Source organism: Camelina sativa, chromosome 16 (genome assembly GCF_030686135.1).
Source record: "Camelina sativa cultivar CO46 ecotype springtype chromosome 16, ASM3068613v1".
Lineage (NCBI taxonomy): Eukaryota > Viridiplantae > Streptophyta > Magnoliopsida > Brassicales > Brassicaceae > Camelina > Camelina sativa.
The window spans coordinates 6,420,793-6,481,740 of NC_141895.1; the positions used below are offsets into that span (position 1 = coordinate 6,420,793).

Consider the following 60,948-nt stretch of genomic DNA (forward strand, 5'->3'; position numbering starts at 1 on the left):
AACCATAGATTTAATCAACCATAAATAAAAAAATCAACCATGAAAAATGTTAATTAGATACAGTACTAAATATTATTCCATGTAATATCGCATGATTTATTTGCAAATGTCCTCTTCACTATCCCTACAATTGTGAGTTAGAGGTTTGTTTAGGTATACTAGTCTTTTCTTCACAAGAGAGAAGTTATGTACATCCGTACATGTTCTTAACATCCATGTTTTTTCTTTTCAAATGTTTCTTCCTTTTTTGTTTGTCAACATTAAGATACAAATTTAAGATCATATATAAACCGCTTGTGTTCCTAAAATATACTGGTTTCAGAAATCTAAAGATTTGAATGTTCCAAAGCTAGAATTCAAATATAAACACAAAGTTCATTTGTTTTGTCATTTTCTGTTAAATTAAATAAATGGATAAGCCTAATTATAATTATTCAAATCAAACTTTGGATCATCCCCACGAGTTGAAGTAAAAACCAAAACAGATCCCACGGCAATCGGATTGGTACTGAAAAAATAAGAGAGCAAAATAAGGAAACTTGTGTTGTTTGCTTCGAAAAGCTTCGCCATTTGTTGTCTTTTTTCGCTAATTTATTTATTTTTCATCTCTATTCTCCATATATGTTTTGACCATTGACTTCTTCAAATATCATTGCTCTTTTTTTGTCGTTAAAAAACATTCAAATTTTGGATCTCTTTGTCATTATAAAAGAGACAATAAAATATATGTAAGCAAATTTTTATACGTATAATCTTCTTTTCTATTGGGAATTTGTAATACAATAACAATTTTTACTCACTCAAAAGTATTCTTATCATAAAGATATTGTTATTTTTATTATTATAATTAGCATACTTAAAAATACAAAATTATTTGATAGAGACAACTTTAACAGTCGTTAGGCTATAACCCGACTTATTATTCTACTACTTTATTATAAATCTCTTGTTATTGTAAATGAAAATCATTGAGCGCAGTGATAATAACATAAACACTTCTTAGAAGGGCTGCAATAACTCGCTCCTTTCGGCCTCTTCTTCACACACATAGTCTCACACTCTGCGGCAACACAATTGGATTGCTTTAGAACTTCATGACATTGATTTTTCTTTCCTATCCCCTCATTTGCCACCACTTCTGTTACAATAATATGCATAAAATATAAAAATAGTATGAATTTGTGTATTTGAAATGAAATTTATCCGTTTTCATGGAGATATATTAATAAAAATGTCTAAAACATCAACTAATCAGTCTGAGCATATTCCGACTAGGCGGTATAAAGTTTGAAACATACAATAATTTAACTGGTGTTTCAAAGAGTGAATATGCATACTTGCAACTATTTTCTTCTACAAAAACATACGTAATATAGAAAAAAGATAATAAATATATATACAAACCTAGCACAAGAATGGTGAAGATAACCATAACGGTGAATGAGAGTTGGATTGGTTTCTTCATCATGGATGATATAATTATGAACTGATAGGTTTTAAACTCAAAAGTAAATGAATAAAGTGAGGGTTTTTCTTTGTTTGTGTTTAACCTCAACAAAAGGTAGTGTTCTATATATAATTAGTTAGATGTATCTCTTATTCAAATATATCTATTTTAAGTTATATGTCTGAATTTAAGGATCTCATTTGACCCACATATTTCGTATATGATATGTAAACGCTTTAAACTCGCTCGTGTTTTTTCTTCGTCACTAGAAATATTTTTTTTTCAATTTATTATAAACAATAAACACTCACGAACATATATACAATTTGACGAATATATGTATATGAATATGAAATATAAAATACCTACCGTGGAAAAAGAAAAAGAAAAAAGAAAAAAGAATAGCATTTGATATTCAGAAAATGGAAAAGGTACTTTTCATTCAAGGGAAACCAAAAATGATTATATAAGAATGTAAAACTTATATTTTTTTCAATCATATAGTCCATTTTTGATGCCAATATATGTTTTTCAACCGCGTAAGTGATTTTAGCTATGTTTTTTCACTGCTTGTCTGAACTCTTCTCAAGTTCTTTGAAAAATCGTGAGAACTCTCAACGATATAGACAGTAGATATACAGGACACTTTCTGTATTTTATGAATTATTCTCAAATGACTGTTTTGTAATTTATAAGGTGGCACAAGCACCAAAACGGCGGCAGAAATGGGACCGCACGTGAGATGGACCTAGGACAGTGTCATGTGAGGGACCCCTAGTGGCTAAAATTATGTTGTGTTCTTCAGTTTCGAACTGATGACTTTTCCTTTGACTTTTTCGACAACTTCACCGAGACAGTCAAGTTTTTGCTGTCATGTTTTCCGCATTTCAGATCCCCAAATCCTTTCTTTAATTTTTCCTAATTATGTTGTCCTCGTCAAATTGAGCTTTAACAAATACTAACAACGATCAAAACAAGAAGAGTACATACATTATGGATTATGGTTCGCCATCCATCAACATTTGGTAATAATAGTATGAACTTAAGAAAAGATAGATTGCGATGATATAATTTTGTAAATAGTTTCCAAGTAAACTTTGAGTAAAAATAACAAAAACAGTAGTCCATAAAACATTTTATACTGTAAATTTTAATCCTTTTTACTGTTTGCGTCGATGTTTAAAGATTCAGTTTCTTGTTATCAGCAGAGAGAGAGTTGTATAAACGTACGTGTGTGTGTGACACTGTTGAATAAAATATGTGTGGTTAATTTACAAAGCAACTAACTTTAAGTACAATTGAAGCTATCTTAAACCGAATATTTAATAGATCTTCCTCTGCTATTCATTGAACTAATTAAAGATGGAGGACTCAGGGAGGAGACCAAATTATGAAATTCATGTAGATCCCATGTACAATTAATAATTATGTTTAATCTGTTTATTTTTTCGCAAGAAATTTGCGCTTAAATATTAGTCTAATTTCTTGGTGAATGTTCTTTTGCACACAAAATTTGTAAAACAATATTTTCTCTTTTTCATATTAAATGTTATATTAAATTTTAATTTAAGTCAAAATAAATGTCGTTTGTATTTCTAATGTAGAGATATATATAGTAATTTTTCAGTTTTAACCATAATATTTAATGTATTGATCAATGAAAAAATATACATGTATTAATAAAGAATAATATTTAATATTTAATTACTTTTAAATTTGTGTGAAAATTTTTAAACGATACTTATATTGTTGATACGGAGAAAATAATAATATATAAATAACCAAGGGAAGCTTTTGGAACAATAATTTAGCTGACACTAGCTAGCACACAAAAAAAAGTTACCTAAGAAGACAAAATTATTTCCAATAATTATTTTTAAAAAAGTTAGCTACAAACCCAATTCAATAGAAAAATAATTTCCATTAAGCAAGCTCAAAATCTAGAAGTGAAACCATATTTGACACATTATACTCATAATGATTTATATAGTCTCTTCTTCATACAAAAGATATGGCAGGCTCTTTGATTATCATATACAATTTTACAACCCCAACAAATAAATTCGAATACCAATTAGAGGAATTTCTTAAAACTTGGAAATAGTTTGTTACACACAAAAGACCAACAAAACGGATTTAAAATAGAAAAAAAAAAGAGAATAAAAAGACAGAAAATAAATTTTAGTTTAGATTCAAAACAAAGGCCACTGTTTCTTCAATACTTTAAGCGAAGATGCTGAGCGGACCGGTCTTTGTTGAAGCGTCGATACCATTTTCACCATTCCTGATTCCGGTTATCCACGTCCTACGCAAAACCAAACCGAAATCAGTATTCCAATCGGTACATAATAAACAAAGCCGAAATATGCTTGAAAAAAGACTTACTTTCTCACGTTGTCGCCACCAATATCCATCTTGATCGTTAGCCGTTTCGTCGCTTTCATGAAATCACTACATTTTAAAACCGACAATTCAATCAACGAGGCAAAAATCGAAAACTAACCGTAAACTGAAAAGAGATTTTTGAGATTTTTTTTTACCTGAAAGGTTCTTCTCCAATGCGTTTTATAACACCATTTGCGTCCCGGTACACAACATGAGTCAACAAATCCGACCTCTCTTCGATAGGAAACATCTCGGCTAATTTCCGGTACAATTCTTGGTACGACCCAATAACCGAAAGATCGAGCGTGCGTCCAACATCCTCAGATTCCATGAAAACTTTACAATGACCCGTTAACCCACGAGCCACCGAAGATTTCTCCTCTCGCGCTTGCGCCTCTTCTTCCAAAGACCGTTTCCGGTTCATAACTTGCTGTTCGGTTAAAATAGGTTGACCGAACAACAAAAACTGATGAGTCTTAACCGAACCACCACCAGTCTTCTTCTTATCCTGATGAACCATAGCAGGATTCCCCATCGTTAAAGAACACGAAATGTTATTACTATTCTCTGTATCCCCCCTACCCTGACGAGACACTAAATTGTCGTAATGATGCCTCGGGTTAAAACCGGATAAAAACATCGCTGTAGACTGTAACTTGTTACCGGAGTAACTACTAAGATTGAGATCAGACAACAAAGACGGAGATGGTGATCCGAAGAGTTGTTGAGCTTGCCTGGCTCCCTGTATCCCTGCAGGAGCATTGTTGTTGTTGTTGTCGTTTAACAGATAACACATGGATTCGCCACCCGGGGAGAATATTGGGAATTTGGTACCGTCGAATGGGAACTCGAACGGCTGCGGAATCCTAATCTTCTTCCTTGGAGAGAAAGGAGATAAATGGATCGCAGGCATGTTCGATACTAATTCGACTAACCACGGGCTAACCCGTTTCACATTTTGTAACAAATCAGGTTCGTCCCACGCTACCTATAACCAAATATAACCACAACACTTGAAACGATGATTCTTGTTTAAAAAAAGGAAGAGGGGACTTTGAGGTTGACTTTAAAACTAACCTGAAGGAGACGCCAAGGTGAATTAGGCCAACGAATTGGATCAGCGACTTGAACAGCTGAGACAGTACCCATGAACCAACTGATTCTTGAAGAGTCCTCTGTTTCAAACGCCATTTTAAAACGCATACCACTACACCATCTTATCCTCATTGCTGATCTCACATCAGCTGCTTTAACGCAAAACTCCGGCGTGCTAGCGCGTGGGTAGTAAACAACCTCAAACGCTTGTCCACACGCCACACGCGCTACCGCTTCCGCCACTGCTTCCACTCTTACCCTCCCCGCCGTTGCCGTAGCCGCAGCCGCAGACGCCGCGTTTCCGTCGTTTCCTCCGTTGCGTTTCATCATCATCAGCTTCGTTGTTGTTGTTGTTGTCTCGTCGTCACGGAGGAAACCGGAGAATCCGGGGTAAGGACTGTCGGATCCTAAACCGTTAGATCCGAGTCCGCCGCGTTTGGCGCGACGGATTCCGACGCAGAGGTCGCCGGATTCAGAACGGAGGAAAACGATGGAATCGCCGGCGATTAGTTTCTTCTGGTTAACGAACGTGCTCCAGCCGGTGGTTAAGAGATGACGGCGAGGCGTACCTCTGTAGATATGCCGGAATTTCCAAGTCTCGCCGTGGATATCTTTAGCAATCACGGTTTGAACCGGCGGCTCCGCCGTGTAATCAAGCCGAGGGAAAATCGTCTCGGCGCAGTAACGAGGAACGGAGAAACCACCGCCGTTGTTAGCGTCGGACTGCGTTAACGTTTTAGCGAACGAAGCCGGTTTCTCGTTAACGTTACCGTTACCGTCAGAAGAAGAAGGAGTAAGACCCAAAACGGCGTCGTTGTTGTCTAGATCCAAGTCGTTGTTACCAGGTAATGGCAAAAGCGTGATTTTGGCGAAAACTTCGTCTGTCTCAGAGTCGGCGAGGAACTTGACGGAGACGACGCGGCAGAGGATGAGAGGAGGTACGCGCGGCGCGTGGAAATCAGGAGGAACGTGAGCGTGTTCTGTGTGGCCTTGAGCGAAGTAGAAAACAGTTGAGTTCACTGTAGGGATTTGAACCATTGATCCTGCACAAGCGTGCCATAGTTGTGGATCCAAGCTTTTCTCTTGCTCCATCTCTCTCTCTCTCTCTCTCTATCTCTTCTTTTAAAATTCAATCGAAGGAGCCGAAGTTATGTTATCCCCTCAGAAGAAAGATCAATCCTTTTATTTAGTTTTTGTTCTTCTCAAGATAAGAACATGAAAAGATTCAAAAAAAAAACACAGAGGAAGACGAAACAGAGAGAGAGACAAGAACCGTTTCAGGGGGAATAGAGAAAGCGAAGTGAAAGAGAGAGAGAAAGAGAGAGATTTGTGGTTTTAAATTAGCAGAGGGAAACAGTAAAGTTTCGTCTTTTTTTTGGTTTATCACTTCAAAAGAGGTATCATAGTGAAGGGTGAAAAAAAAAAAGAAGCTTTAATGGCCGATCAGATCGTAGAAGAAGAAGTAGAGAGAGAGAGAAGTTATAATCAGGTACGGACAAGACCACTATAATAATAATTATTATCTTCTCTTTAGTAAATGATGTGTACAGAAGAAACAAGAACCAAACAAACCAGAGAGATTATCTCAAACACAAACTTTAAATACTTCTTTTATTTTATTTTTAATATAGTAAAAAATCTATTTTAATTAAAATATATCAAATTTGTTTTTAGTTTGATTAAAACCTGCAACTAACTTGTTTGTTTCATTTGTAGTCAGGTCCAAGAACAAGTGAGGTTTTTTTTTATATACAAATAAAATTAGCAATTTATCGTATCACGAGCCGCGATAATTTGAGTCACACCAACAAGTTTTTTCAAAATTTTCATTACTGGTATACCATTTTACTAATCAGCTTATTTTACTTTCTGCTTTTCACTTTTTTACTTATTTTTCCTTTTGTTTTTGCCCGTTAGTGAAAGATGGGTTCCGTTACACGATAGTAGTAAAAAAAAAAACAAAAAAAAAAATACAGTAGGTCAAACCCATGGTAAAACAAATTTTGCTAGGTGTAAAATAAACAGTACTGCACTGGGGTAAAAAGTTAAAAAAAAAAGTATGATATGTTAAACTCATTCAAATAATTACTTTAAAAAATTGAAAAGGAAAATAAATAGTTGCATTGCATATCACTAAGTTACCCTTTCATAACAATAAAATGTTTTTTTTCTTTCCATATTTTAAAAATATAGTTGAGTCTTGGTGTTCTCATATATAAGGTAACTTTAGAGTTTAAGGGAGTATAAACAAATATTTTAAAACTTAAATCGAAATTTTAGTTAGATGGGGAGTAACGAAGATTTATTCCAAAAATCAATCAATGATAATGAAAGAAAAGAAAATGAAATTTTTAACATGGAAAGAGTTATGGTAATGACGTCATAAATAAGGAATATAGAGTGTATATATAATAATAATAATAATAACGTACGTACGTGGGGGGTAGGGTGGGGTTGACCCAAGAGATGAAAACGCGGCTGTTAAAAAGGGGATCGGAGTTAGGAGTGTGTGTGATGAGTTCGTTGAAGTTAATTGTACTCGTCGATTGTTTTGTCGGGTCAATATTGTCCAATTATAATCTGACACGAACATCACCCAACTCATCCGTATTTTGGTCCTTGTTTCTTTTTTTTCTTTTAACGTTTTATGGTAAATCTTTTTTTTTTTTTTTGCTTCTTTTTAAAGATACAGTTCAAAAAAATTTTGGTAGTCTTTTTCACTTGATTATCACTAGAAATTAGTTTCCCAAAATCTAGAATATCTGTTTTCTTTATTTCCCTCTTATTAGGTTGTCCATTTTACTTCAAATTAAAATGTTTAAACCTAACACCAAACTACAAATACAAGTCACATTTAACCAGAGAAAATATTCATTATGAGTTCTCTTCTTGCTGCTGATACCTAATTGTAATATTTAAAGGTACGAGAAGAAATAGTGGTGGTATGTAGGTCAGTAGGTGATGAATTTACTCTTTTAACTCTATAAACACTAAACAGACGACTTAAGGTAAAGATAGGACTATATTAACTTCTATTGACCTTATACGAAACCAAGTAACTAATTCTTTTTGTCGACTTGTGTTTGAAGAGAAAAATCACATGACTATTCTAACATAAAATTGTAAATAAATATTTGTGTGTAAGTTCATTGTCAAAGAATGAGCAAACAAGGTTGAAAAAAATAGGAGCAAACAAAAAATAGTTAATAGAGAATAAATGGACCAGGAGAGAGGAAGAAAACAAAGGGATTAATCAATGCATGACTTGTGAAAAAAAAAACATAAAATCATCGACATGACACACAGTTTCTTTGTCTTTCAAGTGTGTATTTCAGCCATATACATTTTTCATCTTATCTCGAATACACACACTGAGATATTCATGTAGATGTATGTAAATGTATATATATTTAATATGTGGAATTGACACGGATAGAGAGAAGCAACACAAAATTAGAATGGTAAATATTGTGTTGGTTGGTTGTCTTGCATTATGATGATTAATGAAATGGTCCATTGGTCCTATGACTCCTAGCTAACCCTATCTTCAACTTTTCTTATACAAAAAAATATGAAACTACTTTACCCAAACTCTATTAACATTAGCTTTCCTGATCTATTAATAGTCTTCTTATTTTGTAAGTTGTCTATGCAGAAAGAATTTAATTTTATCATCTATAAATTAACAATCACACGTACACACATAGTTTTCTCTTTCACATTCACGATTTATTCTAATGTAAATAATTTCTTTAGGGATAAATGGATAATCCAAAATCAGACGAAGATATTGTGTTTAAAAATTATATTACAGAAGGTTTGACTTGTACATGTCTTGGAGATAAAACACTAGACATTTGAGTTTTATATAGATATTTAATTATGTGACCCTCTGGTCACTATTAAACCAAGTTGAAGTCATACTATTCTATTGGAATAACATGCTATATAGACAAATATAAATCTATAATTTCATATTAGTATTTGGAGTTCTATTCATATTAGAATTTTGTTTTTGTTTTTTTTAACATCATTCATGTTGTGATTGTTTTGTCCTGTCTATTAGCTGCTATAACGCATACGTCAAAGCTAGTGAACCCGAAGTCATTTGTATAATTGTATGTTTCAAACAATTTAATTATGTCTGTAATGGATGATCAGTTTTCAATCCTTAAGTTCCTAACAATATTTTATTTAGAGAGAGAGATAGATGGTTGAAAGACATGAGATGTGACAAAAGGGAAGATGGGTGTAGTTAAGTTGTTGTGTCACTGTCCGCCAAACCTTCCAAATCAAACAGAAGCGTCACTGCTCAGACAACCAAACCAAACCACCCAAACGTCCCTTTCCATGTTTCACCGTCAACTGCTTAAATCCACCATTAACTCCTAATATTTTTTTTTTCTCTTTTTTCCAAATCCTCACAATTCCTTTATTGGTCAACAAAATCCCATAAGAAACAAAAATTTATGTTTGTGATGAAACTGGGATATATTGGAAACCCATCCCCTAAATGATTAACCTTCGTGGATTATGTTTTCTTGCTAATGAAAACAAGAGAGACATATCAAATCAAAGAATTTAAGCTATAACTTGGATATGAAAAGATAAGACGAACTGCATGTGCATAATCGTGACATCTGTTTTTTGTTATTTTGATTTACATAAAAATAAAAAATATAAAATTGTAGGTGCCAACCATTTCTTTTCCAAATATTATATATAGTTGATGTGGTTAGATAATATTTAATGATCTTGTCCCGAGTTAACCTATGCTAAAACATTGTAAATTTGCTTTTTGTAGGGGAATAGGATCGGAGATCAAAGATTTATGTCAAAAAGGAGATTAAGATTCAAAATGGTAACCACAAAGCTTTTTCTAGTTCCACATCTTAAGAATAGTGCTCGTGAGATATTTGTTCTCTCTCACCTGCAAAGAGAAAACATGATGCGTATACCAACAAAATAGCATATATATTGTGGAAAGTCTCCTCATAAAATTATCCAAAATAGCTCTCAAAATAGCATATATATTATTGTATGCTAACATTTGTTTAGTCTTCACTAAATTATCCAAAGTCATACAATTATAACATTATGGATAATTATTTAAAAATGCTCTCAAGTGTTTTTTTACGAACATAACCAAGTATATATTATATATATATATATCAATTTCAGGTCACACAAACATCAATACTCCAACAAAAAGAATGAATGTAATCTAATGACATCAATAATATATTAGTCATTAAAACTTTAGGAGTTCTTAGTTTAAAACTTTAAATGACATTTTCGGATCATATTTTGTGGCCAAATTTTAGAGAATATAAATTTGGACATATTCGTACTAATTTTTTTTAATAGAAATTTAGATATATTCTTAATAATATTGGACCAGTCTTTTTAATTATATATTATTATGAATCTGTTTAATAATTTTGATACTTGCAGTAATTTCATTCGTAACTATTTAACATAGAACAAACTTTAGTTTGGAAAAAAAAAACAAACTTTAGTTATTAAATTATTCAGTTAAATTTAGCTAATTTTTGTTAGAGGCTGCTACTCCCATTCTAAACGTCCAACTATTGCCCATCCCAAACTTTTACCACTATCTCACCAAATCATGCAATTTGATGATATTGTGGACGAAAATATCTTTGTAACATGGGAAAAATAGAAAAGAACAACAGTGGCTTACTAATAAAAGTGGGCCAAAACTAAAAAAGGGTTTGGGCCCAAACGACAAGGACAAAGCGAGAGACTATCCCCTGATTGGTAATAGACTTTTAAGATTTTAAAATTATTTAAAGCATTTACCTGGCAATCAAATTTTTATTGCTTTTATGTTTTAACAAGTTTTGTAAACCACTTTTTTATTTTTTTTCCTTGTTTTCTCATTTTTTTTAAGAGCGTCAAAACCATGTTTTAAAATTAAACAATTACAAAAATATTTTTTTTCTCTCCATTATATTTAAAAGCTCTCCAAAGTATTTGTATATATATTATACTTTTACAAATTAATAACTCTCATTTTTTCTCTTTCTTTTAAGATCCATTTCAATAATAATTTTTATTTTTTCATCATCATCATTAACAATGGTGTAAAAAAGTTTATGAAATTCTTCATTAATAAAAGAGTAACATTCAAAACAATGTATTGATTAGTATTTAATGGATTTTTGACTACTCAATTAAAAAAAACATACAAAACAATTAAAATCAATGAAAATCAGTCACCAAAAACAAAAGAAAAAACATAATTTTCAAACAAAAAAATCACATATTTGATTGACTTACATTTTTAAAATTTTTAATTTATTATCAATAAAATTTATTCTTGTTATTAAATTGGTATATAAATAAATTCTTGCATAATTTATATTTATTAAATTGTATTATTAATATATAATAATAATTTAAAAACAACTACAGCTTTAAAAGTTGCTAGTAAACAATCATATTTTAATAGTTAAAGTTTTTATAGTCAAAGTATTTACAACCAAATTCTCTACAACTAAAATTTTAAAGTCAAAATCTCTATAACCAAAAATAACCTTCCTTACCAATCAGGTCTATATTGCGCATGACGCGCATTTAAAACACAAACTGTAGACAACTCGTTAACTTACGCTCGTGACAGCTAAAGACAACTTTAGTAGTAAAAGTAAAACACTTTCTACGACAGTTGACCTGTTTAGTTGCTGAGCTGGCACATACGTGAATATACACGTGGCATCATCATGGCGGCTTGCTTTGTCTCCCACGTTAAATACTTATAAGCTGAAACATGATTGGCCAACTGATTCCATTTTTATATCTTTAAATTTTTTTTTTTTGTCAAACAGATTTATTGTTTTTTTTGTAATCTATTGGTTTATTATTTTTGTTTCAAATAAAGATTGATTAAAAAAAATATTAGTCCCTTTTAATAATAAAAATAGTAAATACTCTTTCTTTTACACTTGTTTTTTGTTCAGGAATATTAAATTTTGTTTTTTTGGTCGACTTCAAATGTTATGGAATGAGACTCCTAAATGTGACATCTGTAATTGAATGCATGTTAATATTAATAAATTTGGAAAAATTAAATTAGTCGAGTAGCTCTCAACAATAATCGATGATAAGAAAAAAATACAAAATAATTGATGATAAGTTGGGTCATAATAATTTAGTGTTTTCCTTTTTTTGTATCCACTGATGTTTTTTTTTTCACTCAACTCTTAAATGATTTTGTTTTTGTCCATTAATAAGTCTAGAATTATTAAAACAATAAAATAAAATAAAAATGGATGAGGACAAATGAGGGAAGAGACATAATTGGCATTGGGGGTTAAAAGGGACCCTACAAGAAGAGAAAGACAACGAAGTCTGAGGAATCTGTGTCGTTATGTCTTCAGATTCAGATGACACCTTCTGTTTTATTTGTCTTTTTACATTTTTTTTTCAGAACCATTAAAATACAGATGATTACAACAACATTTGCTATACGGAGAGATTGAAACTAGAGAACAAAAAAAACTATATAAAAAAAGAATGTTAACTATATATGTTGTCTTGGTGATATATGTTATTTTCCTCTTCTTGTTTTTTTTTTTTTGCAAAATCGACTTCACTCAAATGCAAATCCAATGTTTGGCTAACACTATCTTGAAGAGATTCAAAAATGCATATCGCATTATCCTACAAACTAGTATTGATGATGGCTCTGGATTCTCCAGACTTTGAAACAAAATATATTGTAACAGAAGTGGAATGTGAACAATACTCCTCTTTTTCTCTTTGAAATCAATCTCAAAATCACATAATTGAAGTATAATTGAATCGTCACCAATGTCAATATCCATAGATGGCAGGGCGACGGCCAAATTACTTAAGTATGAAAACAAAAAGGGGGAGAAAGGTTGAGTGTTTTCTAAACCGCGTGTTACAAAATTCTGAATTTCTTGCCTCTTATCCACACTTTGAACCAAAAAATTTGGATTTCAATGGTTCAGATCATATACCAATTTCATAATATTGATGTCTCCAACCCAAACGTCAGAAAACCTTTTCGGTTTGACAAAAGTCTCTTTCGTGAGAGATGGGAGAGTCAGCAAAGGTACTAAATCATGGATCAAATTCGAGGTTGCAAGGAAAAGCATGCCTTGGTGTAAACAAAAGTTCTAACTTAACTCAGCAAAATGTATAACTTCCCTTGAAGGTCAATTCAATAGACGAAAATGTCAAGTCTTATTATACAATCAGATCGTATGCTCATCCCTCGATTTTAACATGACTTGGCTTCAGCTTATAGAGATGAGGAAGTCTATTACAAGTTAAAAAAAGTCAGAATCAATGGCAACTAGAAGTTAAAAAGTCAGAATTAGCACCTAGTCTTTATATTCTTTAGGTACATTTTATAGAGTAAGATTTGGTTTGTAAAGATATTACAAAGAGTTACTTTATTGTATATAAACTCATAAGCCAGTGTTTAGAAAAAAATTAGGCTGGAATGCCACTTTCTATTTTGTATTTTAACATTTTTTGAAAAATCAGAATCTATAGAAAAGGTTTAATTTTTCAGATTGTGTGGAAGAAATATTTTTGAGATTAAATTCTAATAATTGTAAAAATACAAAAAATTCGATGTTGAAAAGAAAAATAAAATTTAAAATATTGTTAAACATCTTAACTAATGCTAGCCAAACAATAGCACGTGAAATTCTTTGAATTTTCTATTAAATTCTTTTAAAACAACATACCATCACAAGCAACCTTAGTAAGTTGAATAGATACTAAAATTTAATAGAATCTAGAAAGCACACAATTGAATAACACTAAAATTATATAGAAACTTTTGAATTCTTTCAAATTCGATTAAATTGATTCCTTAAGTAATAATACCGTAACTAGATTATGACCCGCGGTATCCCGCATGACAAGTTTTTTATTTTTATTTTTTATTAATATACTATTTTAATACTAATTTTGCAAATGTATGATTTTGTTAATTTTGGTGATTTAGTATATAATTCATAGTATACCGCACAACAATTTTTATTTAATACAATCTTAATTAAATCAGTTTTATTCGATATATTTTATATTGGTGTTGTTAAAATAGTAAAATAAAGATTTAACCCGTATTAAAGTATCATATTAATGATATTTTATTTTTAATATTATCAATTCAATCATGTAATGTCATAGAACCCGTCATGTAATATAACTCGTTTGTGTTATTTTGAAAATTCAATATGTTTAAATATTCATAATTTTAAACTTTTTATTAAGTTTAGACATACCAGTTATAAATTATAAACTTCTTAAAATTATATAATTTACTATATACAGTAAATTCACTATATATGTATGTTGAACACACAACTTTTATATTAATTGAGTAATATATGTTCATTTAAAAAAAATTCAAATCACAATATATACAGGAAAAAAAATACACATTTTATTAACTTGATGTATTATATGATGATTTACTACATTTAAAAATTAAAATAAAAAAAAAGATGATAGGAGAATCTATTTTTTTAATATGAAATAAATCTTCTAAATATATATATTAATTATAGAATATTATATATATGGATATTTAAAATATTTTAATTCTGTTTGGTTATAAGGATAGTAGAGAGAATTAACTAAACTTGTTTGGATATGAATATAAACATTAAATGTCATTGATTCCTAGTATAGATACCACTCCTCCAAAAATATCGAATCACCCGGTGTATGAGTCTTTAAAGAAACTTTAAATTCTTTCAAATTTGATTACATTGATTCCTTAATTAATAATACGGTAATACCACTCCTCAAATCACCTGGTGTATGAGTCTTGGAGCAGTAGCATCATCTTCTTCATCCTCTTCATCATCCCCATCTTTATCTTCAGCTTCAAAGTCGATCACAACTTCATCTGATTATTCTTCAGCAAAATGTTGGCCATTAGTTGGATCACCTGCATCCAACAAAAACTGATTGTATTCATCAAGATCAAACACTATCTCTTTCCGCCTGTCCAAAACAAAACGTAAATTACAAGTTATTCATTAACAAATTATTATATTATGCTAATCAAGATAATATACTTACATTTCAAAGCTTAAGATGATCCTCACTGCAGGTCTTGCTGCCTGCAGATCATGAACACCAATCCTTGTCTAAAAATTCTGGAGTTAAGTTACCTCTACCTTCCACTCCAGTAACAATCTAGAAAACAACAAAAATAAAGAGAAAACAGTCAAAACAGACAATTTAGATTGATAATCGTTATTTCATATAGAATTTATTACTCAAAAACATAAACAAAAAAACAATACCACTGTCTTAAACTTCTGGAAGAAGGCTGTTACACTACAGAGTTGCGCGAAAATTTTTCCAAGTTAAACCTTCATATAGATTGATAAGAGTTAGTATAAGGATTTTACAATTTATTAAACAAAATCAAAGATAGCATACGTGTACCTCCAATAGATCTTCACATCTGTGAAGTGTCAGAACTTCCAAACGTAAGCCACACTCCACAACGCCACTGCACAAAAAAAAAAGAATGAGAACAGAAAGTTTAAAATCTTAAGAAAAAAACAAAAAAATACTACAGAAAACTCACACAAATCAAGCTCCTGAAATACCCCGTGAATCAGATAAATCTAGGCCTCTAAGCTTCTTAAATCCCCATGAATCAGATAAATTTAAGAAGTCTTCTACAATCAAGATCGTATGCTCATTCCTCGAATTTAACATGACTTAGCTAGCTTCAGCCTATAGAGATGAGGAAGTCTATTGAAAGTTAAAATGTCAGAATCAATGGCTACTAGAAGTTAAAAATTCAGAATATTATTCCCGCAAAAAAAAAATACTATCAAACAAATTACATTACAAGATGAAGTGCATTAAGTTTAAAACCGATTTTAAAATCTTTTTACCAAATAAAATATAGAATTAATATATGGTATACCATTAAAATTCAAATAAAATATAGAATTAATATATTTAAAATGTTCCAAGTTGAACCTTCATAAAGATTGATAAGAGTTAGGATAAACATTTTACAATTTATTAAACAAAATCAAAGATAACATATGTGTACCTCCAGTCAGTGGCAGATCCAGAACAAAATTTTACCCGGGGCACTTATAATATATAATTAACAAATATATATTTTTGTTTATGTTAAAATATATATTTTGTATTTTTAAATATATTTTAAGGTTTGATTGTTTGAAGTCCATAAAATGAGCCAAAATTTTTGAAAATATTGTTGATATTGGTTCATGATGATGCTTAATTAGATACATACTTAATTTATTAATTAGAAAATACACAGTTACAAACTTATAATTCATTATAAAATATAAATATGTTTAAGATATTTAAAATTACATATCTTATTAAATCACACAAATTTAAAGTTTTAAAATAATAAAGTTTGGGTTACGGTGGTAAACAAAAGAAGAATAAGCTACGGTGGTAAACAAAAGCCTTCAACAAATATAATGTCAGAATCAATGGCTACTAGAAGTTAAAAATTCAGAGTACTATTCCCGCAAAAAAAATATACTATCAAACAAATTATATTACAAGATGAAGTGCATTAAGTTTAAAACCGATATTAAAATCTTTTTACCAAATAAAATATAGAATTAATATATGGTATACCATTAAAATTCAAATATTTTCAATAGAATTCTACACATAATTCTTATACCGGCGTAAATACGCAGACCTAATCTCAATATTTAAAATAGCTTTAATTATACCATGTACTATTTTTTTCCTAAATAAGCTTAATAATTCTATAAAAAAATAACGACATCGAAAATGATGGTACTAAACAAGCGGAAGCACACAAAAAAAAGCGTGAATTAATTAGAAAACTCATTTGGTCTACTCAAGTTACAAAAGCCCTGTTTTTAGTCTCTATGCTCGGATCTTTCTGTTTTAGTCTTCATCTCAATGATCTTTCTATGCGAATTTGAATGCACGGTTGGGATGAAGGTCGGGCTTGATGCTGGACGGTATTCTGGAACAAGGCGGCCTGACCTGAACCGTACTCCGCAAGCATTGCATAGGGTGTTACGCCCACATGGTCCTTCCCTCCACTGCGGTGTCCTAGTTGTCTCGCAATGAGTGCATTTCCGGACTGTCCCGTCTGAGTTAAATAGTTCTGGACTGGAGACCGACGGGGCCGGACGGCTCTTGTTCTTCTTGCGCTTCTTGGCAGAACTCTCGGAAGAGAGGTAAGTTTCAGATTCTGATTCATCCGAAACGAAATGCTGAGACATCTCTGCTCCAAGTGACTGGAAGAATCTAAGCGTTGTGGGGCGTTTGCGTTTGCTTCTGATGCCTTTCACAAGAAAGGCCAGTCTCTGAATTCTGTTTTGGTTTTGGGACAAGACGGAACCGTTGGTGTTGTTGTCGACAACTGAGACTGGGCTTGAAGACTGAAACAGCTTCGAGACTTTGACATCAGGAGGGGAGTTATCAACAGTAGAAGAGACATCCGAAGAACTCGACTGCTTCTGCAGGCATGAAGTCAATCAAAGTAAATAACTCTAAATCCAGAAACATGTTCATTGCATACAACAAGTAAAGAAAAAGAAGACATGATCTTCATCAATTTCTCTTCTGAATGAAACAAGCATGAGCATGGTTCGACATAGATCAACAGAGTTCAATATCAGATTGACAATGATACTAAGCCTAATCCTTCTTGTGCTACATATACACATACAATCTGATAGAATTAGAAAACAGTTTCTCCTTTGTTCCTCTCAAGAACAAACACAGACACTTAACTAACCAAACTAATTTAAAGTTTTGTTGAAGAGATCAAGAAAACCCAAAAAAACTTTCCCTGCCCCAAAGGCCCTAAACAACCACAGAAACACTCAACGCCCTTACCTATCTAACCACATCCTATACATATACCAGCTGCTGAGTTGACAACTAATCCTATCCATAGAAATTTGACACAAGAAAAGCTAAAGTCAAAGACCTAAGACACTGCACAGTCCTTTTCACATATACCTTCAACGACTTAACATACATACTCTCAGATTACTTTCTCAGGTGCTTTCCTAACTGGGTAAGAACATAGAAAATTGTGTTTCAAACCCACAGAAGCAATACACCAATACTGACACAAAACTATTTTCCTCTAGCAAATGTGCATTGTGATTGTGTGGAATGTGGATAATCTACCGAAGTAACATGTATGTGTGATGTATATAAACAATGACTTTCTTGCATGCACATCTCTTGCCTAAATGATACATAAGAATACATATAGACAAGCGTGATTCTTTGACTTTTACACACACCTAATTCAGTAAAAAGCTATGGAAGCTTATATTCAGTAGAATTGGTGGGTGATATGCATGCTAAACTATTTCCTAATGCAAATGGATATTGTAATCGTGAGAAGCTTATATAAATGAAGTTTCAATCCAAAATGATGCACTTTCCTAATGCAGATAAGAGTGATTCTTTTCAATGCAACAAAAAACCAACTGAAGCTTATATCCAAAAGAATTGACATGTTGCAGTGTACCAAAATTTATTCCTAATGCAAATGTGGGAAGTGATTGCATGAACAAATATATCAAGTTGCATAAATGATGCAAAGTAAACAATCTATCAAGTGAGACGCTTAATTAAATGTGTACAAGCCTAAGAACTCAGTCACTCACCACAATGGTTGCAGGCTTGTGGACTCGCACACGCTGTACCTTGCAATTGAACTCAGAGGACAAACTCGTTAGCACATCCAATGGTGGAGGGCCGAGGTTTTTAAACCCGGTAACCCAATCTTCTTCCTCATCATCATCAGCAGTTTCGATGTCTTCAAGGGGGAACTCATCCATATGCTCAACAAGATTATCAAAGAAATTATCGGCTAGACCCTTGAAGTCCTCTTCAGGTAACCAAGAACCGTTACTCATTTGTCACTCACTGGTCAATAAAAAAAAAAAACCATAGACAAGACAGAGCAAACAACATTAACATAAGTTTAAGCAAAGCCAAGCCAAAGTAACAATGAACCAGCGTATGTATGACTAAAATTCAATTTCCCATTAGCTCACTCAATATGTTGACTCAATAGAGAGAGAAAGCAAATTTTACAGAACAGAAATGGCAAAAAAAGACTAAATTGAGTCAATAAAGATTTCATTTTTAATTTCGTCGTTACATATAAATTGGCTTAGAATTTTAGGCCAACAAAAAAAGATTTCATTTTTAATATTCAATTCAACATTTGAATTCAAACCCATTTCGAGAAATCATGAGAACAGTCTCCGTTTTAACAGTTTTAGGGCACAGAATAACAAAACACGAGACAAGGAAGAATCATAACGAAGAACAAAACATCTTCTTTTTACATTTTGTACTGTCTCATAATCAGAAATAATTGAGAGAAAGAGAGTGAGACAGAGACACACGAACCTTCCGATACAGCAGTTGACTACACAGAACGCATTCCCCAAGCACGAGCAAAGGGTGTGTGGGAGAGGGAGACACTAATTTGTCCAAAATTGGGGATTTAGGGATTACAGAACATGAGATAGAGAGAGAGAGAGAGAGAGAGAGAGAGAGAGAGGGAGAGAGGTAATGTTGTTAATGTACACGGGATTTCAATTGTGTGTGTCATCTTTGACTTTACCATTCATTTTTTTTTTGTTGTCGTTTGGGAAAAATGAGTTTCCAAAATTTTATATTTTCAAAGATTTACTTCACTTTAAAGAAGATTTTAGATTATTTTGAACAATTTGCAGGAAACTGAGACAAGTTTTAATGGAAGGATTTCTATTCAAAATATTATATTAAGCAATTCATTTAAGAAAAAAAAATAGAATTTATAAGATTTAAGAGGAAAAAATTACAGCTATTATTATCAAAACTTATCTTAACAAATTGAGATTCTGCAACAATGATATAGGTTCAAGAATATTTAACTTACTCATATTTTATCACAATCTGTATAAAGTGATGATAGAACAAAATATCTAAGAAACATAGTAAAATACAATAGAAATACAGTGAACTTCTAACTAATTGATACTTAACTTTATTTTCATTCTTTTTATTGTTGATGGGTAAATGGTATTTTATTATTCAAAAATATATTAATTACATAATAAATTAGTACTCTTTAATTTTTTTAAAAATGACCTTGAAATATGAGATTTTTTTGGTAGGAGTTTTTTTTTTTTTTTTAAATGAGTTCAGATTATCTGACTAAAATGATATTAAATATTTTTAATGCTATTAATTTTACGGAATAGATGTTCAACAAGCGATGGTACTAATATTTGTTTCGAGTTTCGACACTAAAAATAATTTGTGCAGGTAATTTAGTAGTATATTTTTTTTTTAGTAAAATCATTTGTTAAGATGATTTTCATAAATTTTAGGTTATTTGATTAATGAACTTAGAATTCCTAGTAAAACAAATTTCATTAGCATACTAACTATGTAAGTGAAAATGATGTTAAAAATTAGTAGAAACTGTAGTTATTACTTTTACTCTTAATATGGTTTACATAAAATTAGGTTGAATTTAAGGTTCAAGGTTGGATTTATAATTCATGGTTTACAATTTTGTTGTTAGAGCTAAAAGCATCTCCAACCCTACTCTATTTTTCCCTCTAAATTCTATTATAGGATATACTCTTTTCCAAAATAAAAGAAATGATAGGACTATTCTATAGGAGTAACTCTATCTTTTATACTAATACTAAGACCTCTGTTTAAAGTGATACATTGAGTAGAAACATTATTAAACTTTAAAGTGAAAATAGAAAAATACATATCTAGGCTACGACATCTCCAGTCGGACCAACCCTACTCTATTATTTTTTCTAAACTCTATTGGGTCTGATTGATGACCACATTTAAACGAGGTGGTTAGAAAATTTTGAGCGATTGAAAAGAAGGCAGTTAAAAAGAAAACGATTAAAGATAGCGGATAGAAAAGATGGTGGCTTGATTGGTATCCCTAATTAAGGTCGTTTGCAAACGAACCGCCCATATGATCACCAATCAACATATCGTTTGGAGATAATGGTTGGACATCTTGGTTGGAAAAGGTGGCGAAACCTTTTTTTTGGTGGTTGCAAACACCGACTCAACGTTTGGTGAGGTTTAAAAGTTACAAAGCTTTTATTTTGGTACTTTGTTTTTTGTTTTTGGCGTTGGATTCTTTTTATCTGACAAAGTAAAGAAAAACAGTGAATATAATATGATTTTACTCGTACTTTTCAGGATTTTTTAAACCTTTTTATTTAATAAAAAATAGTATTGAGAAGAAACATCAACGGAAAATTTCTCTATTTATCTTATATATGTGTGCTTCTTACAAATTGTTGATATGTTATGGGCTGATCAGAGATAAATATGTAAATTTTCAACGCTATGATAAAAGTAGTATTTTGCATTATAAAAATTCTCATTCAATTATATTAATATTTCTTATTATGTATTAGATAATGATTTCTATTTTTTTAAATTTTTTAAGAATTTATAGTATAAATTACATTTTCATAATTTATTACAAAATTTTAAAATAATTTATGATATTTTAATATTATAATCTATTATCATGAAAAAACTAATTATGTAGCATTTTAACTTTTTTTTATCTAACTATTTTTATATTTTATATTATGAATTAAATAATACTATATTACTCTAATTTTTTATTTTCAACCAAACTAATTTAATATTTTACTAATTATTATAATTTATACTATTTAACCGCTACAATGTTACCAATCAAACTAAATACTCAACCGCTCTCTTAAACCACACCATCTTTTCCCTCTACTATCTTTAAACTCTGTCTTTTTAACCGCCTTCTCTAAAAGACTAAAACCGCTCATAATTTTCTAACCGCCTCGTTGAAACATGGTTACCAATCAGAGCCGGTATCGTAGAAGAGAGAAGTTGAGTATTTTGCTTGATTGGTAGCATTATATCGGTTGAATAGTAAATATTATATTAAATTATAAAAAAGTAAATTAATTTAATTAAATAATAAAATATGGAAGTGAATCTGTCATTAAATTGAATTTGTGTAATTATTTCTAAAGTCAAAATTATTAACAAAACATAAAAGCTTATCGTGCCAATTTGAAAATCCACTTAAATTTAACTTCTTCGCATGCGTTATTACATAAACATTAATATTTTCCTCTTTTTTTAAGTCATCATTATAAACAAATATTTAATGCAAAAAGAAATTTAATCTTTTTCCTTTGTAACCGAAATTGCCAAAAGCCCATGTTTTTTGGTGGTTGGTTTTCACCTTCACAGCCACTCAAAAATCAGTTCCAACCACTTACTCTTTCAATTGATTCTAACCGCTAATCTTAAACACCATCTCCAATCGGCATGGTGATTGGTAGCCATTTGAACATTTTGTTATAAAAAAAAAAAGCATTTGAATGCTTCCAATCAAAGCCATTATAAAATAAAATATTCTTCAACCCCGCTTTATATCTTACAGAACTTTAGTAGCATTTTTTTTTTTTTTGTGTGCACCCAAATACTTTATATTGCTCATCAAATGTTATGGCCATATACAAACTAAGACAATGGTTAGCGAGAAAGAAAAATACTTCATATATCCAAATTTAATCACAACAATTTCAGGTTTGTCTTATGGTTTTAAGTTTAAACTTCGAATAGTTCCGATGTATTCTGTGAAGCATTGTTGTGTCATGTGTGTGGTGGTGTAGTATAGATGACACTGCATAGTTAAATAATATGGTTGCTTCTCGAATATAGGTTACCAAAACAAAAATGGCATTAAACATCACTCTTATCCGAGAGGCTCTGGCAATAGACCCGTAATCCCCTCACGCCAGCGACCGACCAAAGGGTTAATAAGTCCTCTTTTTTTGTGAGGAGATACGAACCCGAGCCTAAGGTGCATTACCCTACTCTGATTAAAAATAGATGTCAGCCAAACAACAAGTAAGACCCTAAATTTCAACAAAAACCCTAAACTTTCCGCATCAGATTATTAAAAAAAAAAAAGAAGACAAACACTAAACCCTAGTTGTTAAGAACATTAGTCTTCCAAGAGAAGAGAGTTAACCAATTCTACGGATCCTCACAATTTTGTTTTTATCATAGACCAAAGTTACAAAGCCCTGTTTTAGTCTCCTATGCTCAGGAAGTCACGGTACGGATCTTTCAGGTATCAAGCTGGCCTTCACCTTTCCTTCTCATCTCTACGATCTTTCTGTGCATATTTGAATGTACAGTTGGGATGAAGGTCGGGCTTGATGCTGGACGGTATTCTGGAAAAAGACGGCCTGATCTGAACCGTACTCCGCAAGCATTGCAGAGGGTTTTAGGTCCACGGGGTCCTTCCCTCCACTGCGGGGTCCTGGTTGTCTCGCAATGAGTGCATTTCGGGGCAGGAGTCTTCTGTTTCTTGCGTTTCTTCTTGGCAGAATTCTCAGAGGAGAGGTAAGTTTCAGATTCTGATTCATCCGGAACCAACTGCTGAGACATCTCTGCTCCAAGTCTCTGAATTCTGTTTTGGTTATGGGACAAGGCGGAACCATTGGTGTTCTCGATAACTGAGACTGGGCTTGAAGACTTAATTAGCTTCAAGACTTTGACATCAGGAGGGGAGCTATCAACAGTAGGCGAGACATCTGAAGAACTCGCCTGCTTCTGCACGCATGAAGTCAGTCATCTAAACTCACTAACATATTCAAATGCATACAAAAAGTAAAGAAAAATAACAAATGATCTTCATCAGTTTCTCTCCTTACAAAACAGGATTTGACATGCTGCCAATTATGGTTTGTCTCCCTCAAGTTAAGTGAGAAGCAAAGAAGATTTCTTCAGAATGAACAGAGCCATAAGAACAGTATACGCACTGATAGATTTAGAAAACAGTTCACTCCTTTTTCCTCTCAGGACCAAACACAGACACTACACTAACCAAAGTAACTTTGTGTCTTACTAAAGAGAACCCTCAAGCCACACAGACACTCAACGCCCATACCTATCTAGCCATATACTATATACATATATAGATAGCAACTATTCCCATCCATGGACTTTTGACACATGAAAAACTTAAGTGAAAAACCTAAGATACTGCACACTCTTTTCTCATATTCCTTCAAAGACTTACACTCTCGACTGCACCATACTGAGGATTACTTTCTAGTTGCTTTCTTAAATGGGTAAGAAAATAGCAATTGTGTTTCAAACTCACAGATGCATTAGCTAATACTACCGAACTAACATGTATGTGTGACGTAAATAAATAAAGTTTCAATTCAAAATGATGCACTTTCCTAATGTAGATAAGAGTGATTTTTTTTTGAAATTCCAAACGATGCAATAAAAGCACACTAAAGTTTAAATCCGAAACAATTGACATGTTGTTGCAAGTGTACCAAAATCTCTTCCTAATGCAAATTGCAAATGTGGAATGCGATTGCATGAACAATATATATCAAGTTGCATATCACGCAATAAGAAGCTATGGAAGCTTATGTTACAACTTTCCTTAATCAAAGATTTGCATGTTGTTAAATGTGGCATAGTGAAAGAAGTTATATGCAATAAATGTGGTCACAAGGCTAAATCTATAGGAAAATGCAAATTGGATTTATGGTGTGCGGGCTTTTAGACTCGCACACGCTGTACCTTGCAAGTGAACTGAGTGTACAAACTTGTTAGCACATCCAATGGTAGAGGAGACCCGAGGTTTTGAAACCCAGCAACCCGATCTTCCTCATCATCATCAGCGGTTTCGATGTTTTCAAGGGGAAAATCATCCATATCATCAACAAGAGTATCGAAGAAATTATCCTCTAGAACCTTCAAGTCCTCTTCAGGTAACCAAGAACCGTTACTCATTTCTCTCACTCACTGCCCAAAAAAAACAAGTAACAACATAAAAGTTCAATTTACATGTAGCTCACTGACTCAATATGTTGACTCAATAGAGAGTAACAATAAAGCAAAAAGTTTCAGAACAGTAATGGCAAAAAAAAAAAGACGAAATTTGAGACAAAGAGATTTCATTTTTATTTTCCTCTTTACTATTAAGAAAAAAATCACAACTTTTTAAATTTCAGGCAAAAAAAGATTTCATTTTTAATAATCAATTCGTCATTTGAATTCAAACCCATTTCGAGAAATCATAAGAACAGTCTCCGTTTAACAATTATAGGGCACACAAACCAAGAACAAATCATATTTTTTTACATTTGTACTGTCTCATAATCCAAAAAACACAACAGAGATGATTGAGAAAATGGAAGAGAAAGAGAGTGAGACAGAGACTCACGAACCTTCCAATACAGCTGCTGACTACACAGAACGCATTCCCCAAGCACAAGCAAGGGTGTGTGAGAGAGAGAGAGAGAGAGAGAGATAGGGAGACTAATTTGTCCCAATTTGGGGATTTAGGGATTACAGAACATGAGAGAGATAGAGACAAGTTTTAATTTGTACAATATCAGGAAATTGAGACAAGTTTTAATGGAAGGATTTCTTTTCAAAAGATTATATTAAGCAATTCATTTAAGATAAATATATATATATATATATACACATTTTTTAGAGGAAAAAAATACAGCTATTATTTATTATTATCAAAACTTATCTTAACTTGAGATTTTGCACCAATGATTCAAGAATATTTTAACCTAATCATATTTTATTACAACCTGTATAAGTGATAATAAAAAATATATCTAATAAACTTAGTAGTTTTATTGTCTTTTCTTTCTGAAAAGTACAAAACACAGTAAACTTTTGATTAATTGTTACTTAAAAATAAAACTTTCTTTTTCATTCCTTTTCTAGTTGTTGGGATAATGGTATTTTATTATTATATTAATTAAATAATAAATTAGTGTTTTTTTAATTGTAGAAAATTATCTGCAAATTCACGCTAGTATGAAATTTTGTGGTAGGAGTTAAAAAAAATACTCCGTCCGTTTCATAATATAGAATGTTTTAGAGGTTTTTCTCTGTTTTATAATATAAGATGTTTTCAACTTTTTTAATAACTTTTATATTACTTTCCTATTTTTTTATTATTTCTTTTATGCATTCTTGTTTATGATTGGTTGAATTTTTTGAAAGTGGTTATTTCTTAATCTGCGTGCTTTCACTCCAAATATCTTATATTTTGAAACGAGGGAGTATTAGATTATTTGACTAAGCTGATATTAATGTTTTTGATGTTACTAATTTAACCGGTTTTTCTACTATCATAAATGTTTAACGAGTGATGGTCCTAATATTTGTTACGGCACAAAAAAACTGTGTAAGAAATTTAGTAAAATTCATTAGTTAAGACGACTTTCATAAATTTAAGGTTAATTTTGATTAATGAACTTTATATCCTCGTAAAACAGATTTCATTAGCATACTAAGTGAGTGAAAATGATGTTAAAAATTTTAGAATCAGCTGTAGTTAAAATTTAAAAGCAACTGTAGTTAGTATTTTTACTCTTAATATGGTTTACAGTTTGTAAAAGTAGGTTGAATTAAAGGTTTAAGGTTGGGTTTATGATTTCATGGTTTATAATTTTGTTGTGGAAGTAAAGACATTTCCAATCTCCATCTATTGTTTCCCTTTAAATTCTTTTATAAAATAAAATCTTCTCCAAAATAGAAGAAATGCTAGGATTATCCTATAGAAGTAATATGGTTGCTTCTTGAAAACAAAAATGGCATTACACCACTCTTATCCGAGAGGCTCTGGCAATAGACCCGGGATCAAAGCAGGTTAATAAGTCCTCTTTTAGTGAGGAGATAAGAACCCGAGCCGAAGGTGCACTACACTACTCAGATAAAAAAATAGATGTCAGCCAAACATTCTTTCAAACGTAACCAAATAATCAAACAACAACTAAGACCCTAAATTTAAACAAAAACCCTAAACTCTCCGCATCAGATAAAATAAAAAAAAAAGACAAACCCTAAACCCTAGTTTTTAAGAACATCAGTCTTCCAAGAGAAGAGAGTTGACCAATTCTACAAATCCTCACAATTTTGTCCTTTTATCATAGACCAAACTCATTTGGTCTGCTGAAGTTACAAAGCCCTGTTTTAGTCTCTTAATGCTCAGGAAGTCACGGTACGGATCTTTCTGGTATCAGGCTGGCCTTCATCTTTCCTTCTCATCTCTATGATCTTTCTGTGCGAATTTGAATGCACGGTTGGGACGAAGGTCGGGCTTGATGCTGGACGGTATTCTGGAACAAGACGGCCTGATCTGAACCGTACTCCGCAAGCATTACAGAGGGTTTTACGCCCACAGGGTCCTTCCCTCCACTGCGGGGTCCTAGTTGTCTCGCAATGAGTGCACTTCCGGACTGTCCCATCTGGGTTAAATAGTTCTGGACTGTGACAGACCGACTGGGGAGGACTCCTATATTTCTTGCGTTTCTTCTTGGCAGAATTCTCAGATTCTGATTCCTCCGGAACAAACATCTGAGACATCTCTGCTCCAAGTGACTGGAAGAATCTCAGCGTTGTGGGGCGTTTGCGCTTGCTTCTGATGCCTTTCACAAGGAAGGCCAATCTCTGAATTCTGTTTTGGTTTTGGGACAAGGCGGAACCATTGCTGTTCTCGAGAACTGAGACTGGACTTGTAGACTGAAATAACTTCGAGACTTTGACATCAGGAGGGAAGTTATCAACAGTAGAAGAGACATCCGAAGAACTCGACTGCTTCTGCACGCATGAAGTCAATCAAAGTAAATTAAATCTAAATTCAGAAACAATTTCAATGCATACAAAAAGTAAAGAAAAAGAACAAAGAGTAATCATGGTAAAATCGAAGACATGACCTTCATCAGTTTCTCTCCTTACAAAACAGGATCTGATATGCTGGAATTATGGTTTGCCTCCCTCAAGTTAAGTGAGAACCAAAGAAAAGTATACAAACAAAACACGAGCATGATTTCATCCAGATCAACTGCTTTCCATATCAAATTGATAATGATGCTATGCCTAATCCTTCTTGTGCTATATGTACATAAACACTGATAGATTTAGAAAACAGTGTCTCCTTTGTTCCTCTCAAGAACAAACAGTAGACACTTAACTAACCAAAGTAACTTTGTGTTTGTTGAAGAGATCAAGAGAAACCCAAAACTTTCCCTGCCACAGAAACACTCAACGCCCATACCTATTTAGCCATGTTCTATATATATAGCTGGCAAATATTCCTATCCATGGGCATTTGACACATGAAAAAGCTTAAGTGATAGACCTAAGACACCCCACAGTATTTTTCTCATATACATTCATAGACTTAACATATACACTCTCGGGTGCAGCATAATGAGGATTATTTTCTAGGTGCTCTCCTAAATGGGTAAGAAAATAGCAATTGTGTTTCAAACTCACAGAAGCATTAGCTAATACTGACACAAAACTACTTTCCTCTTGCAAATGTGCATTGTGATTGTGTGGATAATCTACCGAAGTAACATGTATGTGTGATGTCTATAAACAATAATTTTTTGACTTTTACACATCTCTAGCCTAAATGATGCATAAACGATACATAAGAATTCGTATAGTCAAGCGTGATTCTTTGACTTTTACACACACATAATTCAGTAAAAAGCTATGAAAGCTTATCTTCAATAGAATGGGAGATATACATGCAAAACTATTTCCTAATGAAAATGGATATTGTAATCGTGTGAAGCTTAAATAAATGAAGTTTCAATTCAAAATGATGCACTTTACTAATGTAGATAAGAGTGACAAATTAGCTACCAATGCAATAATAACCAACTGAAGCTTAAATCCAAAAGAATTGACATGTTTTGGTGTACAAAAATTATTTCCGAATGCAAATGTGGGATGTGATTGCGTGAACAATATAACAAGTTGCACAAACGATGCAAAGTGAATCCCCTTTTCCTCGTATTTTCTAACGTTATTGTGTGCTGTGATCGTGTAAAAATCTTTCAAGTAATATGCATGAGCGATGTAGATTAGTGTGATCAATATTTACGTGCTTTTCTAACCTTAAGCAATAAAAAGCTATCAAACTTTGAATACGAAAGTACCATATGTTACAACTTTCCTAAATCAAAGATTTGCACAGTGAAAGAAGTTATATGCAATAAATTTGGTCAGAAGGCTAAATCTATAATAGATCATGCAAATAGGTGTTATAGTCTTAATTAAATGTGTACAAGACTAAGAACTACTCAGTACTCACCACAATGGTTGCAGGCTTGTGGACTCGCACACGCTGCACCTTGCAATTGAACTCAGAGGACAAACTCGTTAGCACATCCAATGGTGGAGGGCCGAGGTTTTTAAACCCGGTAACCCAATCTTCCTCATCATCATCAGCGGTTTCAATGTCTTCAAGGGGAATATCATCCATATGCTCAACAAAATTATCAAAGAAATTATCCTCTAGACCCTTGAAGTCCTCTTCAGGTAACCAAGAACCGTTATTCATTTGTCACTCACTGCTCACAAAAACTATAGACAAGACAGAGTAAACAACATAAACATAAGTGTAAGAAAGCCAAGCCAAGCCAAGTAACAATGAACCAGCGTATGTATGACTAAACTTCAATTTCCCATTAGCTCACTCAATATGTTGACTCAATAAAAGCAAAATTCCAGAACAGATATGGCAAAAGACTAATTTTGAGTCAAAAAGATTTCATTTTTAATTTCCTCTTTACTAAAAAATCATAACTTTCCAAATTTGAGTCAAAAAAGATTTCATTTTGAATATTCAATTCAACATTTGAATTCAAACCCATTTCGAGAAATCATGAGAACAGTCTCCGTTTTAACAGTTTTAGGGCACAAAACCAAACACGAGACAAAGAACAAATCGTCCATATCCTTATACATTTGTACTGTCTCATAATCCAAAAAAATAAAAACACAACAGAGATAATTGAGAAAATGGACGAGAAAGAGAGTGAGACAGAGAGAGACACACGAACCTTCCGATACAGCAGCTGACTACACAGAACGCATTCCCCAAGCACGAGCAAAGGGTGTGTGGGAGAGGGAGAGAGAGAGAGAGAGACTAATTTGTCCCAATTGGGGATTTAGGGATTACAGAACATGAGAGAGATAGAAAGAGAGAGAGAATGTGTTGTAGATTTATTTCTTTTTCTTTTGAAAGAAAACAGTAATTTTTTTAATTAATTAATATCTAAAAGATAGAACTTTAATTTCATTATTTTTTTAATGGAATACTGAGAAAATACTCTTTTTATTATACTTTTTTTAAAAAATGCTAATTTTATCTATCTATTTTCAATTTGAAAATTTATAAAATTTTATAAGGATTAGAAAGTACTTTTAGATGGTAACTAATATTCAGAGACTCAACCCAAATATTTATTTATAAAATTTTAAAAGGTTTTTAAAAAGGTACTTATAGTCTATATATAAATTTTTACACACATATAAAGCTAATTTGTTTATATTTTTATAAGTTAGCACAGATATTTGGATACATACAGTATATAATTTTTAGTGACACTTTTAATAAAGTTTTAATGAGGAATTTTTTTGAATTGTGGTTTTGAAAAAGAGGTATTTAAAAATTTCCCATTTTTTTTATTGTTGTTGGGATCATGGTACTTTTATTTAAATATGTATTTATTATATGATAAATTATTGTTGTCTAGAGAAAAATTTACCTTATAATTCATTATAATATGAAATTATCGTAAAAGTTTAAAAGAATTACGAGTTGATACTATATGATCAAGGTAATATTAATGGTTTAGATGCTATTATTTTTTTGGTCTTTCTTGGATAAATTCAACAAATTATGGTAAAAGTATTTTCTTCGACACTAATTTTTTTTATCTAGAGAGATGTAATATAAATGAATTCGGATAGATGACTTTCTTAATTTTTAAGGTTTCTATTAATGAACTTAAGTATTCCCAACAAAACAGATTTCATTAGCATACTAATTATGTGAGTGAAAATGATGTTCAAAAATTAGATCAGTAGTTATTAATTTTAGTCTTAATATGATTTATAGTTTGTAATGTTAGGTTAAATTTAATGTTTGTGGTTGGGTTTATCACTTACAATTCATGGTTTACAGTTTTGTTGTTAGACTTAAGTCATGATGTTTTGCAGGGTTTTTGATTTTTGATTTTTGGTGTTGATTTTTAAATTTTGCAAAATCTTGAATAATATTTTTAGCTTTTGGTTTTTTTATATATAATGAAGCAGATAGAAATAAACATAAATTTATTGCGGAAAACATAGGTTTGATAAATGAGTCAACGTTTGCATATAAATAAAATAAAAAATTTCGTAAGTAATGCCAACAGAATTATGCAAAAATAAATAAACATAGGTTTATTTCATATAAAAAAATAGGGTTTTATATTTGGATAAATTGGTAAATGTTGAAAATAGTATATTTGAAAAAAGCAAAAGAAAAATTTAGAAAAATATCACGCAAATTTTGTTAGAAAATTTGGCTGGTTACCATATTTTCTAGGTATTTTTATTAAAATCATAGTTGTGTATTTAACTGGTTTTTACAAAATCAAAATAATAGCCATTCTTGGAAAACAAACCATCAGATTTTGATAAATGAATCAATTTTTGCATATAAATATAAAAAAAAATTCATAAGTAATGCCAAAAGAATGATGCAAAAACAAACAAACATAGGTTTATTGCATATAAAAAAAATAGGGTTTTATTTTTGGATAATTTGGTAAGTGTTGAAAATAGTATATTTGAAAAAAGTCAAAAGAAAAATTTAGAATAATATCACGCTAATTTTGTCAGAAAAATTGGCTGGTTACCAAATTTTTTAGGTATTTTTTATTAAACTCATAAATGTGTAATTAACTGGTTTTTACAAAATAAAAAACAGTAGTCATTCTTGAAAAACAAACCATCAGATTCCGTTTATATTTTTTGCAACTTCTGAAAACCTATACATATGATCTGAGTAATATATGTCGATAACAGGTTAACAACAAGTCAACAACACACTACAAATAAAATAAATTGTTTTTTTTTGAACTAACAAATAAAATAAATTGTATCAATTCGAAGTTATCAATATAACAGAGAAAGCTATGATTGCGTAGAGTAGTTAGGTAGGAACCAAAATATCAAACTCATGAACGGCCCACATGTCAAATCAGATAACATGCTCTTAGATCCGATCTGATTCAATTATTGTTTTCTTCTTACTTAGTATTATCATTCTGTTGCTAATATTTTCCTCTTTTCTTTTTGTGTGTGTGTGTGTGTTCAAAGTTGTTGATATTTTCATATTCGTCAAATTAAAGATGAAATGGAGAGATCACCGACGATTACGAGAGGAGAGTGTACAAAAACTTAATGATAATGGAGTTTCCTCATGGGAAAGTGGGTCTCCTCCGGCCTACCTTTCACATGATGGGTTCTATTAAATTTCAAGATATAGTGTTATCACTGTGAGTCTTTGACAAAGAGTTAACAACACCACCAATATAATGTACATGAGAAAAAGTAAAATTGTATGAGAAAAAAAAAGTTTTAGATACTTGAAAAGCTTGAAGTCTTTTGTCATCCATGTTAGTTTAATTTATTCTATTTTAAAATGTATTATATTTAAGAGAATTTATGAAGTTCCTTATTATATATGACGATATGAAGTATATAATAACTCGGTTTGGTTCTCAAATAATTCGAGTTTTGAGTTTTAAAACCAAAAATAACCAAATATTAAATCTTTTCATTGTAATTCAGTTAAAAATCGGATAAATTTAATATATTTGGTTAGTACAATTTAGTTTGATTACTTTATTCATCAATTTAATCATGTTAACTAATGAAAAGAACACAACTGCAGAAACCCTAAATTATCAAATTATAACTCTAGAGCTGGTTTAACCTTAGTTAACAAGATGCTATGCTTTCCTCGCACAGGAATTGTTTTTGGACCGTTGGCACCATGGATCTTATGGTCCCTATGGACAACGCGAAACCGCTTGCTCTTCAATAGAAAACACACCTCAGTAACCGATGTATTAACCATGGCCATTTTACGAGGGCGAGAATGGCAAGAGGCACAATACATAGTGGTGAAAGAACCTATCAAACCCCAAATTGCCCACCAGAATCAAAACCGCCGAATGGCCACCCAGGCTTACTCAGATGGAGCTTGGAGTTTAAACGGAAACGCAGGGTTCAGCTGGGCTTTCAGGGACCAAAACAATAACCCAATTTTGGAAGGAGCATCGTCTTCTTCGCAGGTGTCCTCACCGTTGATGGCCGAAGCTCTAGCAACTCTGACAACAGTGAGAGTTGCGATTGAATCGGGTTTCACCAACACTATCTTTGCTTTAGACTCGTTAAATCTTGTCAAAGCTCTCAACCGGGAGATCCAATCCAAGGAACTCCATGGGATTCTACATGATATCCTATCACTATCCTCTCAATTTCTCTCTGTTTCTTTCAATTTCGTACCTAGAAACCTTAATCAACGAGCTGATGCTTTTGCAAAAGGGGCTTTATCTGTAATGAATCCTAATTAGAAATGAAAGATCGCATGTTTGACCAAAAAATAAAAAATAATAAAAAAATAACTAATGAAAAGTGCTTGGCCAAAATGGGTAACATGGCGGAAATTTGGTTATGAGCAAGAAAAAAATTTGAGTGTGATACGCATATAACTCTAGATAAAGGAGAAGACAACGTTGTTGTTAGAGAAGATAGTGAAGACAATGAAGCAGCTCAACGATATGAAACTGGTTAAGACGATGGTGGCTCGATGGTGACGACGAATGTTCATATTTTTGGATTAACCGTACCGTTCCGATGAACTAAACCGATGCGAAGGGACAAGGGCGGCGTACGTTACGGTTAACCGGGGTATTTACTAGTTAGGACGGGTAAACTTTTTTAGATTAATGTTATTTTACAAGAGTTTTTAAATATACCTCCGTTAAAATATTTTTTATTGCCTTCATTACTCTATTTTCTTCTTAGATACATGTTTTTGTGTTGTGTATAATATTAAAATATCATACAAATATAATACAAAAACTTAATTTTGTTTTATATTTCCTTTGTTAACAAGCGCATATCCTACTTAAAATTTTATTACTTATGTTAACTTGACAAAATTAATCAATTTTTTTACTAACATAATTTTTTTAAAAACTTTTAAAAATTATTTAATATTATTGCCCCTGATAATTTTTTTTAAACGGTACGATTAATCGGTTCTACATTACTAAGCAACAAATTAGTATAAGCTTGATTGTCGCCACAAATTTGAAACATGACATTTGTATAATTGTATTACTATGAAAAAATATTTGAAATTTTAATGAATTTAGATATATATATATATATATATATATATATATATATATATTTGAAAAGGAGCCGATGTACGGGTTTAAAGTTTTGTAAATAAAATAAAATTTAATAAAAATGTATTAAAATTTACCGTACATTATATATATATATATATATAGATTGTGCTATTAATCTATTATACACTGATTATCTCCATATACAAATCTTTTATGTATGTTACCATTAAAAGTATATTTTTGACACCTAGGTATACTATATATTACAAATATATTATTTACTACCACCTAGAAAATGTCTATATGAATAAATTAAGCCAACTATTATATGTTTTTTTACTTTCACTTTTACATAGTTTCTTTAATCACTAAAATTGTTGGCTCAAAAAACATTTTGAATAAGAAATAAATTACATCACAATAGTGTATGACTAACCATGGAGAGAACCTCAGTTCTGCCCTCCTCCCTTATGGAGAGAATCTTGCGTCCAACTTCCTCCACCATAGAGAGAACTTTCGCTTCGCCTTCCTTGGAAAAATAACGGGCCTGTTCGTTTACATAGTCGCGGCGACCACTTTCGGCGACTGAAAAATTAACGTGCCGGAAAACCCAGACATGAGTCTCTGTTTCTGCTAAAAAGAGTCACCGCTTATATGAAAAAGAGTCGCAGCGATCGTTTTGCCTGTCGCCGTTTTTTCTGGCGACACATGAACACACCATCAACCTCCGTAAAAATAATCGCAGCCACAGTTTTTTCATTTATCATCATTTATTTGGCCACATCGACGTTTAAATATCGATCGCTGGAAGGAGTCGCAGCGACACCATAACAAACAGGGCCAACCTTGTGTCCAACCTCCCTATCTTCCTCCCTTGGGGAAATAACCTTGCCTCCAAACTCCTCCACCATAGAGAGAACCTCTGCTCTACCCTTCTCCTGTATGGAGAAAACATGTTCACGTCTTTTACCTATCTCAAAGTGGCTTGCTCCAGCAACCAATGAAACTAAATACCATTTTCCAACGTCACAAAATCTTTTGATAGTAACTAATGTTAAATTTTCCAATGTATTCATGGAAGTTTTGCTGACACACAATGATGTAGTCTCTATCTCCAAGCTCCTATGGACCTATCAACAACGATTTATGTTTTTCCAATCTATCTATGTTTTTTGTAGGCTCGTGTTTGATTAGCCTATTTTATCCAACCTAATACCATTAGGCTGATGACCTTCTCCTCTTTATCTCCTTTTGAGATTGACGAATGGTAACAATTATGTTTGCATAAAAAAAGGTCTATGACCAACTAATGAAAGTTGAGAAATTAGAAGAAAATTAATTTGACATAATTTATGAAATAGTAGAAAATTATAAGCACGGTAATATATGAATATCAAATAATTCAAAAATGAATATATAAATTAAATAAAACAATCTAAAACTACTACAATAAATTTTAAAATACAATATTAGAAAAAGAAGATGCATATATTAATCTTCCAGTTTTTTTTGGGTCAACATATTAATCTTACATATTCCAAACTGAAAAAGTAGAAAGTAGGAGTATATTTTGGTTAAAAAAATTAGGAAAAATTGTCTTTCCATTAATTTCCATTAAAAAAGTTTGACCAATAGAACAAAGTTGAAAGAAATATTTTTGAATAAATTATTTTGTTAGATGAATAATATGATCTATGTTTATATAGAAAAGAGTATTTATATTTTTTAGAATTAATAATTTTCTGTATATTTTCCTTAATCCTTTTTCAATTTTATGAGAAAATTTATTCCAATGAGCTCATTGTTTTTTTTAATATTTGTTGCTTCCCACTTTCTTGTAAGACGTACTATCGTTCGACGATAAGAACGCTTTCTGTTTAGTTGATCTAGTGTTATATAATCTCTGTTGTTATCTTGCATTTGTGTATTCATCTTTTTTTATGCTACATTTCCTGCAAATTAATAGAAATAATAATAACAGCGTGAGAAAATTATTAATCCCAAAAACCTTAGTTATTATGCATAAGAAACTTTGTTAACATTTCAAAGTCAAAAATTGCGTAGTATGCATTATGAAATTGAGAAACGAAACAAAATTCAAATAAACGACGACGAAAACACGTGGTAATATCCATGAATTTTGTTTATATAGTTACTTCGATTAGACAACAAACAAATTGCCTTCGAGACTTGTTCAAGAACAATGATGTGTCAAACAAAAGGTTAATAAAAACAAAGAAGAAAAATTTACCAAGAAAAACAAAGCTAGTCGAAATTAATTTGTTTGGTGAAAAATATAACATCATCTATTTGCCTAGGTAGAAGGGTATATTTACAATCCTTTTGTTTTTTAGGATTTACAAAGTTTTTTTAATATAATAAGATTAAAATTATCTTATGCATCATTTTACCAAGCTTGAAAATTATGATTTCTGATTGTTAAAATTGACATGTGTTACTATATGATGAGTTATTAACTTTGATATATGATTTCTGATCGTTAAAATTGACACGTGTCACGATCTGATGAGTTACTAATTTGAATATTTAATCGCTAAAACCGACACATGTCACGATCTGATGAGTTTTTAATTTTAATTTCTAATCGTTAAAACTAACACATATCATAATCTGATGAGTTATTAACTTTGAAAACTAAACTTTGTATAATAAGATTTTTTTATGTTCTCATTTTGTAATTTTAACCAATCATCCATTCGGTTTATCAATTTTACATTACAAAACAAAAAAAATACAAAAAAAGACAGAAACGCAAGTTAACTGTAGTTTGTTGTCCCAGCCTCACAGGCGAGAACTCCAAAGTCTCCTATGTTAAAAGACAGACGTCAGATATAAAATTGCAAAATCAATCCAACGGCAAAGATTGACTTCTCATTCCCAATAATATAAATAAAAAAACCCCTAAAAAATGGCGCAAACAAAAAAGCAAAGAACAGAGCCGTCAGGTACACACACAGACCACTCTCTCTTCTCCTTCTTCTTCGTCCTTTTTCTTTACTCTGCTGAGATTTGATTATTGTGTTTGTGGGCTTATTAGGTATTGTAAACTCGATGGAGTTTAGACTGACATGAGTTGTTGTTGTTGTTGTTGTTGTTGTGTGACCTGAGTTGTTGTTAGCTATAAGGAGCTTTTCAGGGGTTTTTTCTAAAACGCTTGTGTGGCTCTTGGTTTGGCTTTGTTTGTACAGTCTTCTTAGGCTTTTTATTATGTGTATTGCTAATGCTAGCTAGGCTAGTTGATGTTGGAGACATTCAGAGTTTCTTCTGTTTTAGATTTAAAATAAAAAAACCAGTCCTTTATCTTTCTTTGTTTATTGTCTGTAATTTGTGTTCATGTTTCCTGGAACTTATGAGCGGTGAGGAATCTTTAATAAAGTTTTTATCTTTCTCCCTTTTGAATCCAATTTTGGCAATGTGTCTATGTTGGATACGTAAAGAAACACCATAAAGAAAAAAGTAGTGTATGTGTTAAACATGTCAGAGCTTTTTCTTTATCTGCAGAGTTAATGATACTAGAAAAGTGTACTGCAGTTTACTACATAATCAAGGATTGCTCAACAAATGTGGAAACTGAAATGATTGTGATTCTCAATGTGGTCAAAAGGGTTCCATTGAGATCTTTGTTGTGGGCTATTTGTAAACCAAGGATCAGAGGAAAATGAGCCATGACGCATAAGAGTAGCATTTTCGGTCTGTCACTCTCTGTCATTCATTTCCGCCAGTCTTAAGCGTGCATTTGGGAGATGGTAAATCATAACACTAGAATAAACCAATGGTGGAATCTTTTTTTTTTCTTTTTGAACAAATGGTGGAATCTAAGTATTGTGAAATCAATGTTTAACATGGTGTTGTAAAAAATAAATTGTGCTTAAGAACTAGTCTATACAAAGAACTTCAGCAGTATCCCCAAGATCTTATCAATGGGGTTGCATAAGAAGTGCCTAACTGTGTCTATCACATTCAATAGAATTTAAAGAATACGTTATCTGAACTTTTTGATCTTTGCTTCGTCCTCTACGGAATAATTGAAATAGCTTTGGAAGCGTCTAGATGGTTAAACCGACAGGTTCCAAGAAGATATTCTGGGAGCTCCTCTTCAGTATTCGCCTGTACAAAGAAAAAATTGCACACTCAATTCCAATGCTTCGCTATGTAAAAGAATACCAACTTAGGCATAGAGTTAAACCAGGGAAGAAGAGTTATAACAATAACAACACCATTGAAAACTGGTTTACCTGTATCAAGAATGCCATTTCAATCACGAGTTTGTTGAGGTAACCAAGAACAAGACTCACAACTCCTCTTGCAACAGTTGATGACCCAATATCAACACCCAGCTGAAAATAACAGAGGTGTGTAAATATTCAGATTCCCTAACAATCGATGCTCAACAACAAACTTACCCAATCCTGAAAACTGAAAAGCCACACAGTTGTGCCAATACTAATTCCTATTAAGACAGTAAATCCATCCCTAACAATCGATGCTCAACAACAAACTTACCCAATCCTGAAAACTGAAAAGCCACACAGTTGTGCCAATACTAATTCCTATTAAGACAGTAAATCCATCCCTACTGTGTTACCTCAATATAGTTTTTTCCCCTGAAGTAATTGATCTCAAGGGCTTGACCAATAAGGCATGCTTTCTTTCCCACACTCTGCTTGACTATCCAGGAGCCCTGATCATTTCGCAAAACCCAAAGTCGGATATGAGTAAATTTGAAGAGAATAAGAATAAAAAGATCTTTAACGAGGTAGTAATATTTTACGCAAACCTTGGATATGTAAGGAATGAGCTTGAACCTTGAATTCCTATATGCGTCATCACCATTAACAAAGCTAAGTAGCAAAGGATGCTCTTCAATGGGAGTGCTCATCATGTAATAAAGTACAAGGCTGTACGTTGTTGATCCAGGAACCTATTATTCCACAAAACAACTAATTGATTCTTCTACAAACAAATGGCAAAGCTAGAATAAAAATAAAGTGGTAGCAGGAGTGTCCTCTTACCTGTATATTCACGATGAAAAAGAACTCTGGTCCACCTTTTGCTGCATATTTCTGCATTTGGGAAACTTGTAAGACTTCGTTTCTAATAATAAGTAAGAGGGGGCAAATTTCTATCAGAACAAACAATAATAATAAGAACCTGAACTATGCCTCCTGGACGGGACCCCAAATCATCTTCCCGCTTGTCAGATTTTAGCCAGTCTGCAGCTACCATTTCCATCAGTGTACCCTTTGCCTTGAACTGGATCCACAAGAAGAAAATGCTTACAAATTAAGTAACATTCTACAGATTGGTATATTCAAAGCATCTCAGAAAGCAAAATATATTCTTTACCTTCTTCTGGTCATCAAGATAAGTCTTTCCACGAATGAGAAACGTAGAGGGGTCGGTTGTTGTCCAACTGCATGGCAAAGCACAAGTAGGATCAGTTGGAAGTGTGGTTCCATAGCAGCAAGACGTGCTACTCTCTTCCCTCGCCCTCTCATGCAGGTCAACATAACCCCTCTTTTGAACTGCTCGAGGAAAAAACAATTTAACCATTAAATGCAGGTGTGAGAGTGGGGGAAAATAAAATTAAATGACAAGACACAGCTAATAAGATCAGAATTAATCCACGAAACTTGGGGTTACCTGCAAGATCATGTAATTTTTTCACCAAATTTGTAGCGCTATTGAGTTTTGGCTGGCGGGAATCCTGCGATTGGTAAACGGAAGAATCAGAACTGTTATCTTTTCAAGCATATTTAAGTTAGGTCTGATGTTGCTACCTGACAGCATGTCTCCAAATCAAAATCTGAGGTCCAGCTGTCTTCCAAATAGTCACTATCTGACGGTTCAGGGACGTCAAAAAACTCATCCAAGTCTACAAGGCTAGAGCGCTCTGAGGGAAATTTGTCTCTCTCTTCATTTGCAGTGTCCTTAAACATTTCACTTTCTCTCAGAGAAGAATCACCAAACACACCATCTTCATTCTGAGTCAATCTTGCACTTCTTGACAACTCCCCTGACGACAGATTGGGAGGAAAGCTTCCATGTTTTGCCCTAAAAAGCTCTCTCAGGGCTGATTCAACCAATAAGGATGTTATGATAACACAATAAAAGTGCTAAAACTAAGACAGTTTCCTTTAAGAGAATTGGCAACTACCAGAAAGTCTTCCAAGCATTTTCACAGTAATAGATCTAGCTAGCGAGGGCTTCATATAAGATCTCCAAGACTTCCAATCAACAGCAAGCATGTGCTTCACAACTGATTGTGTTCCGTTGTCTATGGGAGAAATCACATAACCGCCACCTATGATATAAAAGGAGAAAGTGTCATCTTGCTTTGATTCTCAATCCAAAATTGCAGTTGAAAACAATAGTTACACAAAAGAGATCAATAGTTTCAAGGGAAAGAATAGTTTTCAATATGTATTGGCACAAACCCACAGACATATATATTCTAAGTAAAAATTTGTTTTAAAATTTGTATCTTTTCTATACAAAGCACTCGAAAAATCATAAAAGAGTATAGAGATAAGTTTCCGCAAACACCAAGGTAGGTGCAGAAACCGTAGAAGACTGAGATGTCAAGTTTACATGACATCACACGGCTAATTAGTAGTTGCACCAATGAACATGTAAGGAAATGCAGAAACTAACTTCTTTTAAATTCAAATCTAGGCGTACATTACTTTTAAGGCACGCACGGACATAGCCTTTCTGAGGTGGACACTTCTTGTGAAATACGGAATGATAGAGAATAACTGCGACAGAATGAACAGACGAGGATAAAAAGTTAGTTAATGGAGTATCTGGCAGAATCAAATGAACATATATTTCAATTAAGTGTTACAAACCATATGTTCCATCATCTTCCCTTCTCCAGTAACGTCGTAGGGAAAAATCTCTTCTTTTCATCCCCCTGTTACTACAGCATGTTAATAATAAGACAAGCAAAGAAGCGAACTCTTGCAGAAAAAGTTGAGTAGCTGACCAAGGTAACCAATCGCTGTAAAACTGTTTGTGAATTATATCAGTGTGACCATCAAGATGTTCAACCACACTTCCTTGGTAAAAACAGAAGTCCCATCTGCAGAGTTTCGATAGTACAGTTTAGAAAAAGTAACAAAACTTTGAAAAAATAAAAATAACCCAAACCCGCATATGTTTATGTACTAAGATTTTTAATGTCTTAGGCTTGCTTGTCTGGATGACAGTAGTACTTACTCTGATCTTGAGGGTCCAAGAGAAAGAAGCGTTTGGAAAATGGTTTCTGAGGTTCCATCAACAACACCAACAGCCATAATAGCCGGATGATCATCCCACTGCGAAATCAGGCAAAGGAATGATCAAAACTCAATGAATAGATTAACCCCTTTCAACAGATTAAGAACGAAAAAGATACTAACCCTTCCAAGAGAATCTCTCTCTTTTGCCTCTTTGAAAAGCCGGAGACCTGTATACAACACATGTTAAAACTATGCTTTCCAGCCACAAAAAGCAATGAAAATTGAGTATGCACCATACCATTTTGACAACCAAATATCGTCCATGGAGAAGGCGCAACAACATCAGTTGTAACAGGATCCACTCTTGCAGACGGCCGGAGAGTCCAGTCAATAGAATTTGAGTGACGATCTCGAACTGAGCTACTCAATCTGATTTCAGAAAATAATTCTATCTTTTTAAAAAACCACAAACCATTATAGCCTAGGGTGCAAAGCAACTAAAAATATTGACAGGAACTATTGTCTCAGCAGGTTAGAGATGCATTCCATATATTACAGTAAATTGTGGAAAGAAAAAGGTACCTCAAAGAGTCCCATCGTCCCCTCGAACAATTAAAAACATCTCCAGGATCAGGACTACCCTGCATAAACATATATAACTATAAGTCTCTAATTCTCCAAATAGAAAAGCACTTAACAACTAGTTACTAAAATGCCTTAATCTTGACCTTTAAAGCTGCCTCTTTAATTAAATTGATCCACCTAGCTGCATCCTCAGGACTGCTTGCTCCTAACTATACACAAATTACAATAAAAAAAAATTTAACATCTTAAAAAAGAGATGTTCATCACAACAACTTCTTCCAACAACAAAAAGTTAAAAAAAAAAAACATAAATTACCTTACCTTGAGCTGATCATTGTGATTCGAGGTATTGAACAGCGTAAATATAAAGAATGCCTACAAGTGAGAGTAAAAACAAACCATTATAACAAAACCAACTACGATTTGAGAAACAAATCACATCCAAATAAAAAAAAAGATTCATACTTTTCTATGAACACTTTCTCTCCCATTGTCAGTAACTCGAATACATGAATCAATCACCGCACTTCTTCCAGCATCCTGTAAAAACCCAAAATCAGACTCTGCTAAGTTACAATCCAGAAACAAAAAAAAAAACAACATGGAGAAAAAAAAAATCTGAAAAAAAAGGAGAGACCTTGGATTTAGAATCAGAGACGGACTTGAAACTCTTGAGAAGATGATCTCGAAGAACAAAGTAACGTTTCCTAGAGAAATGCAATCCAAATCGATTGGATCGAATGATATACAACCAACCTTCCATCTTCGTCTCGTTCTCGTTTTCAGAACCAAAAGCCATCGGAACTCCAAAAGCGAAGTCCTGGATAAAGAACAAAGCTTTCGACTTTAAGACACCCTATCAAGTTTCTTGATTTCCAAGGAAAAAAATAATCCAATGGAACCCCAAAAACAAAAACCCACCTTTGGAAAAGTCTTGAACCACTCGAAAAAAACTTGTTCGCAATAACAAAAACCCAACACACAATAAAGTGTCAGTCTTCCTTGTTTTCTCCGTTTTCACAATACAAATCGAACCATAAAACGACAAACCCAGAAAAAAAGAAAAAAAAAGAGAGGATCAGACAAATCGAGAGAGTAAGACGAAGATGACGAGAGGGTGATTTGAATGTAAAGATCGGATTTTTTTTTTTTTTTTTAATTGGGTAAACTAAGATTTGAATTGATCTCTCGTCATTTTCGCTTTTTCCAGATTTTTCTGGGTTAGAGAGAGAGAGAGAGAAGAAAAAAACTGAAATTGTTTGTTTGTTTGTTTATTTATTTATTTGGGAGTATTTTGCAAAAGTGACCATAAAAGATTGGGGGAGAACGAATGAATGATTACGAATGTTGTGAAGTGACGTTATTACCCTTGCTATGTTTCTTGATGTGTTCAGAGTTTTAACCACAAAAAATGTTTTGATTTGTCCACCAGTTTCACTCGTTTTCCATAACCTTTAGTTTTTACCTTTTTGATACACTCATCTTATGATGAATGAGTCCACTCTTGTAATTGGTTTCACTTTTGCTTTACAGTTTAAAGTTTAACACCCACTAGAGAAACAGTTTAAAGAATTTTTTTTTTCATTATCAAGAAGTAAAAAAGAGTTTACTTTTTGGAGAAAAATAAAGATGGATTTTTTTTTAAGTCATATGATATTATTAATAAAATTTAGCAAAATACATACATTGTGAATTACAAATTAAACCGGTCCATCACTCGAAACCAAAACCAAAATCTCCCACATGGTTAACGAAGATTCGATTCTATTGTAGAAATAAATAGAGTTGATGTTAATTATTTGTTAACACTATTAGAGTTTATATGCAAGTTATAGACTAGCGGACGTATGCCAGTTAATATTCACTTTGATATGTTATTTCTCAAGGTTCAAACTCACTTCTATATCTGATCAGGATTGTTTATAAGCAAATAGTTATATATATATAAAGATCACATTGGGTAAATGTTATTTCTGACTTTTACTAAGTTTTGTACATATTTTTAATAAGAACCGAAGATATTAAGTGACAAATTTAGATTATGTGCCACTGGCACAGAGAAAAACAAAAGTCATGTAGAATGCCTAACTAGAACTATGGCCTATGGGTGGTTTGTACATCAAATACACAACAGCCCTTGTTATAATCGCATTAAAAATATCAGTTATTGTGAATAAAATCGAAGTAAACAAATCACTGTAAGAAGTAAGTAGAAAACACATGAGAGCTTAATCACATGCACATACAAAAATCTACTTACACATATTGTTTAACTTACATTTTTGTAAGTTCCTACATAACCTATTTTTACTATGAGTGGAGAATATAAAAAGCAATGGCTAAATAAAGTGAAACGAGCCGACAAGGTAGTATATATAATACAAATTAAAGAGAAACTAGTAATCTTAGAAAATAAGCATTAGAGTTGATTAAGAAATTTGTAGAAACGTATCAAAATATCGTTGGCCATAAGACAAAATCTGTAGAAATTTGTAGGAACAAGTCATCATCATATAAATTTATTTAAAACACTACTATATAATAAATGAATTTTTAGTTGGATTGTTGGTTGTTGCAAATTAAACAAGTTGGCCTATTGATGAAGATTGATGACCAATATTTCTGAGTTATTATTATTATTATTATTATTATTATTATTATTATTATTATTATTATTATTATTATTATTATTATTTTTATTATTCGTAGCTTCAAAGTCTCATGATCACCACTAGTTTTAATAAAATAACAAAAATTATTCGCTTTTAAAGGAAAGTTTCATGCCAATTCTTTTCCTGGGTCCATAATATATATATATATATATATATTTTTTTTTTTTTTTAAAAATGTTGTAAATACAGTATGCTATTCATGGAAAGATAGAAAGAAAAACAAAGACGACGCATGTGTACTAGGGATGGGCATTGCTTATAGTAAACGTTAGACTTGATGCACATGTACATACATACATAGATTGTACATGTACACACACAAATATATATAATAACACAAAATTCTTTAATTTTCGTATGTGGACAATATTAAAGAGCATAAAATACTTCATTTCTTTATAAATTGTAGCCATAGAAACGCAATTTTTGTTTTTTGTGTAAAATCCTAAAATTATATTGTATGCATGAAATCGCCCAATATCTTTTTTTTTTGTAAACTCAAAAACTACCTAATCACAGATTCACAAGTTCATCACCCAAGTGTCTAAAACTATTTTGATATGAATTATAAGCACGCAGCTATAGTTTTTTTTTTCTTCTTTTTTTTTTTTTACTAGAGAACAAATTTGATTATTTGAACACGAGAGATCAGAGAAGATACTAAGATAATTAAAAGATCACGAGAGAAGATATTATTATCCTTGTAATATCACAAAAAGGAGGAAAATGCTTACTCAATTACAAAACATTATCAATGAATGGACCAAAAAAAAAAAAAAAAAAGAACAGGATTATGGAGACCAAACATAAAGATAGAGTAATTGTACTCATACTGGAGAATGCTTTTCTAATTTCTTGGCTTCATGATGGTTCTCTTTATCTTGTCCCAAAAGAGGTGTCGTGTCCCTATCTTTCCCCTGTCAAAAAAAAAGAAAAGGAATAAAACAAAAGTACTTAGAAACTTTCAAAGGAGTTATTATTTCTAGCTATCTTTTCTATTTATTTGGTTACGTACAAGAAAAGTCGACTCGGAGGAGACTTGTTTGGATTTAGAAGCAACGGAGCAGAAATAGGAGTATAGAAGCATGCCGAGGACAGCGATGAGGATTCCTGCGATGTTACGAGGAGTGAAAGGATCATGGAGGAGAGTGTAACCAAATGCGAGCACCAAACACGTTTTGAGATGTCCTAAGACTTGGTATGTCACCGGAGATGTCTTTCCGATCACTAGAAATGTGCTGAAGTTAACCGAAACCGCTATCAAACACGACAAAGTTATGAACCCCTGCATGTATAGAGCAACAAGATTCATCATCGTCAAATTTCACAAAATTCTTCTATGTATAGACTTGTTTGTTAAAAATACGACTACAAACATGTTTCAAAATGAGATAGGCTTAAATGGGCCGGACTAAAGGTGGGCTGAGTTTAATCGGGTCGGACCAATATACCAAAACAACTCTAATTCTTAAATGAAATCATACGAAATAAATTGATGTAATTTGTACCACAACAATGGGAGAGTAATGGAAGGAGAAGACATTGAGGCTAGTGAGGTATTTGTCGACAAAAGGACCGGAGACGAAGAGTATAGCAGCTTGGAACGGGGCTGATTGGTATAGGAGTTGTGTCGATGTCACGTTGAGTCTCTTCTGAATTGTATTTGTTAGCTATACACCACAACATGATATATATTAGTCATATTAGCTATACTATATACTATGGATTAATCTTTTGTACATTGATTAATGAAACACAAAGCATACAATTTGGCCGACGCAAGTTGTGGCGATGGCAAGGAGAGAGAGAACAGAGCCAACAAAATTGAGCTGAAGATCTGTGATTGATGCTATCCCAACACCAACCAGCAGCAGATATAATGAGAATTTTATCTTCTGGCTGCAAAACCAAATGTCACTAGTTTTAGAAATAAATCTATATAGTTAAGAGTAAAAAAATTAATAACCTTACATATTTTGACATCATTCATCCGGTTAAAATATGAGTTTTATATAATAAGATAAGCAAGGTTCACCTGAACTTCTTGTTGAGGAAGAGAGTTTCTAATAGAACAGTGAATGGTATGATTGCAAGTTTGGTCATCTGCCATTTATTTATGGAGAAACATCAAATTGGTTAAACAAGTAGATGTTAGATGATGAAGATCAAAACTAGGTCGAACATATATACTTGGTAGAAGCCGACAGAGTTGAAGCCGAGGCTGAGATTGAGGAGACCGATGGAGATGCCGTTGAGGAGGCCAAAGAGAACAACAGTTCTCATGTCTATAGGTTTATTCTCAAAGAAGTTTAGTTTATATGCCACATGAAGTGTGCAATATGTTACCATCAAATGCCAACTCGTCAATGTTGTTGCTGTAACAAAATCATGGCCAAAAAAAAGATGATCATAATCGGTTTTTGATAAAGATCTTAGAACATATATTGTCATAAAGTAAAAAAGAGGAAAAATATGAATTACCAAAAGGGAAACCAAGATTGGTCATCAAAGCTTTGTTGCAAATGACAATGGAGACAGAAGATGCAACTGATAGAAACAATGCTCCAATCACACCCATTTGCATACTCTTCATCTCTCCCATTCTCCTCCCCCCTCTCAACCTTCAAACCTACTAAACGAAGAGAGAGAGAAAGATAAATATATATTGATGAAAGAGAGAGGGAGAGAGAAGAATTGTGAATGTGAGGAGTGAAATGCAAAGGAGATATATGAGGATTTTATTCTTTGTTACTATAAAAATGGTAGGTGCCTAACACCAAACTTCTGTTCTTCTTAATTTCATGTTTTCTTAATTATGTCATTTATATATAATTTACACACAAGATACACGAGAAATAACTTTTATGATGTTGCTTAATATATGTTTTTCCTTATTAGAGGCTTCTACTAATGATATGATAGCAAACCTCTTAACCATAAAGAAGAAATTGAAATTAAACAGCCAATAGAGTATAAAGAAAAATAAATAAATAAATAAAGGGAGACATCATAGTTTTCTATGGACAAATCATAGACTTGAACTAAAAGCAAAAAGGAAGGTGAAACTGACATTTTCATACTTTTTTCCTTTCTATTGGAGAAAATATTGTAAACAGAAATCAAAAATAAAACTGAATATTGGATTTGGTGTAAAAAGCTTCACACTCACTCCAAAGTCCCTAACCAATACCCTTCTCTTTTTTTTTTGTGTGTGCAAACAACCAAATGACCAATACCCTTCTCTTGTCCTAAATTTTTCTACCATTTACGTTATCTATTGAAAGCAAATATAAAATTCTCAATCTATGAATTTGGGTGAAATAGATCAATCCTAAAACTGGTTAGTCTTGTTTTCTTATTGTCTTTTCAGAAGTCCAAAGAAGGAATTTTAAATTGACTGAAGAACAATGAAGAAACAACCAACACTATACCAAATTCTTTATACAGATGTTTAGTTTTAATTACAGTTTAGTTTTTTTTTTCTTTCATAAGTATTGTTGTTGAATAACTCATTCCGAAATTTCAAAGCTCAATCAACATTAAAGCTCAATCAAAAGTAATCTCACACAATATCAAATATAAAGAGTTTCACATATGCCATATCAAAACCTAATTAGGGTAAATTGTTTTGATATACAGAGTAAGGTTTTTTTGATAATAATTATATAAAAGGTAAAAAAAAAGAGACAAGTCTATTTTTATCCTTTGACCGTCCTCCCAAGGTACTCTTTATCAGCATCTGCTAATCGGTTCTGAAACATGGTCCATTCCTTTTTGCATCTCTCTCTCACTCCTTGCCATGGAGCTTTCCCATTCTCCGACTTACCTTGACTTCCAAGTGACGGTATCACTTTATGTATTATCCATTGCGAATCCACAACACCAATCTTCTCATGAGCAGGCTGCAACAACAAACACACACACACACACAGATATTTTCATGATCCATTCCCGAGTTATATATATGGTTTCTTATTATTAAGCAGAGGGACAACGAATACTTACTTCTACGCATCTTCTAAGCGCAAAGTCGAGACCCCATCCATGAACCAGATCGTTCTGCAGCAGAAACATCAACAAAGTGATTAAATTCATCCAAGCAATAGTGCATTAGTTCCGCGTATCCACTAATTGACAAACCTGAATCATATGCCACACACATCGCCATGCTTCTCGTGAAAATACAGGAGCCATTATTTCAACAAATCTGTGTGAGGGGAACAAAACTTAGTACTGATAACGACTAAGCATTCTTGAGTGGGGCTAAAGAGAAGAAAGAGAGTTTTACGCGGCACAAGGAGGTAAATGTGGGTCTTTACACCATCCAGGCTTTTCTTTAGTATCTCTGTTCACCAGTGAAAACAACACATTCTTAAATCAGAACCAAAACTGAAAGGCAAAGAACGGTTAGAGAGAAAAAGAGATCTTACTTGTGGACCTCTCGGTCACCTCTCCTCTTTGTCATCTCCCAAGTGAGTCCATTATTAGGCTCTAGGCCTGGTTGAGAAATCTCTAAACCATGCTTCTTAACTAACTCAATGTACCTGAAGTTTTCACAGAACTCCATCATTATATGTATAAGAAGACATTGTTATGCGACTCCAGACAATGTAACTTACCTATCCGCATTAAAGTGCTCCACTCCAAGATCTTCATCCCATATAAATATGTACTCATAAGCTGACACAACATCAGGATGCAAAAATCTCTTCGCATACCACCTGCCAAAACCAGTAGAGAATTTTTCATATACTAAACAAAATTGTCCAGAATGTTTGATAACACTCATAGAAACTACCAGATGACTCACCATTTTGTTTGCTTTCTTATACTAATATGAATCGCGTTCTTTGACCACTCAAACTGGTCCCATTCAGTTGTCCGGCCATCATAATGGAAGAGCAAAATTTGGAAATCTTCAGAAAACTGCAGAATTGACAAAAACAAACAAAAAGATCTGAGTGCATCCAGCAAATGTAATTACTGTTTTAAAAAATACTGGCTAAAACATGATGATATTGCAGAACCTTCTTAACAACTCCATTAATATGGTTCCTCTGCTCCAACCCAACTGTAAATGTCACAAGATATTTTGGCTTCTTCTTCAAATCCTGCAAAGGTTATTATTTCGCTAATTAGAAATCCTAATCGCCTTCACAGGTAAACTATACATGTTGAGAAAACAAAAATAAAAACACATACTTCATTAGGTTCTCCCCATAATCTACGCAAGTAAAAATCAGTTTTCGCCACAACAATTCCTGGAGGCAATAGCTCAGCACCACGCGGGTTGGTTGGAACATATATCTGTAATCACAACAACAGAAACAATGAGACACTATCTCTAGGACATATAATCAAATAGCTAACAGTTCTGCATTCATGAAACTGATTTACAGATCAGACACTTCTATAACCTCAGGAAACTTTCTTGAACCGAAATCTTCAGGCGACTTGTCACCAGATAACAACTTCCCATCAAAAGATGACATAAAGCCCGAGGGTAAGTTAATCTGAAGGAACACAAAAACAAAACTCAACAAGTGAAAAAGTGAAAAGAGGGACAACTAAACAAGTCAAGAAGAAAGATGAAAACAAACATCATACCTTAAAAGAAACTGATGGTAATGTAGCACCAATAAAAGTCCCAAACACTATCCCCAAAATAGTTGTGATAATAACCTTTGCATTTTCATTTGTTCTTCGAGGAGCACCACTGCCAAAAAAACTAAACCACTAAGTAGTAATCTTCAAATTGAAAGCAAACTCTTTTTTGTATTACAATCAAACAGCCAATAAAAAAACATACCTGCGGTGCATTGTTCCCATTTAGTTCGCAATATCTCCAAACACTACTCAGCAAATACTAAAAGATTCAATCTTTTCTTCAGCTTCAACAACACAAAACTATTATATTAGTTCTTCAAATCTTTGACTGAAAACGACAGATTTATGAAAAAAATCTAATCTTTCTTAAAACATCATAATCTAATCGTGAGATCATAATACTGAAACAAAGGCAATATCGAAAAATCAAATTCTCTAGAAGGGAAATGAAATGAAAAGGTAATTACTTTACAGGATTTAGATCTCGGAGATCTGAACACGACCGGTGATACAAAAACAACTCGATAGATTAGGGCTCAGAGGAGAGATTCTCCGATCTGTAAGAGAGCAGAGTGAGAAAGAGTGTGAGAGAGAGAGAGAGATGAGAGAGAGAGAGAGATGAGAGAGAGGTTTTTAAAATTCTTAAAGGTCTAAACTTTTTTGTTTCCTTAACTAATCAAATTAAAAAGGTAAAACCTCTATTATTAGGACATTTGTTCCGGTCTTTTTCTCTCTTTTTTTTTTTAATACAACTCATTTATTACATTTATTTGGAGCCAACAAAGATTTGAAGATTCAACTTTTCTTCTTCTTCTTAATTAATTACCAGTCAAACTTTAACAAACAAAGGAAATGTATGTGCTAAGTTTGATTAAGTAAAGAAAACAAAATTGTGTTGAATAAGAAGCATAAGATAAATGTAAGTATGCAGGCTAAGTTTGAGAGTGAGCCCATTATGTGATCCATGTATGTCCAGCACTCCATGAGTGGGCTTAGTACTGGGCTTATTGTACACAGAATTTTGTTTTGGTTATTACTTTACTTAAATTTGAGTTCTTCGTTTTTAATGTATATTTTGAGGGAACCATATGAATGCAACTTTTTTTAAAAAAATATAATACTATGAATGAATTTTTTAAAATATTATATGCTTGCTAGCATTTTTACAAAATTAATTTCACTAGTTTTACAATTTTAAAATTTACTAAATCAAATGAAAAAGAAAGAAAGCAATTTCGTGGTTTAGGTGTTTCAAATGTGTGTCAGTGTGTGGTTAAACTAATTTAGATGTTTCAAAATTCAAATGTGTGGCTAAACAAGCTTAGGTGTTACAAATTGGTGATCAAGAGACTTGTAACTTCAATCGAAATGTTCATAATCCATCAACATTTGATTAAATTGAACGACAATTATTTAAATTTAAACTCGTCAACAAATAAAGAAAAAAAATCCCCAAAGATTGAGTTGTTGGTTGGGGGACATATTACAAAATTCAAACTTAAGAAAAAAAACCAACATCTCTTCTGTCTTTTTTCCCCTGATATAAAAACTAAAAAAAAAAATACATTAAAACAACAGAATCAACTACACAAAAAGAAGAAAGTTAATCTGTTTTTTCCGATTGTTGGGACTAAAGTTTTACAATCAATAAAAAGGATCCCAATTTTGGAGAAACATTCAATTGGGTTTGTCCTGATTAAGGAAATTAATTAGTCCTTTTTTCTTTTTCATCTTGAGATTTCACAAGTAGGACTCAGCCCTATTTGCTCCATCTCCCAGCTTTTCTTTGAGGCTACCTTCTCATGTCTTGGTACATAATCCTATTTTGCCGAAATAAAACAAAAAAATGGAATCAGTATTTATAATAGAAAAAATATAGATTGATAACCAAAAACAAAGAAAAAAGAGTATAAACCTCAAGTTTCTTGACAAGTTCTTTAGCGGAAGGAGCAGAGACAATGATATGACGAGCAGTTGGTGAAATGAAACCTTCTTCCACTGCTGTGTCTATGAATGATAACAATGAATTGTAGTATCCTTCAACGTTCAACAGTCCCACCTTCACATTTCATTTTACATTTATATTCATCAGATTATAAAATGAATTAGCTAATTCACAAGAATGTAACTAAGACAATTATATCAAACGTAACATGTTATGTTTTGTCGTAGAGGTCTACCTGATAAAAACATGTTCATTGTTGTTTTAGCTAATTACACTCAAACAAAATCATTAACTAGTTTATATACGTAAACAGAAATGGAAACAAAATGATTACTGGTTTATCATGGATGCCTAGCTGTGCCCAAGTGATTACTTCAAGAAGCTCTTCAAGTGTACCATACCCACCTACAAAATTACCAACATTAGTTAGTTCCCATTTTTTACTGATCAAAATTTTAATAAAACTAAAAAATGTGGATAAGATGAAAACGAAAAGGAACCAACCAGGTAAAGCGATAAAAGCATCAGAGTGCTTAGCCATCTCAGCTTTCCTTTGGTGCATGTCTGCTACTGCCTTCACTTCTCCCACTGTCTCTCCTGTTATCTTTATTCACAAATTTTTTACACATTATTGTTATTATTTTTTGTTATTATTATAACCACTCACTCACTCACCACTTGTGTCTTCTGTGTATTCCAAAACAAAAAGACAAATCTCTTACACACACTCACACCACTTGTTTTATGGTTTCCTTCCTCCAAAGATATGTGAATCTAATAAAAGTCTCTTAAGCTACTGTTTTAGTCTCAACTCAACATGTAGTAATTTACAAATCCATTTTTATCTTTGTGCAATCATATTTTAGCCCATTATGTTGTGAGAAAAGGATTAGATGTAATGATGATTTAGTCTCTCGAGGTGCTTCTCTTACATTTATCACTTTGACCCTCTTTCTTAAAAAGGTAATCATATTTTGGAGCAACATGATTGGTGTCTTTAATTTTTTATCTTAATCAGTTAAAAATTAATTTCCCATTTCAAATATAGAGAAAAAATACTAATTATAGCTAAAAAAACAAAAGAGAAGAAAGAAACATGAAAATATCACCGTCCAATAAACTGGCCTGTTTTGTCTCAATTGAAACACTCTCTAATATGAGACAAATGTTATATACGCGTTTAAGATAACATTTATGAGGTTGATGTTCTTGTTAAATTATCTACCACCAATTTATCTGCAAACTCTTTTATTTGTTCTTATGAAAGTGGTAAGAAAAAAACAATACTTCATAAATATTATTCTGGAGTTATATTTCGGACGTACCTCTCTTGGCATTAGTGTCTTGGGGATAACCCTGAAGACAGTAACAAGACAAAATAAAGTTAGTTAAAAAAGTTAACGTCACAAACACTACACGTACGCCAAAATTATCCATTTGTATTACTACTACTAATTGGTTCTTTCCACGTTAACGACTAACTTAAACATTGAAATTTTGCTTTAAGAATGTTTTTAAAACGAACCCGATGACATGGCGACCTCCATTGAAAACAGCTTGAGAAATCAAACCCATTAAACCAATGCTTCCTCCACCATAGACAAGATCGATGTTTCTCGATACCTACAAAAAAAAGAAAAAACATTTGGATGGTTTTGGTAAACTTTGCCTTTTAAGTTTAGTGGTCGTTGTCATTTGTTAATTGATACAAAAAATAAAAAGAATACAAGAGAGAGAGAGAGAAAAATGTATTACATCAAATAGTGGATAAAGATATTGTAGAAAAAAAACTATAAAGGTGTAGAAAACTCAATAATTACATTTTCTGGTAAAAGTACCCAAGAAAGTACATGAAAAACAAAAAAAAAGATGGTAAAACAAAAATAAAGTATGAACTTTCCCATCACAAAGTTCAACTAAAAATACTTTTGAATTCTCATCCTTTTTAAGCTTTGTAACTATGTTTCTACCACTGATCACAGTAAGTACAACAAATGGAAGAAGATAATATTCTTCCAAACAAAAATCATCTAAACAAGATAATGGGTTTTTTTTTTTTTTTTTAAAAATTGTATATAAATAGTGAACTCCACTAACTCTAAATGGCTTAAAATGCTTTAGTTACGAGTTATGACAAGTCAAATGATTAAATCCATTTCCGAGCAACTTGTAATACCTTTATTGGGTCAACTGAAAAAAATTAAATTAACAAGAGATCCAATATTTGATGATACTTATTCTGAGGTCGTATTTACTAAAAGTCAAGAAGTCAAAAAAAAAAAATTATAATGTTTTTTTTTATAATATATTTTTTTTTGGTAGCAAAGAAGTTTTGTTCTTCACTATTCATAAATTATTCAAAACGGAAATCAAAACAGGTTAAATTAATCTCCTCTCTACTACCATATATATTGCTCCCTCCTGTTACAAAAAATGTTGTTTTAGCCAAATAAATTTCACGTTAGGTAATGTTTTATATTTTGTAATAGATTGAATAGTGTTTATGTAGGTAATAAATAATGTTTAATATGTGAGTTAAAACCTTAAACACTACATAAAATGAGAAAAAACGTTGTTTATGTGGTTTTCTTATTGTTACGATTTTACAATCTACTACCAAGAAGAAAAATCTGAAGTCTTGAGAAAAAAAAAAAAGAGAGACTTATGTACTCATAGGAGAATTAGGTCTTAAGACATGAGTGTCTTCCCAAAAACTTGGAACTGATAAAGGTTTTTTTACTGTAATTTTCATTTCTTTTCAAACAGAGGAAAAACAGAGCTTTTTTTTTTTTTTTTTTTTTTTTCTGGGTTGCTCGTAAGCTATGAAAAAATAAATGAAAAGAATGAATATTCTTATATACACAATAAACGAAATTTTAAGAAGAAAATAAAAGAAGTAAGAAAGAAAACAAGATTCTAAACAAAGAAGAGGAAAATGAAAAATTTACCAGTTCGGTTCCGAGTTCGATAGCAGCATCTTTGTAACTGGCTTTATTACCAGCACTACTTCCACAAAAGACACATATCCTCTTAAACTTTGGTTCTATCTCCATCTCTCTCTCTTGACACAAAGTTTTGTTTTAAAAAAAAAAGGAAAATTATAATTTGAAAGGATGAAGAATCTATCTTTCTCGTTGTGTGTTGGTATGAATGTTCTTTGCTCATTATATATAGAATATTAAGGTGGTGGGGTACTACTATATACATAGCTCATACGCTTCTTATTAGTAAGTAATATCTCAAAAAGACACTTTTAAAATAAATAAATAAATAAATAAATAAATAGTGGCTAGCTACATGAGTTTGACATCTATTTTTTTTTATATAACACGAGTTTGACATTCTTCCATAATAAATAGATTAAAAATGGTTACGAAAAGAAGAAGAAAAAGAAAAAAACCTTAGAAAAGAAATTGTCTTATTCCTTATGTTAGTTGGAGACCAATAATATACAATTTACAATGTACTGAATGTCTTGAATAATTAAGGTTCACATTCATTATATATCACATTCTATTTAATATTACTTCAAAGTACTTTTTGTTGTCATGGTGTGTGTGTGTGTGTCAGTGTGTGTGGATACGATATGTTAATAAGTTGCCGACTGATTTCCCCACTGATTAAGACTTAATCACAACGAGCAAGAAAAAAAAAAAATCCGGTTTTGATAGGTTAACCGACGTATCAGTATCATCACCTGTAGCCATTTTGAAGAGGTGATTACACGAACATGTTTTGGTCTTCAGTCCAACATAATGAACCTAAACCTGAAACTTTTTGGTTTAGATATAAAGCAAAATAAATAAAAGTAAAATAAGCATGGTTAATACATAGTGATTAAATGAGTAGATTTTATTTTGGGTGACGTTTCGAAAAACTAAAACAAATATGTAGGATTAAACCATTACAATCAAATAACCAAAAAATTGCAGAGTTTTATTTTGATGGCTTAAGTAAAAAAATTAGAAAAAGATTATTGTGTATAAGAAAGATTTTTTATTTGTGTGACTAACAACAATGATTGAATCCATACGAACATCATAAGTAATGGTAAGATCGTATAATCCTTTCTATCATAGCCGTGGAGTTATATGGAAATCTTTGATTGACTGAAAAATTGCTTTCGATATGCTTGTTTTTTTTTTTTTTGGTTAAAGACCTTAAAACAACATTTGAAAACGTTCCTAGTGGGATACTACATCCTTCCGTTTTTTTTTCGAAAATGACTTTGTCAAAATTTTGAGCTTAATAACGGATGATTCATTCAAAAGAGCCAAGCTATCACAATTCAGATCATGGTAGATTTGGGAGCTGTGAAATATATCAAAATCTTCGTTCGTATTAGAAAACAGTTTTTGGAATTATAGTTAATTAAGCTATTGTCTCCCATAAATTAGTCTCGGGCGTTCTCTATAGATTTGAAGATTTACCTTAAGTTATCCAAAAAAAAGTTATAAAGGAGAGGCTAACAGGTTATTCCTTGTTTTACTTTGATATTCATGACGAAGAAGACGAAGGGTTCTATATAAAATATATTGTAATAATAAAATAAAATTAACAGAAAAAGTAAAAAAAAGAATTAAAACTGAAATGTGGTGATTGTAGCTCAATACTTTACTACAAGGCCTATAATTGCATATCTCTATGTAATTTATTAAGTATTGATGTTTAGGGTATCTAAACCAATTATGTTTGGGAAATTTTCATTTAAACCATGAAAGTTTCCATTAACACTATTTAAACAATGAACTTTCCCTAAAACTATTTAAAATATTAAATTATATTGACTATTATTTTAAAACATCAAATGTTGTTAAGAAAGCTAAGATAGACATGTCGTAAAATATGATAGCGGAGCAACTAACACATGATTATTCCGTTGTTAACAAATCTGTTATTGACAAAACGACGTTGTTGTGTTGATTAGGAAAAAATGTCGTTTAAATCATGAATTTTCAAATTAACGGCATTTAAACCTTGAAATTTTTTTTCGAAGAACATTTAAAGCATAAAGTTTTATTGACTATCATTTAAAGACATCAAATGTTGTTGATGAAGCAAAAAATAGTCATTTCGCAAAATTTGATAACATCTTATATATCTTTAAAATTTGAAATTAAGTTTTACTAAAAGTGATGATAATAGCAAATGAAAGACTTTAGGAAAAATAAGTTTCTCAATTTTTTGAAGAGACAAAACCTAATGTTTATTTCAATCCTTCTTTAAAGGTATTGTTTAATTTATGTAGCAAATTCAGTAGTTCTCTAGGTTAGAACCTAGTTTATATATTTTTTCTAGTTAATTTTTTTGTAAAGTTATTCGACAACCTATGTTGTTTTTCTGTCTTTGTTGATGGTCTAACGACAGGCAAGCGAACAACATACCAATATTTAGTGTTTGAGATAATATTTAGTGATTGAGACACAAATATTTTTGTTTGTGTAGTATAAAATATGAGAAATTTATATTTTCTAAGAAAAATGTTTAGCGTTAATACAATGTTATTTCAAAAATTATATTACATGATGTTTTTTTTAAAAAATTATTTTATTTTATGTACACTTGTAAAAGTAATTTTTGGATCTGATATTAGAAGGTTCTGATCGTGAACATTGTCCTATTTAATACAAATTATTACCGTTGGCATTAGGACGATTTGTTAGTAGTACAAACAGTTCTCAAAACATCAATCATTACTTTTGAGGCATTCAATCATACTATATCGATGCAAATATGCAGTATGTTATTTAAAAAAAAAAAATCAAAACATATAGTCGAATAGTTTGTATTAATTTAGTCAGTATAATACAACCCTATATTTAAGTGTATATGTGGGTAGATCAGTAGATGTAACAGACTTCACATTTTTTTGAACCATTCGAAGAGAGTGGCCAGCATGCGAAGAAATGATGTAAAGAGCTGTATTTGTCATGAATATTGTCGATAAAAGATATACATCATATCTCCTATATCTTGAGAAAAAACTGACGTGTCATCGTTAGAGAGCTCCATACCAAATTTATTGGTCACCCTTAATATTCCATAAAATTACATAAAACTACCACTACTATATATATTATTGTCAATTGCTATTTTATTTATTTTTATACATAATATTTTATTCCTATAAATTCTAAAATTGGTAAATATTATAATATGAGATGTATTGTAAAATAATAATATAGCTATATTATGGGATGTAAAAAAATATACATTTAAAATCATATTTTCAGAAACATAAATAATGTTACCTTTCTAATAATTTTATAAAGCTCTAATGGTGAAAGAATGGAAGATCATTTGAAACTGGCTCAATGTTTATTTTTTGCTAAAAACAATAACTATATTTGCCCAAAAAAACATATGATCACCAATTAAAATGACATGAATATAATACTTTAATTTGGATAACTATGTAGTTAAACATTATATAAAAATATGTAGTTATAGTGTTTTTACAGAAATCTTAAAATTTAGAAAATCCAGTCCAATAAAAATGAAAACAAGTAATAATATTATACCAATAGCTGAGATATATAGGGATCTAATGACCAATTAAAAATTACAAAATCCAGTGATATAATATCATAACTAAGACCAATTACGAAACAATTTTGTAATTTTATTTCTCCATCAATTACGGATACATATATTACTTAAAAAACTAATAATATCCAAATTAATAGAATTCTCCTTGATAAAATACCTTCTCGTATCTACTATATAAAATATTCGTGCTTTAAAATACGACACGTCAGCTTTTTCTCCGGAATGTTTATCTTTTAATATATAGGGGATATGAATTACGAATAATGGAATTTTTCCGGGTCAAAAAAATTTAAACTTTGCAATCAGATATATTATACGGGTTTGATCGCTTGACAATTATACTTTTTAAAAAATTATGTAAAAATAACTCTGCACGTACGTACGGATCTGAACCTAGTTCTTCTGTAAAACAAAGATGATTATATTTTTTAAATCACTATATATCATTGAATTTTTAAATAATTAAAGTCCTATCTTACATTTTAGGTTTTTCTAGGAAAAAATCTTCCAAATATTATTTTCTTGCAAGGTCACTCTAACTTACAAAGAATGCAAATCATTCATACGAAGTCTGATTTAACCTACAATATAATCCTCAGTCATCATTTTTAAAATTTCAAAATTATGATAAATATTATATCAAATCGAAACCCTCGCAATGAATAACCTAACTTCAGTCCTAGAAATTGAAAAGAATAAAGTATAAGAATGTACAAGCTCTTTGAAGATATACATAAGAGTAATATTGGAGATTACGTACATTATAATTTTGTAAGTTTGATCTGTATCTTTTGCAAGTTAAAGGTCAATTTATAAAAAAGAAAAAGAGTTATTTGGAGGATTTTTGTTTACTAGAAAACTTTATTTTTATCGTACATAACTTAAAAAAGAAAATCTACTTCTTGTGAGGAGCTAAATAATAGAAAATTTAAATTGAAAGAACATGTAAGTCAACTAGCAGAACCCACAGCCCTAAATCAAATGTGTTAGAATTGACATTTTTTTTTTCAGGACCATGGTCTTTAGAGGACCAACTTTTGAAAAGCTCAAAGTCTATAAAATATCTTAACACGTTAGTAAACTTATTAAAAGGGATGAGTTAATCCGGTTTAAAGCTTTCATTGAAATATGTAACAGTATTTTGATTACTTTATTCTCGACCAACCGTACAAAACAGCCTCAATTATTTAGTACTAATCCTAAAAGATTGTAATGTTTTATCTACTGCAATCATTTGGTACTGTTATTCCCCATATATCACTGATCATTCTTTTAAAGTCGTAAGTATTCAATTAATGTTGCAAAAGTGACAAATAACCCAATTTATTAATCCCACGAGAAGACTATTTGGTTAAATTGTCTATCAAACATGTTCGTCGAATATTTATGTGATTTTCTTGACGAAAAAAAAAAGCTATACAAAATATATTTTTTTTTAAACCAAACATTAAATTAAAAAAAACTTTTAGATTAGTTGTCCAAAGTAGAGAAAATGAGTTTCAAATAAAATTTCTGAAACTAAATTTTTAGAAAAACGAGTCAGACAATCTGTCCAAAAGTTTGACACACGCGGGATCTTAATCAAGATAAAAAATGAATAAAATACGCATAGAAAAATAAAATTATCCAACAGATTGAAAAATACTGGTCACTTTTCAAGGGACTACACCATCGCAACTAACACAATCCATCTCAAATAAATTACAAACAATTCCACTAGCAAAAATAAATCCATGACCCATATCAATGCTTGAAGCTCCCAGCGAAGGGGAAGGACTACATCTAAGGCTTCTAGCTCTCAACAACACTACATCTAAGGCTTCTAGCTCTCAACAACACCGTCTTGTCCTCACTGTTACAACACCATCAAATCCAAACCCATATATAAGTTACAAGTTTTCCATGACTATACAAAAATCTTTTGTAAAAGATATACAAATTTAGTTTACATATATTAGGAAAGTCGATAAGTACATGGTCCAAATTTAGGGACACTTCAAAAGCCAAAAAAAAATAGTATCAACATGTGAAAAACATGATGGCGTATATGAATTCTTGAAAATTGATTTACAATAAA

The 60,948-nt window shown here is 31.8% G+C and overlaps 10 protein-coding genes and 1 long non-coding RNA gene across 19 annotated transcripts; 2 read left to right on the forward strand and 9 right to left on the reverse strand.

Moving 5' to 3' along the window:
* Positions 1–812: 812 nt before the first annotated feature.
* On the reverse strand, positions 813–1,541 carry LOC104750062 (defensin-like protein 149). Its single transcript, XM_010471794.3, has 2 exons — positions 1,405–1,541; positions 813–1,138 (listed from the first exon to the last, which is right to left on the reverse strand). The coding sequence occupies exons 1-2, from the start codon at positions 1,466–1,468 to the stop codon at positions 966–968; spliced, it is 237 nt and encodes a 78-aa protein (XP_010470096.1). The 5' UTR covers positions 1,469–1,541; the 3' UTR covers positions 813–965.
* Positions 1,542–3,444: 1,903 nt separating this feature from the next.
* LOC104750063 (auxin response factor 10) lies at positions 3,445–6,527 on the reverse strand. Its single transcript, XM_010471795.3, has 4 exons — positions 4,910–6,527; positions 3,988–4,820; positions 3,833–3,898; positions 3,445–3,752 (listed from the first exon to the last, which is right to left on the reverse strand). Exons 1-4 carry the CDS (start codon positions 6,017–6,019, stop codon positions 3,671–3,673), a joined length of 2,091 nt encoding a protein of 696 aa, XP_010470097.1. The 5' UTR covers positions 6,020–6,527; the 3' UTR covers positions 3,445–3,670.
* A 10,000-nt stretch (positions 6,528–16,527) lies between these two features.
* Positions 16,528–19,590, reverse strand: LOC104750064 (putative GATA transcription factor 13). The gene is made up of 3 exons (XM_010471796.3): positions 19,376–19,590; positions 18,622–18,883; positions 16,528–17,451 (listed from the first exon to the last, which is right to left on the reverse strand). The coding sequence occupies exons 2-3, from the start codon at positions 18,871–18,873 to the stop codon at positions 16,843–16,845; spliced, it is 861 nt and encodes a 286-aa protein (XP_010470098.1). The 5' UTR covers positions 18,874–18,883; positions 19,376–19,590; the 3' UTR covers positions 16,528–16,842.
* A 3,329-nt stretch (positions 19,591–22,919) lies between these two features.
* Positions 22,920–25,485, reverse strand: LOC104750065 (putative GATA transcription factor 13). Of its 2 annotated transcripts, none has more exons than XM_010471797.3 (3): positions 25,258–25,485; positions 24,608–24,832; positions 22,920–23,617 (listed from the first exon to the last, which is right to left on the reverse strand). In XM_010471797.3, exons 2-3 carry the CDS (start codon positions 24,818–24,820, stop codon positions 23,129–23,131), a joined length of 702 nt encoding a protein of 233 aa, XP_010470099.1. In that variant the 5' UTR covers positions 24,821–24,832; positions 25,258–25,485; the 3' UTR covers positions 22,920–23,128. The 2 variants fall into 2 exon arrangements, with proteins under 2 accessions (XP_010470099.1, XP_087349528.1); XM_087493402.1 differs by having other exon boundaries at positions 22,920–23,611; positions 25,258–25,478.
* A 1,296-nt stretch (positions 25,486–26,781) lies between these two features.
* On the reverse strand, positions 26,782–30,119 carry LOC104750066 (putative GATA transcription factor 13). Of its 2 annotated transcripts, none has more exons than XM_010471798.3 (3): positions 29,914–30,119; positions 29,163–29,434; positions 26,782–27,655 (listed from the first exon to the last, which is right to left on the reverse strand). In XM_010471798.3, exons 2-3 carry the CDS (start codon positions 29,409–29,411, stop codon positions 27,044–27,046), a joined length of 861 nt encoding a protein of 286 aa, XP_010470100.1. In that variant the 5' UTR covers positions 29,412–29,434; positions 29,914–30,119; the 3' UTR covers positions 26,782–27,043. The 2 variants fall into 2 exon arrangements, with proteins under 2 accessions (XP_010470100.1, XP_087349145.1); XM_087493019.1 differs by having other exon boundaries at positions 27,772–29,434; positions 29,914–30,103.
* A 2,863-nt stretch (positions 30,120–32,982) lies between these two features.
* Positions 32,983–33,483, forward strand: LOC147925185 (uncharacterized). The gene has a single exon (XM_087492518.1). The coding sequence runs from the start codon at positions 32,983–32,985 to the stop codon at positions 33,481–33,483; it is 501 nt and encodes a 166-aa protein (XP_087348644.1).
* A 3,664-nt stretch (positions 33,484–37,147) lies between these two features.
* LOC147925186 (uncharacterized) lies at positions 37,148–38,193 on the forward strand. Its single transcript, XR_015583690.1, has 2 exons — positions 37,148–37,235; positions 37,822–38,193. It is a non-coding gene; the product is annotated as an uncharacterized LOC147925186 (long non-coding RNA).
* Positions 38,194–38,228: 35 nt separating this feature from the next.
* Positions 38,229–43,529, reverse strand: LOC104750067 (protein ENHANCED DISEASE RESISTANCE 2-like). Of its 3 annotated transcripts, none has more exons than XM_087490295.1 (22): positions 43,020–43,529; positions 42,736–42,918; positions 42,564–42,638; positions 42,420–42,473; positions 42,242–42,307; positions 42,096–42,154; positions 41,812–41,942; positions 41,694–41,740; positions 41,512–41,609; positions 41,279–41,374; positions 41,142–41,206; positions 40,977–41,048; positions 40,448–40,594; positions 40,071–40,363; positions 39,934–39,997; positions 39,637–39,815; positions 39,442–39,543; positions 39,303–39,353; positions 39,068–39,211; positions 38,876–38,971; positions 38,526–38,627; positions 38,229–38,397 (listed from the first exon to the last, which is right to left on the reverse strand). In XM_087490295.1, the coding sequence occupies exons 2-22, from the start codon at positions 42,895–42,897 to the stop codon at positions 38,305–38,307; spliced, it is 2,196 nt and encodes a 731-aa protein (XP_087346421.1). In that variant the 5' UTR covers positions 42,898–42,918; positions 43,020–43,529; the 3' UTR covers positions 38,229–38,304. The 3 variants fall into 3 exon arrangements, with proteins under 3 accessions (XP_087346421.1, XP_087346422.1, XP_087346423.1); XM_087490296.1 differs by having other exon boundaries at positions 42,415–42,473; positions 43,020–43,402; XM_087490297.1 differs by lacking the exons at positions 41,142–41,206; positions 41,279–41,374; positions 41,512–41,609; ... (6 more) ...; positions 42,736–42,918; positions 43,020–43,529 and having other exon boundaries at positions 38,292–38,397; positions 40,972–41,050.
* A 1,907-nt stretch (positions 43,530–45,436) lies between these two features.
* LOC104750068 (UDP-xylose transporter 1-like) lies at positions 45,437–47,672 on the reverse strand. Its single transcript, XM_010471800.2, has 7 exons — positions 47,252–47,672; positions 46,961–47,145; positions 46,806–46,873; positions 46,537–46,669; positions 46,279–46,440; positions 45,786–46,055; positions 45,437–45,687 (listed from the first exon to the last, which is right to left on the reverse strand). The coding sequence occupies exons 1-7, from the start codon at positions 47,370–47,372 to the stop codon at positions 45,598–45,600; spliced, it is 1,029 nt and encodes a 342-aa protein (XP_010470102.2). The 5' UTR covers positions 47,373–47,672; the 3' UTR covers positions 45,437–45,597.
* A 618-nt stretch (positions 47,673–48,290) lies between these two features.
* On the reverse strand, positions 48,291–51,127 carry LOC104750070 (uncharacterized). Of its 4 annotated transcripts, none has more exons than XM_010471801.3 (13): positions 50,845–51,127; positions 50,580–50,661; positions 50,378–50,486; positions 50,188–50,283; positions 49,973–50,077; positions 49,798–49,881; positions 49,581–49,696; positions 49,390–49,491; positions 49,201–49,314; positions 49,059–49,115; positions 48,911–48,977; positions 48,776–48,829; positions 48,291–48,672 (listed from the first exon to the last, which is right to left on the reverse strand). In XM_010471801.3, the coding sequence occupies exons 2-13, from the start codon at positions 50,597–50,599 to the stop codon at positions 48,469–48,471; spliced, it is 1,128 nt and encodes a 375-aa protein (XP_010470103.1). In that variant the 5' UTR covers positions 50,600–50,661; positions 50,845–51,127; the 3' UTR covers positions 48,291–48,468. The 4 variants fall into 4 exon arrangements, with proteins under 4 accessions (XP_010470103.1, XP_087346425.1, XP_019093456.1 ...); XM_087490299.1 differs by having other exon boundaries at positions 50,850–51,047; XM_019237911.2 differs by having other exon boundaries at positions 50,378–50,498; positions 50,845–51,047.
* A 643-nt stretch (positions 51,128–51,770) lies between these two features.
* LOC104750071 (cytokinin riboside 5'-monophosphate phosphoribohydrolase LOG1) lies at positions 51,771–55,648 on the reverse strand. Of its 2 annotated transcripts, XM_010471803.3 has the most exons (7): positions 55,271–55,648; positions 53,848–53,945; positions 53,648–53,678; positions 52,827–52,926; positions 52,657–52,727; positions 52,293–52,436; positions 51,771–52,197 (listed from the first exon to the last, which is right to left on the reverse strand). In XM_010471803.3, exons 1-7 carry the CDS (start codon positions 55,373–55,375, stop codon positions 52,105–52,107), a joined length of 642 nt encoding a protein of 213 aa, XP_010470105.1. In that variant the 5' UTR covers positions 55,376–55,648; the 3' UTR covers positions 51,771–52,104. The 2 variants fall into 2 exon arrangements, with proteins under 2 accessions (XP_010470105.1, XP_010470104.1); XM_010471802.3 differs by having other exon boundaries at positions 52,657–52,926; positions 55,271–55,563.
* Positions 55,649–60,948: the final 5,300 nt, after the last annotated feature.

Coding starts and splice junctions, on each gene's coding strand:
- LOC104750062 (XM_010471794.3), bottom strand. CDS start 1,468: ATGATGAAGAAACCAATCCAACTCTCATTCACCGTTATGGTTATCTTC. Junction 1,139..1,404: donor CTTCACCATTCTTGTGCTAG/GTTTGTATATAT, acceptor TTATTGTAACAG/AAGTGGTGGCAAATGAGGGG.
- LOC104750063 (XM_010471795.3), bottom strand. CDS start 6,019: ATGGAGCAAGAGAAAAGCTTGGATCCACAACTATGGCACGCTTGTGCA. Junction 4,821..4,909: donor CACCTTGGCGTCTCCTTCAG/GTTAGTTTTAAA, acceptor ATTTGGTTATAG/GTAGCGTGGGACGAACCTGA. Junction 3,753..3,832: donor GGTGGCGACAACGTGAGAAA/GTAAGTCTTTTT, acceptor GGTTTTGCGTAG/GACGTGGATAACCGGAATCA.
- LOC104750064 (XM_010471796.3), bottom strand. CDS start 18,873: ATGAGTAACGGTTCTTGGTTACCTGAAGAGGACTTCAAGGGTCTAGCC. Junction 17,452..18,621: donor ACAAGCCTGCAACCATTGTG/GTGAGTGACTGA, acceptor TCATGCCTGCAG/AAGCAGTCGAGTTCTTCGGA.
- LOC104750065 (XM_010471797.3), bottom strand. CDS start 24,820: ATGAGTAACGGTTCTTGGTTACCTGAAGAGGACTTGAAGGTTCTAGAG. Junction 23,618..24,607: donor ACACTCAGTTCACTTGCAAG/GTACAGCGTGTG, acceptor TCATGCGTGCAG/AAGCAGGCGAGTTCTTCAGA.
- LOC104750066 (XM_010471798.3), bottom strand. CDS start 29,411: ATGAATAACGGTTCTTGGTTACCTGAAGAGGACTTCAAGGGTCTAGAG. Junction 27,656..29,162: donor ACAAGCCTGCAACCATTGTG/GTGAGTACTGAG, acceptor TCATGCGTGCAG/AAGCAGTCGAGTTCTTCGGA.
- LOC147925185 (XM_087492518.1), top strand. CDS start 32,983: ATGGCCATTTTACGAGGGCGAGAATGGCAAGAGGCACAATACATAGTG.
- LOC104750067 (XM_087490295.1), bottom strand. CDS start 42,897: ATGGCTTTTGGTTCTGAAAACGAGAACGAGACGAAGATGGAAGGTTGG. Junction 39,544..39,636: donor ATCTTGATGACCAGAAGAAG/GTAAAGAATATA, acceptor TTGTGGATCCAG/TTCAAGGCAAAGGGTACACT. Junction 38,398..38,525: donor AAATGGCATTCTTGATACAG/GTAAACCAGTTT, acceptor TTCTTTGTACAG/GCGAATACTGAAGAGGAGCT.
- LOC104750068 (XM_010471800.2), bottom strand. CDS start 47,372: ATGGGAGAGATGAAGAGTATGCAAATGGGTGTGATTGGAGCATTGTTT. Junction 46,874..46,960: donor ACTCTGTCGGCTTCTACCAA/GTATATATGTTC, acceptor AATAAATGGCAG/ATGACCAAACTTGCAATCAT. Junction 46,056..46,278: donor ATTACTCTCCCATTGTTGTG/GTACAAATTACA, acceptor CTATACATGCAG/GGGTTCATAACTTTGTCGTG.
- LOC104750070 (XM_019237911.2), bottom strand. CDS start 50,599: ATGGGAACAATGCACCGCAG. Junction 50,284..50,377: donor TACCATCAGTTTCTTTTAAG/GTATGATGTTTG, acceptor GTGTTCCTTCAG/ATTAACTTACCCTCGGGCTT. Junction 49,315..49,389: donor GAGCACTTTAATGCGGATAG/GTAAGTTACATT, acceptor TGAAAACTTCAG/GTACATTGAGTTAGTTAAGA.
- LOC104750071 (XM_010471802.3), bottom strand. CDS start 55,375: ATGGAGATAGAACCAAAGTTTAAGAGGATATGTGTCTTTTGTGGAAGT. Junction 53,946..55,270: donor TCGAACTCGGAACCGAACTG/GTAAATTTTTCA, acceptor TTTTTTTTGTAG/GTATCGAGAAACATCGATCT. Junction 52,437..52,656: donor TAGGCATCCATGATAAACCA/GTAATCATTTTG, acceptor TGAAATGTGAAG/GTGGGACTGTTGAACGTTGA.